This window comes from Arvicola amphibius, chromosome 14 (assembly GCF_903992535.2).
Source record: "Arvicola amphibius chromosome 14, mArvAmp1.2, whole genome shotgun sequence".
NCBI lineage: Eukaryota > Metazoa > Chordata > Mammalia > Rodentia > Cricetidae > Arvicola > Arvicola amphibius.
In genome coordinates this window covers 31935374-32000937 of record NC_052060.1, presented here as the reverse complement: position 1 = coordinate 32000937, position 65564 = coordinate 31935374, and the positions used below count along the sequence as shown (strand labels likewise).

Here is a 65564-nt window from a genome sequence, read left to right as displayed (position 1 = left end):
ATGAGACAACCTTGAACTTCTGACCCTCCTAGCTCCACCTCCTGAGCTCTAGAGTTACAGGTCTGTACCACCACATCAGGTTCATGCAATATTGGTTAAGGCTTTAAAACAACTCCCCAGAGTGCCTCTGTGTTGCCTAAGGAATGAAAATAAAGCTACGTCCTTTTGGATTAATTTGGCCAAGAGCAAGCCCAAATTTGAATTCTCCACTTCTTTCCCCAAGTTTTCTTTCCATCTGTAGTTTGAGGTTACTGGCCTGTCTGGGATGTGTCTGTTGAGTGAGTCTAAATCTGTGCTCTGTTAGTTGTGCCTAGTTCCTGTGAGCTGTGCCTGTATCTGATGTCTGAGCCCGTTCTTGTGTCTGACTCAGAGTCTTCAACAGAGTTCACAAGGGAAGTAGTTACTGCCCACATGATTCAGCATGATAGTCAACAGTACATACAGATCCTACTGGCCTATAGCCACATGCTGCTTGCTACATTCATGGTGGCTTTCTCTTTTGTTTTTAACTTTTTTTTGTTGATCCATTGGAAATTTCCCATAATGCACCCCAATCCCACTCCAAGAGGTTGGAGACGCCAGAGTCATGGGATTCTGTAGTCACCTGGGAAGAAAGCAGAAATTCCCAGAAAGTGCAACAGTGCTGCTGTGTTTTTCTACAATTATTAATCATAAACTTCTAGTTTAACTAGTTACACTTAAGAAATGTAGTCACGCCTTTAATCCCAGCACTTGCACTCGGGAGGCAGAGGCAGGTGGAACTCTGTGAGTTCGAGGCCAGCCTGGTCTACAAGAGCTAGTTCCAGGACAGGCTCCAAAGCCAAAGAGAAACCCTGTCTTGAAAAACAAACAAACAAACAAAAAAAAAAAAACAAAAAAAGGTAGTCAGTACACAAAAACTTCTTAAAATTTTGTAGTGATTGAAAGTCCCATTTCTTAATAAATCCTCCTGGTGTCTGCCAGGGAGCTTCACATCCATGCCTCCCTCTTGGAGACGTAGGAGGCCTCCTTCACCTGCTTTATTGATTCTGTTTCAAGCATGCTTTATACTATTGTTACCACCTATGGAACAGCTAATTCATCTGTACCTGTATAAAAACTAAAAGCCTTGTGGGGGAAGACCCCTCCCTTTCTCTTCCTTACCCAAGAAATGAAGAAACATGCAGAGGAAACGTGCTTGAGTCCGTTTGTTCTGCCCCTCGGGTCCCTTTCTCAGCCAGTTTTCACCTGCGATAGATGTCCTGTTCTGGACCCTGGGGAAGTGCTGAGGTTGGTACTCAGTAACCCCTGTTTAACGATGACTACTTGGTACTGGATGACAGATTAGGGGGCTCATCCCTGGAGAAATCTGATTCTCTTTCTCTCTCTTTCTCCCTCCAGCCCCCAGTCATCAATGGTTGCCTGTAGCTCTTCCTCTAGGAGCCTAGTAAGATTTCTTTCGTCCATGTTGACATGAAAGTTGGTGTCACCATTTCTCAGGTTCTGTTTAGGTTACCATATTGTTACTATTTCATGGCTGTAGCTTCCCTGTCCTACACAGAAGTCATGGTCTCTGTAGGCATCATGGTCCCCTGGCTCCTACAATCTTTCCAACCCCTCTTCTGTGATGCCCCTGGAGACTCAGGTATGGGGATTTTGTATTATAGACGTACCTGTCAGGGTGAGTTTATTCTCTGCATTTTCACCAGCTGTGGCTTTCTGTAATGGTCTCTATCTTCTGTGCAAAGAGAAGCCAGAATTTGAAGGGGCGTGAATGATTTTCATGAGTTACTCATCTTCCTTGAACCTTCCCTCATGTTTAAGACCTGAGGAAAAATGGGCTTTATACACGGAGTTTCCATTAGTGTCTAAGTGCCTTTGTAGCGTTGGTCTTGGATCAGCTGAAAATTGAGTCTACAAGCTAGAAGAGAATGTGAGAATTCTGTCCTCAAACACATATGGAAACTAGTTTATAGTTAGAACTTCTAAGGCAATGTTTTATAAACCTTACTTATTGCCAAATTCAGGGCCTTTGCATGTCGTACAGGAGTGCCAGCACCAAGCTCATCTCTCTTTTTATTTTGCTTTCTATGGAGTCTAACTAAATTATGTAGGCTGGCTCTAAGTTGTTACAGATCCCAAGCTAGCCCTGAGTGCTTGATCGCCTTACCTCCCAAGTAGCTGGGCTTATAAGTGTGAACCACGCCTGGCTTTATTGCCCAGGTTAAATACAGGTAATATCCCTTGGGAGGGGCAATGTACATAGTACAAGCAAGTTTATTTCCGGTTCTCTCTTGTGTTACAAGTCCAGTCCTTTTATATTCTACCTTCATAAAGTGCATCTTTAACTAAGCGTCTCGTGCTAGGCTAACCCCTGACTTTCATGTCCATCCTCATAAAAGATAAACAGATTAGTAATCAGGTTCATACAGGTCAGGAAATACCACCACCTGTGGTGTTCGGAGGCGCGATGCAGGCAGGGACTGCACCTGTAATCTCTGCACTTGAGAGACATCTGCCAGGTCAGCTTCTGCTACACAGCATGGCTTTGTCCCAGAAATGGGCACGAAAGTGCATTCTGCCCACATCTCTAAAGCCGTCCCTTTTTTACTTCATTGCAGCAGCATCCCTGCTGGCAAATATAGTATTTTTTCTAATGCTAATGCATTTTAGACACCTTTTAGAGTTTGCTCAGTCTGATGGTAGATTAAATTACCAGCTCATCTTGATGGATGATCAGTCTAATACAAAGTCATAGTGCTTGATCTATTATCCTGAGACTCATATATCAATAAGTCAGCTGCATTATTCTTCCTGCCCTTTCTTGTTCAGGCAATAACGCGTTGCTATAGAAGAAAGAGGGTTTAAGAAGAAGTTAAGGAAGCATCTTCATTTGGGGCCTGTTAGAAATTCCAAGCAGGGCTTAGCCTATTTTCTTTGCCTTACCCTGCTTACAATTCTGCCAAATTGATTTCACAGTGGAAAAGCTAATTGTTTGCACGTGTTTAAACATTTGCTCACTGACCCCAAGGCTGGGTGTGCCTTTGGAATAGCAAAAGGTAAGTAAGCTACATAAATTTAATTTTGTCTGTCTTCTGTAGACTGTTGAAATTAAACAACAACAAAACATTGGAAGCAGGAATACATACACCCACTTGTGCACTGTTTCCACAACAGACCCAGAAGCTCCTGGAATACAAGGCTATTAGCAATACTAGAGGACCAGCTCATCCAAAGTGCTCCTGTAACCGACAAGGAACCCCAATCCCATGGGAGCTATGTGACCTGTTTAACAACACACAATAGAACCGTTGCTGGGAATGGAGCTCCTGATTCTTGGGAAACAATTTCCTTCAACTACATCATGTTATTGAGTAACATACAATTTTATTTCGTTAGAAAATGGTGAATGTGTTTAACAAATGCTGTATCTTATGACTATAGCTTTGTGGGGTGTCTAATGGCAAATTTGTGAAAATAAGCAGAATGAATCTACTATACACAGAGAGAAGATAATGATATATATCATTATATAATAGATTAATCTTATAAAAGGAGGTTCATGATAAGGAGGTCAGCAAGCTTTACTGAGTTCTAGGCCATCCTTAGAAACATAAGATCCTGTTCTTTTTAAAACAATGAAAGCTAGTATATATCAAAGTTATTTTATACCTTGCATGATTACAAAAAGAAATTTTTATTTTTTAGGTATTTTCCGTTTGGAAATATTTTCATACTTAGATCTTTATCAGGATATCTTCTTTGCTGTCGCTCACCATAAGATGCATAAATAGGCATAGATGTGCACATGGATACACATAGAGATGTTATATAGGAGGGTGAATGCTAACTGGAGACCCAGTAGGAGTAAACTTCAGAGCTCCATGACGTAAGATGAGAACTAACAGCAGAAGGAACAATACTGTGTCCTCAGCGTGACCCAGGACAAAGCAGAAGCTGATCACATTGCTTAAGGAGCCGCCACCGTCTCTGAGCTCTTACAGTCAAACCACAGCAAGGACTGTGTCGGGCCATTGCTAATGGATCGAATTTGACGGTGCGCCTACTCACAACAAACAAATGACTGTACACTCCGCAATGCACATTTTTTTATCAGGTATTTTACAGTTACTACTTTTCCTTTATAAGAACGATAATATTCCACACAAACTTACTCTAGGATACTTTAAAGCATTAATCTCCTATTTGAAAAGCAATTTCCAAGATTCCAAAAGATAACTCTAAGATAACTCTGTGCTGCCAGCACATTCTAGACTTCACAGGCTCACAGAAATTTTAGTCCCCTAGAACTAATTAGATCCAGCAGAGACTTCTTGCATATCTTCTTTTGTTTTAACCATGAACATAAAACATCCACTTATTTATTACAGGCTTTGTGTCACGTCTGCAGAGATCAGAGTTCATATGGGAAGTATCTCCTTCTGGTGTGCATTGTACAATCAGGGGAATGGCCTGTGCCGGTGGAATCCAGTGTTCGGGTGACGTCTCATGAATAAAAGCTATAGATGGAGTAAACATGATCCCTATTAATAATAAGGTGTCTTATTATTAATAGAAATAGAACACAGAAAGTTGAATTACTTCATAAGAGCTTTCCTAGTCATCCTTAGTTGTCAAGCTGGCACAGCCTGGATTCACTCGCAAGGAATGATTCAACTGAGGAATTGCCTAGATCAGAATCGCTTAGGGACATGTCTGTAGCTGGGTTGTCTGGATTGGTAATTGATGTGGGAAAGCCTAGCCCACTGCGGGAGGCACCCTGGCACCATCCATAGGCAGTGATCTTCAGCTGATGAAGAAAGTTAGCCAGCAGGAGAGGTGGCTCAGTAGAGTGCTAGTGCACTATTGCTCTTGCAGAGGACCAGTGTTTGGTTTTCAGCACCCACAGTGGGTGGCTTGTGAAGTCAGAGAGGGAGAAAAAAAATGAAGGCCTCGGAATACCCATGCGTTCTTTCTTTGCGTTTCCTTCAGAAAGTGGTGAGGAAGCCTCTGCTAGACATTAGATATTCTTGTAGATACTGATTTTATACAAGGAAACAAAACTAAGTACTTTCCTCTGTGTCTATATTCTAGTGCAGGACAGGTCAACTTCTAGTCTAAAGGGCTAGACAGTAAATAGCTTATGCTTTGCAGGCCATGCATGTTATGATGCCCAATCTTGCTATTATAAAGCAGAGGTTTTTATAGAAAGGCCAGCAAATGGCCATGACTTCATTCTAAGTAAACTTCATTAAAACAGATGGCACAAGGTGTGAGGGAGTGGTGGACAAGCTTGCTGGTAATCTCCACACTCCGGAGGTGGGGAGTCAAGAGTTCAAGGCCAGCTTTGGCTGTATAGTAAGTTCGGGGCTACACAAGACCCTGTCTTAACCCTCACTACCACCACCAAAATAAATAAAAAACAAACAAACAAATAAATAAAATTTTAAAAAGAGAGAATCAAAGACTCAGTTTCATTTTGAAGACAGGCTTTCCTCTGGGTATTTCATTATGGAGTGTAAAACACAGAACGAAGTCATGGGGAATGGTGAAGGTTTTGAATTGAGCACCAGAGGCACATTACAGGAACCAGTGTGTATTGGTGCAGCAGATTAAGACTGAAGCAGCAATGTAGCTACATCTGGAGGACTGAGTTGAGCAAGGACTCTAGGGGCAGAGAAGATCAAAGGAAGGGCTTACTGTGCTTTGATTCTGTCTGTGAGCTTCTGTGTGTGTGTTTATAGTTTGATTTTATGTCATTTCTATTTTGTTTTGTTTTGCTTTGGGAAAGGGTCTTTCTTTCTTTTAAATTGTTTATTTTTTAAGTATTCATTTGTTTATCCACTCATTTATCTTAATATATTGCGATGGCTCACATAAGGCCATTTGTAAGAAAGTGTAAGAGTGAACTTAGAACACATCCCCTAGCCCTAATCTCCTCAAGACAGAGTCCTGCTATGCAGTCTTTTCTGATCGCATACCTGTCGTATATACCAGGCTGGCTTGAATTTTCAACAATTCTCCTGCCTCCTGAGGGTTGAGATTACAGTCATAAACCATCACATCAGGCCTACGAGACTTTTTGTTTTGTTTTGAGACAGGGTTTCTCTGTAGCTTTAGAACCTGTCCTGGAACTAGCTCTTGTAGACCAGGCTGGCCTCAAACTCACAGAGATCCGCGTGCCTCTGCCTCCTGAGTGCTGGGATTAAAGGTGTGCGCCACCACCACCCAGCCAACCTTTGAGACATTAAGTAACTATTTTTGTGGTGCTGAGGATTGAACCTATGGGCTGAAACATGCTAGGCAATCACTTTACTCCTGAGCTATATCCTTGCCTTTTGTGTTTGCTTTTGATGTAAGATAAAGAACAGCACTGTTTCTATGCTGATGGGAAAACTCCAGAAAAAAGAAAATGACAGGGATAGAGGGAAAACAAGTGATAATTGTAAGAAGTAAGGGCTTAATTTTGAACAGAGATGAGCAAATGAGACCTAGTTCACAAGAGTGGGCCTTGACTCTAAATAAGAACATGGGCAATCCTCTCTTACGGTAATCACGAAGGTACATTGGTGAGCATTTGATTGTGATTTCTAGGAGTCTGTGGCTAGTCTTTCTATCTGATCACCAGAGGAAGTGACGATTAGAACTCTGGCCTTGCTTGCCCTCTACTTTCTATTCTTTACTATCTGAAGACAATAAACTCAGTAAATAGTATAGGTAGATAAGAACACAGCAAAAACCAATCCCTTAGCAGTTTTAAAGGAGGGAAGACCTGTAGCTTAGGAGAAGGGGAAGTACATTCCAAGAATAGCAACTAGATGGTATAACAGCTTTCGGAGTTATCATGTGACTCGGGCTCACATATACTGGAATGAGCTGTACTGTGACTGTCAATGGAAGGCGGGATGTCACCAGAGGAACATTTAAGAGGGTATGAAAATGTACATGCTATTTAATCAGTGATACTGTCAATCCTTGGGAGCTGTGGAAGGGTCTGCAGAGGGACAGAGAAAGATGACCCAGTCTATAATGTCTGCCATACTAAGAAATACCAACAAAGAGGTCTCTCGTTCCTGTCTCCCCGGGATAATCTGTGGTATGTCTCATAAAGGTATCAGAGCATAAGCCAGCAAGGCTGATTGTATACAACCAGCTCACAGGAAAAATGTGACACAGAAAACTTCTACCCAGGAAATAATATTTAGACAAAAATGGGGAATAGAAAAATAAACTTGATAACTAAGGAGAGTCAACACATGTATACAATGAATTTCAAAACTATAAGAGTGCAAAGTAAACATTCAGCTAATGGGATATGAATTCTAGACATACTCATACGCAGACAACAGTGACACATTGTAGGGACAATATTAACGATACCTCCCCTGAAATATTACATCATGCTAGGTTGATACCTGGTAGGTGTAAACGCCTTCCAAACAAGAGGGCAGTGGGTCACACCATCTGTGTTCTTCATTCTTGTTGGCTGACTCAAGCCTGTCTGAAGGTCAAAGCCTTTGTTCTCCAGAGCCATTAACGCCAAGGGCAAAGTTTGTCCGTGGAAATTGGAAACTGGCATTTAGTCACTTTTTATAATTACCATCTCAAAATAAAACTGTGATTTTTATACCAACCACAGAAATAAACTACCAAAGCACAATGGTGGTCACGTTTAAAAATAAGACCATACTCCTTAACAAAAACAGTTTTGAGGCAGGAACATAAAGAAAGGTGGATTAAGTTCCATGTATATATATATGTATGGAACTTAATTATATATATATAAAATTCAAAACCAGTAACTTCCTTACTCCAGGTTTTTTTTTTTTTTTTTTTTTGGATAGGTAAATGGTTTACTGTTATAATCTTGAGATGGCCAATTAAAGTCTAGGTATTAAACTTCTTTCAAACTATACAATGACCTAGTAAGAAATCTTGAGAACACAGAACATTTTTCCCTCTCCAATGACCGGTAGTTAACAGTAACAAAAAAAAAAAAAAAAAAAAAAAAAAAAAAACCAAAAACAAAAACCAACAACAACAACAAAAAAGATAGAAAGAAAGAAAAAGGAAAAAAGGGGAAGATTCATAAAGCAAAAATACTTCATTATCAAAGTAATTTCTAATAAATTACTATTTCCTTTGGAAACACAAATTTTGAGCAGTTTCCACATGAACACTGGAAGAGGAGATTAAAGAATTAAGACGTTTTCATTTAAACTGGCTTTAGAACTATGGTCCTAGATCTTGCTGAGAAGGTGTTGCAAACCCTTTTGATTTTTATTCATTCAGATGGGGCCTCACTATGCAGCCACTGGCCTGGGGCTCTCAACCTAGCCTCTAAACTCAGAGATTCACTTCCATTTGCCTCCTGAGTGCTGGGGTTAAAGGTGATTTGAATAAGAATAGCTCCCATAGGCTCCTATATTTGAATGCTCAGTCACTAGGTAGTGGCACTATTTGAAGAATTTGGAGAGGGGAGACTTTTGGACAAAATGTGGGTTTGCTGGAGAAAGTGTGTCACTACGGGTGGGCTTTAAGGTTTCCTACTCTCAGTCTCTTTCTGTCTCTGTCTCTCACTGTGGATCAGGATATAGCTCGTAGCTACTGCTACAATAGTTTAAAAAAAGTTTATTTATTTTTCAACTTTCATTTATCAAAGATTTCCTTAGGAAGATGGCCCTTGCAGTCTTCAGATCACCCCATCCCAAGTAAAATTGAAAACATACCAGTACTTTGGTTCTCTTTGGAGAAGGTGGGACTTTTGTTTCAAATAGCTTACTTTTATGTAATTTTGGACACAGCAAATAGCACTTAAATTTTTTGGTTCTTCTGAAACATTGTGAAGTAGTCAGGTTTTAGAATTCACCAAACCAAATCAATAGAGAGAAGCAGAATAAAGCAAGCAGACATCAAAATTCAGGTCCTTGTGGCAAATCATAGCTTGAAATCTAAATACTTAGCAAGGCAGAAATGTTATGGAGATAATAGGAATTGAGGAAAACGAGAAGGCCCAGCCATCTTTGTTGTTTGATATTACTTTAACTAGGCAAAGATGTGTTACATTTGTTTATACTGAGGTATATTACTTTACCTGTGTAAAGGTGTGTTACATTTGTTTATAACGAATTTGTTTGATGATGCAAGGATGTGTGTTTAACTATGTAAAGACCTGCTGCATTTGTTCACCTTGCCTGCCTAAGGCACCTGATTGGTCTAATAAAGAGCTGAACAGCCAATACCTAGGCAGGAGAGGAAAGGCGGGACTGGCAGGGAGAAAGAATAAATAGGATGAGGAATGAGAACAGGGAGAAGAGAAGGAGGAGAAAGAAAGGGACATGCCTGGTGCCAGAAGGCAGGCAGCCACACCAGCCAGACACAAGAAGGAGTAAAAGCAAGGTATCCAGAATAAAAGGCTAAAAGCCACGAGGCAAAATGTAGATGGAAAGAGACAGGTTAAGTTAAAAGAGCTAGCCTAAGCTATGGCTGAGCATTCATAACTAATAATAAGTCTCCAGGCCATGCTTTGGGAGCTGGTTGGTGGCCCTGGAGAAAAAGCCTGAAACACTCCTCCGGCTGAGTATAAACAGTGGTGTATTGTGAGTGTGTGCCCCTCTCTGGGCTAAATGAACAGAAACAGAACCACGGCCATTGGTAATAAAGGCCATTGTCTGTCAGGTACTGGCTTGCCCCTCTGTGCTCACCTTTCCTAAATCCTGGCTTGAGAAAATGGGTGCCTCGGCCAGGAAAGTTATCTGATTTGACCATGCTGACATCCTCATCATAACCCCGATTGCCCCTTAAACCACATCTATGAACACAGGTTGATTTAGTCTTCGCTATTCTTCCTTGAATACTTCTACCAAATGGTTTTTGTTGTAGTTATTACTCTTGATGTTTTAAGTAGACTTCCTTATTATAAATTAAATATTCAGCAAATATGTTACTTTCTGTCTATAGAGTGTCTTATATTTCAACTTCTTAGTACATTTCTTCATATCTAAGTTGAATATGAATATCAATCATAAAATTTTCATGAAGAATATAATCAAAACTATGGGGCTTAAAATAATTTAATTAACTAGTCTTATTTCTATGCAAAATCTTAGCAATTTATTGAGAATAAAGGCTATATTAATTATACATAGAGTACATACTAAAAGGCATATTTTCCCACTTTTATATGTAGTTCTATTTTTATGGTAGGAAACTCATTCAAATGAAACCAAACACAATTTTGTATTCTTAGGAGCACATTTAAAGATTTGGGACGTTTTTCTCTTTTTAACTAGCAAGCGGGACTGGATATGGCTGCTCACACCCAAAATACCAGCCTTTAGGAGGCTGGGGCTGGAACAGTGCAGGTGTGAAGCCAGCCTGGGCCACATAATGAGACCCTGTGTCCGGCGAGGAGTGGGCCATGGGAAGGGTAGAACGCTGTAATTGCCACTTTTTTTTAGAGTGCAGTTTCATAAACAGAGATGGCAACACCGGATCTTTTCGTTTCCATGAAAAATAAGATAAAATGATATAAGTGTTAAGTTGGGAGCATAACCTCAGCCCCTGGCACCCATCCCAGGCACCTGGCCTGGGAGTTTCATTGGTCTGGACTCCAAATCCCAGCATGCCAGGTCCTGACCCCTCCCTGGGGGAGGGTCAGAACCACCCCCACAGGGTATTTAAGTGGGCTCCCAGAGGAGGAACACGTGGTCCTGGGTTTGCCTATGCTCCATGGTTTTCTGTCTCCGCTGCCATGTTCTCAGCCACCTAAGAGTCCTGTACTTAGTAAAACATGGACAATTTAATTTGGTTTAATCTGTTTTAAATTGGATTTTTGTGCGCCAGAAGAGCGGCTCATTTTAGGATTTTTTTTTTCCTAACAAGATTTTCACTAGGGACTCAGGCATGGTATTGACTATCATAACAAAAGGTGCTCACCATAAAAGACCCCTCTCTGTGAGTCAGTAGGAGAATGTCTCAGATTATCCTTGCCTCTGACCTGCAAAACCAAAGGGGTGTTGATACCCGGGAAAGCAGGAAGATGCTCAGGGAGCTCGACGGAGATTTCTGCCCCCCCCCCTCCCCCCCCCCCCCCCCCCCCCCCCCCGCCTTGCCACACAACCTCGAGTAAGTGAGCTTATTCCGTTGATGCTCTTTTCCTTGGTTGAAATGGGGCACAGCAAGAGTGGTGGCTCATGCCTGTCATCCTAGTATTTGGGAGGCTGAGGCAAAATGATTATTGTAAGGTTGAGGCCTGCCTGTGCTACACAGTGGTCTTCAGGTTAGCCAGTGGGATGGTCTTGCAGAAAAACAGAAGGGAAGAAAGGAAGGCCAGGATGGAGTGAGGGAGGAAGGAGAGAGGGAGGGAGACGGGAGAAGAGAAAAAGGGAGGGGGTAAGAAAATGAGGAAAAATGACTTTCCCTTTGTTTTACTCATAGGTTGTCACCGATATCAAATGGAAGGTATCAAATGAGCGTTTAAAGTATAACCGTTGAACCGAGCATGATGGTTAGTGCCAAGATGCCCAGCATCATGGAGATGAAGGCAGAAGGTTTAGGAATCAAAGCCAGACTCAACCACCGTCTGGAGCTCAAGGCCAGCTTAAGGGTCCACTACACTGGGTTTCACTCCCCTCTCCAGACTGCAATTGTGCATGTTTTACTAAAGATATGGAATTAAGCATCTGTTGTTATTTATTTTCATTCTTTTAAAAACTATTTTAAATATACCCATAGGTGTAATTATTGCAGTATATTATTAAGTTTGGGGGTGTGTGCATGTATGTGTATGAGCATTTGTGCCTGAGAAGCCCAGAGAAGGATATAGAGTGTCATTGTCTGCCTTATTCTCTTGAGACAAGGTCTCTCCCTGAACGTGGAGCTGGGTGACTGGCTAGTGAGCTCCTACGATCTACCTGTCTCTCCACCCACCACTTCATCCCTAGTCTAGGGTTGTATACAGGCCTAACTTTTTCACATGGATTCTAGGTTTTTTTTTTTTAATTATTTCTCTTTTTTTTGAGATTATAATATAAGTACATGTCTTAGTTAGGGTTTTATTGCTGTAAAGAGACACTCTGATCATGGCAACTCTTATAAAGAAAAAACATTTAATTCGGGTGGCTTGCTTACAGTTTCAGAGGTTCAGCCCATTATCATCAGAATGGGAGGCATGGTGGCGCGTAGGCAGCTGTGATGCTGGCAGCTGTGATGCTGGCAGCTGTGATGCTGGCAGCTGAGAATCCTACATCTTGCAGACAACAGGAAGTAGACTGATACTGAGCTGTATCCAGAGCATAGGAAACCTCAAAGCCCACCCCCATGGTGACACCCTTCCTCCAACAAGGCCATGCTGTCTCCAACAAAGCTGCACCTTCAAAGAGTGCCACTCCCTATGAGATTGTAGGGGCCAATTACATTTAAACTACCAGAGTACATAATTTCTTCCGCCCGTTTCTTCTCTCTAAATCCCCATATGCCCCTCCTTGACCTCTTTTTTCATTAATTAGACTTTCATACATACATATATACATGCATACATACAAGCATGCATGCATAATATATACATACATTGCTAAACACACAACTGCCGCTTGCTTAGTCTGTATAATATTATTTGTCTGTATGTTTTCAGGGCTGACCATTGCTAGGGTTTTTAAACTGATGTATCCAACACACAACAAGTACTCTTATCACACAATAAGCTGAGCCAGTGCTGAAGCCCTTTGGGGATAATTTTTTGGGGGTGGGGAGGAAGCAACGTCTTATTCTGTAGCCCATGCCTCATTTGTAGTTCAGACTAGCCTTGAATTTGCAGTAGTCCTTTGGCCTCAGCCTCCTACATTGCTGGGAATCACAGGCGAGCACCACCGGGCCAGGCTACCCATTCTTTCAAAGTAACCAACAGACTCCAGAACTCATGGACTTTTTTAGTCACACTACTGTGGGTTTTTTTTTTTTGTTGTTGTTGTTGTTGTTTTTGTTTTTGGGAAAATCACTTCATCTATTTCTCAGTTTCTTAATCCACAAGGTGGAATATACTGATAGGACTACTTCATAGGAATATCTTATATAGTCAAGACACAAAAACATTCAAAATATCTAGAAGAGTAAGTGCTACAAAATAGACAAAATATAAGTTCTAAGAAGAGTAAGAATCTGAGGGGCTGGTGAGTTAGGTACAAGAAGCGGTGGACATGCTCCAGATAAGCCAGGATGGGGAATGAGAAACTAACCCAACCGTGTCCTTAAGTCCACTCACCCCCATGACGCTGTATCTACGGAGGTCTTTGAAAGCCCATCTGTGGGTGGAATTCTTAAGAAAGACTCTAACAATGTGACTCAGCAGCAGTAAGAAAGCAGCCAAAGATGTCATAGGCCAGGCTTCCACTTCCTTTTGGCGATTGACTTTCGATCTTGATCTTAAGGAAACAGGAAGCGAAGATGAAAGGCATTAAATGGGGGAAAGGGGCTTCATTCCCAAGTCAGGGGAGCCCAATCAATTGATAGAATCTGGCCGGAAGCAAGACTGCCTCAGGGTAGAGGTGAATGCAGCAGAATCGTCTTCTTTAGCCACTATCACAGGGTTACTCTTCATCGCCCACGTGTGCTTCTGATGAACTGTCAATTCAGTTTCAAGGAGCTGGCTGGGATATCAGGTGCATTGCTGTGGAAAACTCTAGCTCGCTTAGCCTTTTGATGCAAGAACCAAAATACACAGAGAAAGGCTGCATTCTCTGTGATAACTGAGAAACAAAGTTTTTGCCATTAAAAGAAAATTGCACAGAGCAGCGTTTTTCATCACCGAAGAACCAAAGCTTTCCCTTTGTCCTGAGGAATCCAAGCAATAATTGCTCTAGGTACTTTCAATGTCTGACAAGACGATATCATTTCATCCTCACCACAGCCCCAGGGGCTAGAATGAGAAACAAGAGCTTCTTAGAGGTTAAATAATTTTCCACTGATGTTGTAGTTAGTAAGTCTTAAGAACAAGTCATTCTCTTTTATGGGGTGGGAGTGGGGAGTGGAGACAGAGTCTCATAGAGCCCAGGCTAGCTCCAAACATGCCATTTAGCCAAGGGTGACTTTGAACCCCTCATCTTCCTGCCTCCATCTCCCAAACAGTGGGTCTCCAGCCGTGTATCCACCTGGTAGAGGATAAATCTTTGTAAGTGCTCTCGCTAGAAAGTGAAAGCAGGGTAAATTTAAAGCCAATGCATTAACCATTCTATTTGCTATTTCTATAGTCAACCAACAATTTAGAATAAGTCCAGCTTCTTACCGCTATCCTTTCAGCCTTCATCTAAGCAGTCACCAAATTTGATTCTGTTTTTAGCTCTCTTAAAATTTTCTTTCTCTCCCTCCCTCACCCCCTCCACCCTTCCCTTTTTCCCATACATACATATCTTTCATATATCAACGATGGAGGAGGGTCATCTGTCTATGTGTTACTTTCATTGGTTAATAAAGAAACTGCCAGGTGGGCAGTGGTGGCTCACGCCTTTAATCCCAGCACTCGGGAGGCAGAGGCAGACAGATCTCTGTGAGTTCGAGGCCAGCCTGGTCTACAGGAGCTAGTTCCAGGACAGGCTCCAAAGCCACAGAGAAACCCTGTCTTGAAAAACCAAAAAAAAAAAAAAAAAAAAAAAAAAAAACTGTCTTGGTCCTTTAATAGGACAGGAAATTAGGTAGGTGGAGTAGACCGAAAAGAATGCTGGGAAGAAGGGAAGTGAGGCAGACGCCTCAGGCAGTTGCCATGACTCTCCTCTCCGAGACAGACAGACGCAGGTTAGGATCTTTCCTGGTAAGCTACCACCTCGTGGTGCTACACAGATTACTAAATATGGGTTAAAGCAAGATGTGAGAATTAGCCAATAAGAGGCTAAAACTAAAGGGCCAAGCAGTGTTTAAAAGAATACAGTTTCCATGTAATTATTTCGGGGCATATGCTAGCCAGGCGACCGGGAGCTGGGCGGCAGGAAGCAGCCCGCTGCTCCTTCTACATATCAACTCATAAATTTACCACTTAGCTCATATGTATCTTAAATTTACCATGATTTTAACCATCTTCCCCTCATTTGAGTAAAGGTGTAATCTGACAGATATTGTAAGTCTTTATGCTCCTCTGGGCATGTACACTAAACACACACGTGTCGTGTTGTATGTACCTATTCAAGCACAGAAACACACAACACCCATTTAATCAAAACACTAAGTCGAAACAAATTAAGTGTCTGTTTATTGATATTCCCTCCTGCCTCTAATCTGCCTATATTTCTTTATAGCTACTGGAGTGACATGACCATTTGATCGTTTTCCTCTGCTTGCATTTCTATAAGGAAGTATAAGACAAATTCTAACCAGCTTTGCAAAGACTAGAAGACTTTGAAACCAGACATTTGGCATCTACCCAGTTTAATCTCCCAGTCCCGTTTATTTGCTTATAGCAGTGGCTCTCAGCCTGTGGGGTATAACTCCTTTGGGGAGTAAACAACCCTTTCACAGGGGTCTCCTAAGACTATTGAAAAACATAGATATTTATATTATAATTCATAACAGTACCAAAATTACAGTTATGAAGTAGCAACGAAAGCAGTTTTATGGTTGTGGGTCACGAAAGGTATTATTAATTAATGCTGTATTAAAGGGTCACAGCATTAGGAAGGTTGAGAGTCATTGGCCTGGAGTATCTCTGCTCTGGAACTCCCACAATACACGTTGCCTCCTTCACAGAGATGTGCCTGCTTCTGAAACGCACGTGTGGCTGCCCCTCCTCCCTGGTTTTCAGTGGTTTTCTATTATCTCCACTGTAATGATTACCTTATTGCTACATAATGGTTTGTTCCCACATCTGTCTTCTCTCCGAGTCCCTAGCAGCTAGCACTGCAAGAAAGTCACAAATACTTTGTAATAAAATGATTTATCCCTAAAGCCTCCTCATTTACTTTTTCCCATGTCCTCAGCTATTCCCTGAAAGTATTCTTCTGAGCTGTTGCAATAAACTCTGGTTGACCTCACAGCCTCTTCTGGATTTAGCCTCCACATTGCTGCCATGGTTACAAGATAAAACATCCCTATCATAGAGTCTTCAATGGCTTTTATTGCCCATGAAGTAAAAGACAGTTCCTTATCACTCAAGAATGTTCACAGCATGGACCTTTTAGAGCCATCTTCCATACTCCTCCCTCGGGTAGTGGGCACCAATCTGGTCAAGCTAGTTCATCTTAGTCCCTGGAAACATGGCATGGAATGAGCCTGTGCCCCCTACCGAGGTCACTCCTATCCTGGCCCAGTCTTTCTTACTGTATCAATGGTTGAATCATTTTTCAAGAGCTATATTTTTTAAATGATTTAAAAAAAAAACAGTATCTCTTCTGGGGATGGGACAGGGAGCTGAAGAGAAACTAGAAGGAGGTAGAAGAAGGGGAACCATCATCCGGATAGATTATAGGAGAAAAAAAATCTATTTTCAATAAAAGGAAAAAATATAAAACCCCCTTACATCAAATCCTTTCAAACCTCCCCACTCTTGTTTCCCAAGCTGAAGCTGCAGTTCTGCAAACTTTTATATAAGTATAATAATGTACTTGCAGCGTCTCTTCTCGCCATGGTTTAAGCCTCAGACACAAACCACCTGAAATCTCAGACTACCAGACATTTTGTTTTTTATATCACTTCTTACTGTTTTTAGCTCCAAACGCATCCACGTTTCTATATCCAAAACACACCCAAGTAATCACAAACATGTGTGACTTGCTCTCTTTTCTAGGAATGAAACTTGTTCTTCCCTTCGAGCCATAAACGGTTCTTTTAAATACAAATGCCCCTCGAACGGTGTCCTGATAAACCAGCCGTATGGGAAAAATAAAGCAAGATGAATTTAGCACACCTAAGCTCAGCAACACAGCATACTGCAGAGCTGTGTTCTTTCCTCTGACGATCAAATGTCTACCTGAAACTGTGGTTATTGTCGTCAGCCTGCATCTCAGGACAACATCATACATCATATCTGTAGACAAATAAAAGATAAAAATCCCAAACATGGCATATTCCTGCCGGATGTGTACTCTTTGTGGACCACCCTAACGTAAAAAATTAGAGTTCAAACCCTCCTGTACCTGAGTTGTCTACACAGCTTCCATTTGCTTCCACTTTGTATCCAGCTCATTCTGGTCGTAATGAGCAGGCCCCTCAAATTCATATGAGCTTTTAATTCACGATAAACAGCACTCACATACGTTTATCAAATATGCCAGCCTTCCACCATTCATTTTGATGCTTCATTTCTTTGCAATCCCACATATTATCAACACCAAAACTCAAGTTGTATTTATTTTTGCTCAGATAAAGAAACATTGTACTATTTTTCTCTACATGCAACCTTTAACACAGGAAGGAATCTCTCTCTGTGCCTCATCTTCAAAAATGTTCAGCCGTTATTTAAGATGACATATCTTCTCATAGATTGAAGCTAACTTTAAAAAAAAAATCTTCTGTTGTATATTACATCCTGACCAAACCTTTCCTCCCTCCCCTCTCCTCTAGCTAGTAAAACAGCCAGACTCTTACATTCCCATTTGACAGCCACGTTACAGACACTCTGGCCTGTGCCACCCGACTGTGAGGTTACAAAAAGAACAGTTTGTAGGGGGTGGGGCATGTGTGTAGAGATTAGAGATCATAGCCTCCCATCTCAAGGAAGGATCCGGTGGCTGTTTCTCTGCTGTGTGTGCCAGGTTGGTGGACCTGCAATCTTCTGGGGGTTCTTCTGTTTCTGCTTCCCATCATGGTGTAGGAGAGCTGGGATTAGACACATGTGACTTTGGCCACCTGTATATGTTCTGGAGATTCAAACTTAGGGCCTCATGTTTGCACAGCAAGAATTTGACCCTCTGACCTATCTCCTAAGTTTCATACTTTAGTGTTTTTGTTTTTGTTTTGTTTTGTTTGTTTGTTTTTTAAAACAGTCTTACTTAAATAGCCCAGACTGGCCTTGAAATCATGAGCCTACAGCCCAAGCCTCCTGGGTTCTGAGATTCTAGATACATATCACAATGTCTGACTCCTTGAATGAATTTATTTAATTATGTCAGTTGGGGTCTATATGTAAGAGACGGGTTATTTTTCTTGTATAGTTGAGAAAACTAAAGAAGAGCTTCAGTGTTTTGAATCTGTATAGAATGTGGCCTGGCTAGAACTGGGCAAGAGAGTGTGACAAGGCTCTGCAGCATTCGGCTTGAACAAGAAAGGAAAATGGCTTGCAGGTTTGTTTTGGCAACTTGTTTCCTGATATTCCTGTGTACAAACCTTTACTTCCAAGTTCGTAGCCCATTAATTTAGTGTTTGTCCTCGAGAAGCCAGCAGTGGACTCTGCTTACTGCTCTTCTCTTTCTCTTCTCAGCTTATGTTGAGGCTTCATTTGGGCCTTTAAAGAAATGCATAAGAAACAAAACAAAACAAAAGTAACTTGCAGAAGAAGACAGACGAAGCCTATGTGTTCCCTTCATGAGTCGTTCCGGTGGAGTGGGTCTTGATGCTTGCTCTCAGCATGAGGTGGTGTGTTTGCGGGACTGTGGTACCCAGGCCAGGAGAAGAAGGAAGGGGCTGAAAAACAGTGCTCTTGCCTTCATTTGTTTACACTTCCCATTTTAATAACGTCAATATTTGCACAGCTGACGGAAAGGGAAACACACTGAGAATAGATATCATGAAGATCTCTAGGAGTTGGCAAACCAGAAAAGCATGAACAGGGAAACTGTTGCATAGGTTATAAATAAAACTCACCTCCACCAAGTCCTGGGGTTTCAGGACTCCAATGATAACTTATAAGGAACACATTGCTATAATTATTTGGTGCATTCACTGTTCTTTTTATTATAGACATGTTCAAAACAGACTAGTAAAGAAGGACACTAAAAAGAAATCCCACACTAGCTCAGAATTAAGTATCATAAAGGGTCATATATTCAGGGAATAGACTCACAGATCACAATTCTCTGCATGAATGGGGAACAGGAACTGAATCATGTCACCAGAAGAGAGGCTGGATGTATGCTTTACATCAGCATATATTGTATATATTGTATATAAGAGGCCATGCCCAAGTGGGCAGGTAACTTAAAGGCTACTGGCTGTAGGAATTCCTACAGCACCTCCCCCTTTTGTTTAAATAAGAAAGTTCTAAGCCTAATACAAAATTATATATAATAAGAACAAATATCAGGTATAAAAATAGAATTACAACCAACATAAACAATATCAAGCAAGAAACGTGATAAATGTTTCAATGATTATCCTATTCTAATGAGTTTAAGTCTTGTGAAATAAGTAACTTGGCCAAGTCATGAAAGTAACTACAACTATCTAGTATTCGTCCCCATCGAAGACCCTAGAAGGGAAATAATATTACTTGAGTAAGCAAGAAGTGCAATCAAGCAACTTCTAAAATGTGCAACAAATGACAGAGACAACTGGCTACCTGGACAATCACCAGAAGTTTGACTTGCAACATTGGAGCAACCACCTTTGGCTAAGGCCTAGAGTAATTGACAGACCATTTTCAGAGGCAGGAAACTTTTCAAAACCATCTAACCCTGTCTTGGCAGGATTTAACAGGATTGTTTCTTGTATCCTGTTTGTTCTGTCCAGACATCATGCATTTTGTCAATGGTCGAGGCATGGGCAGTTCCTTGCCCAAAGACCAGTTTTGTCAAGAAGAAAACAAGCTCCAAGTGGGGTGTCTTCAGTGCTCAACATTTTCTCGGCAATAGATCGGTGCTGCCAGGAGCAATAATGTCTCATGTCAAACAGAACCCTAAGTTATTTAAATGCCATATTCTACAGCTCTTTGAAGTGATTGAAGATTAACTATGTAGAATACAATCTCTATGTATCTAAAGAACCTGATTAGTCTAACTATAAGTACGACAAACATGGATGACTATATAACTTAAAGACTAAGACTTCATATTATAATATTAAACAATCTTTAAACAACTGTGCAACAAATGAGGGCAATGACCTCACAATGTAAACAATGTGTAAGTATCTTGATCAGAGGTAAAAATGTATATTGCAATATGATAAATATATCATAAATTGTATCAATATACAAAATGTCTTAAGCAGAGGTAGAAGCATGAATGCATATAATATGACAAAATAACTTTACCTAGGTATACAAATATTGTAGAAAAAATTGGACCATATTCAATATCTATACCAATGTAAATGGCCTATAAAAAGTAGCTCACAAGTATTCACTCTATTACTCACTATTATTATTAGTGTGAGTAAGCTCACACTAATCTATTACCCCATTCAATTTCCTTTTCTTTCCCCAAAGAGATCCCCGAGCATCCATAATTTGACCCCCAACCCCCAACCCTATAACAATTATAATCAACCCCTCAATGATTTGCCTAACCCTGAGGACAAACGTTGTTGGGAGAGGAGATACAGCCTTTTAAAATTACTTCCAGCTGTCATGGGGGTGATGCTCTTTCTATGGGATCCTGTGAAAGTAAAATGATGGTTAAGTTCCAAGATTACTGTCTGGTATAATTACAAATAGTCTCTGAGTATTTGGTAGGGTTTTTCTGAGGTTCCTATTTGGAGTTCTGGCCAGAACATTGTAAAAAAAAAAAAGTACACCATTTCAGCTAACCAAGTTGGAATTACCTTGAGCAGCTGGTACCCAAAACAGGTCTTATGGTAGCACTATCAGCACCATGATGTCATATCAACTAGGTGGAGTTTTTGTTGTGGGGCCCCATCTTCTTCCTGGAAATTTCAAAGATTACTGCCGGAAAATTCACTGCTCATTGTGGAAAACTTAAATGTTATTTATACAGACATATATTCGATGACAGAGACAAAAATAACCTCATGACCTCATGGTGATGTACACATTAATGGAAATGAGTTAAATTAAGATGTAAGGGCCGGGCGGTGGTGGCGCACGCCTTTAATCCCAGCACTCGGGAGGCAGAGGCAGGCGGATCTCTGTGAGTTCGAGACCAGCCTGTAATTGTGCCTCACACACATAACATTCCCACTTTTAGACTTTTTTTCTATAGTGATATCTTTCTTACTTTCTCTCTCTCTCTCTCTCTCTCTCTCTCTCTCTCTCTCTCTCTCTCTCTCTTCCTTCCTTCCTTCCTTCCTTTATCTTTCCTTTCTTCCTTCCTTTCTCTTTTCCTTTTTTTCAGTTTTTCAAATCAGGGTTTCTCTGTGTAGCCTTGGCTGTCCTTGTAGACAAGACTGGTCACAAAGTCACAGAGATCTGCCTGCCTCTGCCTCCCAAGAGCTGGGATTAAAGGCTTGTGCCACCACTGCCCAGCATGAGATCTCTTTCAAACTCACCTGTCTCTCCTGAATCATCCCACACTGCCTTGTGGGGAGGATAGTCAGTACTTGGCCTTCTTTATGGCCAGTGAAGAGGCCCGTCAGTTGTTCTGCCTTTTCCTGAATAGGAAAATGGAAACCCTGGACCACTCAGCAGTCCAGTGAGGTTTGAAACAAAGAAGAATGGGGCACTTTGGACAAACCAAAACCCTTCTTTCATAAAAAGCCCTTCTACTTGTTCGCATATCTGTGAAATATATTTCCAAGTTCCTAGACTTACTCCTTTAACGTTGCCTTGACAGACTGGTCTTTGCATTCTGTTTCCTCCCCACTATTTCCCTGGCTTATTTTAAGGTTTGATGTGTTATTTATCCCTTACAGGCAACGTGACAACTGCAGCTACTATCCTTTTTGGGTTTCATGTGTGTCAACCTGAACCCAAGCCTCAGGAACAGAAATGTGATATTTGCTCAGCTCCCAGTCAGTTCCCACATCCTGCACCCTTCAAATCCTGCCTGAATTTGGAATTTCCTGTAGCCACCTAAGACAGACTGCTAAGAGGACAAGGAGAAACACGGAGTTTCAAAATAAGCTCTCAGTGAAGGGCAGTCGTGGCAAAACTTGTTTACTGGTTGGCTGAGGTACCCGTGTTTACCTGCGGTTGAATAAGTTTGCCTTTCATGGGTCTCGAGATGTGGATTTTTGTTGGGCAGTAATGCGGAGAGAAGGATCACCTTATTTGATCTTTTCTGATCTTTCAGCAAATGGTAAGATTGGAAATGTAGCTGGGGCCGGCCCAACAATGGGAACACAGATATTGAGATATTGTAGCTATATCACATAGCTACAAAGGAACTCCAGTCTCTATCTTTGCAAGACAGAGTTTAGATACTAGAATGCCATCATTCTGCTCATTAAGGAAAATATTTTTTTTTTTTTTGTCTTTAGCATCATTCGGGAACTACTTAAGAATTCAGAACTCGAGGGGAAAAGAAAGCACTGCCTTGTTTGTACAGACCCTGGAAGGTTTTCCTAGGAAGACAGGCGTCTTGAGAACGGGGTTATCTTTTTCTAGTTTTCATTGTGTTAGAGGTGGAGCAGGGGCAGGGCTGGGCCTGGGCCATAGGAATGGGATGGTGGTGCTACGGACCAAAGGGTAATCACAATGTGACATGGGGCAGGGCATGATTTGGTCAAGTTCCAGATCTATCTATAGATACTATAGAAATATACTGACCGTGACTTTGTTGGAAATCAAGAGCCTTCAAGAATGGAACACCTGGCAAGGCTTCCTTCACCTTAGCACCGGAGTGTTATGTGACGCTCTCCACTGTGTCATGAGATGGGTACCCAGCATAAACTTCCTTAAAATCTTCAATACCGGGGATTTGCTTTGTGTTCTCCAGGGGATTTACTTTTTTCCTTGCAAACAAAAATAACTCAGAAACAAAAACACCAGTTAAACAATCACTAATTAAACAAAATAGTTTGAAGTATGTTTGAAAACTAAAGGGAAACACTTTAGCTATTAATATCCTAAAATACTTTTTAAATTTTCAAAAATATTGATTTCAACCTTATAACTGTATCTAATGTAAAACTAGAACTAAGATGAGTAAATAGGAAAACTGGGACTTTCTTAATCTATATTTTTACTAAATAACTCAATTGATTATTTTAAGTCCTTTCATATTATAGGGACAGCAATAAACAAACATTGCTTTAAGCTTTCATATATTTAAGGAATTTCTAAAATTTTTATACAAACTGTTCACGGCTGTATAACAGATACTATAATCTTCATTAATAGGCTATTTTAAAAGATCTAACAGCTAATGCTGGAATTAGGAATAAAGGAAAATTAAAAGATTTTTGTTGTAATTTCAATTTTCATTTTTGGAATCCAGGATGACCTGCTGCCGGCTATGGAGTTAATAACTTTAATTCTTCCTCCCCTACTTTATGGGTGCTGAGATTGCAATTGTGCACCCCCATTCAACCAGCTAATTGATGGATCTTGAGATGAATGCAAATTTGTTGACTTTAACTAAATGATTTCTTATTGGCCCTGCATCAATTGCTTTTGGGCAAATGTTTGCCTAGGAGTGACTGCACGAGAGAAACGTCAACCTGCAGTGTTAAAAATTAATGCTTTGGCTAGGTTCACAGTCTACGTCCATTTCTTTCAGTGTCCAGTCTCATCTCAGTTGGACATACGCTTTTTAGTTTATTTAATTTATTTGTGCAGGGGTTCAAATCCCATACCTGACACATGCCTTGTAATCACTATGACTGAGCTCCACTCCAAGCTTCTTGCTATCTCACAGTGCAAGTTCCACCAAAACCAGCTACCATCTTATATTCAAATGACTGGTCACTTCTCACAACTTCATTTTTTCCCATGTGTTCGACCCAAGAGAACTCTAAATTCATGCCGGACTTTTGATGCGCTTCACAATTAGACCCCAGACTCCTAATTCATTACATTGAAATAAAGTATGTATTTACCAGATAAATGTTTTTTAATTGGCTTGGGGTTTTGTTGTTGTTATTGTTGTTGTTTGGGCTAGAGTCTCATGCAGCCCAGGATGGCTTCCCACTCTCTATGTAGCTGAAGACGAACTTGAACTCCTGGCCCCTCCTCCTTCTGCCTCCACCTTCTAAATGCTAGGATTACAAGCATGTGCCAACATGCCCAATTTATGTGGTGCTAGCTACCAAAGTCAGGACTTCATGCATGCTGGGATGGCCCTCTACTAATTGAGCTACATGTCCAGTTCTCAGTTCTGCATGCTAAAGATACAGCAAGGCCAAATTCTTTTGGAGTGCATAGTTTAGTAATAAGAAGATGCAGTAGCTGGGCGGTGGTGGCGCATGCCTTTAATCCCAGCACTCGGGAGGCAGAGGCAGGCGGATCTCTGAGTTCGAGGCCAGCCTGGTCTACAAGAGCTAGTTCCAGGACAGGCTCTAGAAACTACAGGGAAACCCTGTCTCGAACCCCCCCCCCCCAAAAAAAGAAGATGCAGTAGATAAATCAGTGATTAGATAAGATAGTGTCATGTTTTGGGGGCAGATCCCAAGAATTGTTACTCTGAAACCATTACCTCCTTTTTTTTTTGAAAAATGTAGATTACTCTTTTATTTTGTGTGAGGCTGTATGACTAACCTTTGCTCCACGGATATAAACAGGAGAGATGTGAACAATAATCAGACATCTTCTAAAAAGGGAATGTTCTTGTCTTTCTTTTCTGAAAGCTGGCTAAGGTAGAAGCCTACTAGCTGGAACAATCACCTAGCCCTTGGAGGTCTGGATTTTAGGGATAATGTAGCAAAAAGAAGGGAGTCAAGGTCAGTTAAGTCAGTTAGACATACCCTAGGTTCCTCACTCTGGATTAAGTTTCCCGGGGTGGGGGACAAACAAAAGCCCACCTCATTGTTGGTTGCTTGTTTCAATGAGGGGTGATTCCATCACTCACTCCCATATGCTATTTCTCTTGACTAATTTCAAGGCACTAAGAACACTGAGTGAGGGACTCAAGAGGGGTACAGTGTGATATAGGCGGGATGGTGGGGACAAGGTATCCCGAGGACTTAGCATTCAAGCTGAGACCTGAGCGCGTGAAGAAGTGAGCCAGGTGAGCAGGGAAGGGTGTTCCTGGAAAAGGGAAAGAAAAACACGGTGCGGGAGAAGGCAACGTGACTTTGTGATCAAAGTCCATCAAGGAAGCCAAGACGGTTGACGCTGAGGATTATCCCTGTGATTGTTCCTGGAGACAGAAATCCTTTCCTCCAGGCCTGGAAGAGGCCGGGCAACTTTGCAGGGATAACCTCTATGGATGTCTTCCAAAGTGTGACCCAGTTAGAAGCCTACAGCTCCGTGACTCAACCCGTAATGGCCAATTTTAAGCTCTCTTTATGTCCCTATTCAGATGTTGCCTGTTGTTAGAAGCTGCAACCATTCTCCCCTTTGATTACATCCTTGCTTTGTTGACCAATTCATCACAGCTTTTGGTCTTGACGAGACCCCATGAATATTGTCCATAATGTTAGTTTTTAAAAAGGTTTATTTTATTTTTCCCTCTCCCCTTCTTCCCCCTCCTCACTCCTCCTCTTCATCTCTGTTTTCTCTGTCTCTGTCTCTGTCTCTCTCTCTCTGTGTGTGTGTGTGTGTGTGTGTGTGTGTTTGTGTGTGTGCTCGCACATGTGTGCATGCCCACCTGTAGTGGCTAAAAAATATGTCAGATCCTCTGAAGCTGAAGTTCAGACAGCTGTGAGCTACCACACAAGTGACTGGGATCTGAACCCAGGTTCTCCGCAAGAACAACAAGTGTTCTTAACCACAGAGTCATCTCTCCAGGGCCCCTACAGTTTATTTTGATTTTGAATAAGCCATCATTTTGCTTTAATCAATATCGGTCCCTTGTCGCCTCAACTACAGAATAAGAACTACATCTTTAAAATGTTTTAAAAATCCATTTGGGCTGTGGTCTCTTCCAACAGAAGGTGTTCAATAAAAGCGTTCTTCTTGAATGAGTATTCCATTCAACTATCTCGTAGGCCAGAAACACAATAGAGAGAACTTAATCTCTCCCTCTCCCTCCCTTTTGCCAGGAAGATATGAGTAGCTAAAGTATTTGGTGCTATATATAGTCAGTTGATGTCAGCTGGATGCCAGTCTCTTCAGAGAGGCTCAGTCCCCAGTTTGAGTCAGAGCTAGGGACCATGCCATTCCAGGTTCAAGGATAAAACCCATCAGGCCCAAGTACCATCTAATTCCACCTCAGCGTTTTCCTCTACAATTGGGACCCACCCCTGCTGAAAAGTGCAGTCTGACAGTAAGGTGAGTATATTGTTTCCTAAAACGTCGTGTTAGTCAGTTGTCCCCAGAGGTCCAGAGTTGTGACTCATAAATTTGCCATTCTTTGCTCTAAAGGGAGGCTGTTGATGCCGACCTAAAACGTTAGCGCAGAAGAGTTCTGGCTGAGGCTGGCCTCTTCCTCGGTGTTAGAGGGTGCTGGAAGGGATGTCCTCTGATGCTGGTGGGATGGCAGCCAGGAGAAGCACTGGCAGATGAAAACAAAAAACTAAAGTGTAGGAGAGAGAGGGGAGAGCAAGGAAGCCGGCACTTTTCATTGCCTCTCAGTGCAAAGTGATCAACACACTGAAAGAAGGGGTCTGAGGCTGTGTCGTCCTCTGTCCCCTGGGACATGGGCTGCTGATGAAAACCATGCCCTGCAGACAGACAAGCAGCGTATGGTGGTCACTCAGTCAAAAGCAATGATAAATTCTTACTAAAGAAGAAAGATGTTCTCTTGCAGAGAGGATGGTCATAACGAGTTCTTTGCACTGCCTCAACAGTATCCCTTTATTTTCAACAGGCAATCAAAAAAGCCATGCTATCACATAGTGCCATGGTGAAGCAAAGGAAGCAGCAGGCATCAGCCATCACAAAGGAAATCCACGGAAACGGTACCACTAAAACCCCGTCATGGTCTTAATGCAGCATGGCATAAGCATAGGTCCCTTCTGGGGTGACTATTCTGTAGTTCGTTTCCCACTCACCATAACAAACGTGAGGCTCTCGGGGTGCTGTAGAGAAACCTATGGTAATGGATCCCTTTGGAGCCCTCCTTTCTCATTTGGAGCTATTTTCGGAGGGGCAGCTGCTGCAAAAGGAATGAGGCAGGCTGACAGCTGATGTGCATTCTCCCGGCCCCTCGCGCTATCAGCGGGCATGATGCTTACGGGTTCCGCTGCTTTGTAGATAATTTTCATACAACCCCGTGGGTTTTTTTTTTGTTGTTGTTGTTCTATCTTGATTTCTTTTACTTCGTGTTACATCAAAAAAATTTAAAATAGGTTCTATCTGCCTTCTAAAGTTTTCAAAACAAAACAACCGACAGCGTGGGTGTTTGTATTTATTGTTTAAACCTGACGCTTGTATTCGCACCCAGCAACTGACTTACTAACATATATTGCATGCAGAATCTACTTTTAATTATGCTTTCTGAAAAAAAAATACGGTTCTTCTAAACCCCAAGACAACTTTATTTTTAACATATGATAGACGTAAGATATTAGTCCAATAATAAATAATATTGTTATTATTCTAAAATCCTGGCAAATAATTCTGGAGGGCCTTATGTTTTACTTGTTAAAAAAACCAAATTTATTTTGCTCATGAATGAAAATGAGCATCCTGTTAACTTTTGCGTTTAATACGCAGGTCCTTTTCAGGGCTGACCTGAGCCATTCCAGACAGGTTTGTGGAATTCGCAGGGCGTCCCTTCATGGTTGTTCAGCTGACAAGTGGGGAGCTGCACCCTGAAAATATTCACATCTAGACGCATGAACCCTGGGGAGGCATCTGGAAACCATGCCGAGTGTAGTGTTTCACATCATCCTTTCCATAAAGCAAGCTGAACTACCAATCAAAGTGTTTTACATACCGGCCACATACCACAGTCATGTTGAAAGGGTGCGGCTCGCCTTTAATCTCTTCGCTGTCAAGTCATTGCGCCCGGCTTCTGCCTGTTTCCCAGGCTTTACGCTCATGCCAAATTCATTTAGAATTAAATGAGAGTAATTCTGGCCTAGCAACCAGATTATATCAATCCAAAGTTTTGAACCCCCCTGTTTCTTTTAAATTTGTGTGTATCTTCTGGTGTCCTACTTTGGGCAATGATTTACTTGTTTGTGTCAATATGGCAAAAATCAGATGATAACTTAAGTTTGGGGCTAAATTGTTTGCTGTAAAACTAGGTTTTGGCTAAATCCATTGTGTCATTGTCATAATCGTCTTAGGCCACACCACCCTGAACACAACTGACCCCATCTAATCACATCATAATCATAAGTAAGTCAATCCATTTAACATAATCTCATCCTAAATTATATGTCAGATTGTACTCTTTATTTGCTCACCTATATCTACAAAAGTAAAATTGTATTTTCATACTTTTTATAAATATAATGATTGAAAGCTTTATTTTTAGAAAATATAAAGAAAATACACTTATATATCAATGGGGAACACTACAACCTCCCCACCAGGAAGTCTTGGCCATGGGAAGGCCTTCCTTCCAACATCGGATGAGTTCCAGCCCAGGTAGAAGGAGCCCTAGACTTGGGATTTATGATGTTGAATATTCTAGATAAGCTGGATAAACAGAGTCATCCAAGATAAAACAACTATATAGTATGAAGCAGAACAAATACTTAATTCCTTCCTTTTCTTTCTGCTGGAGTCTTGCACAGAGCTTAACTATTTGTATGCTGCAGGGAGTCGAGGGCACTACAGCTGGGGAACGTCACCTTTTCCATAGACGTAGAAATGAGATATGGACTTCAGAGAAAACATTTATGGTGGGGATGAGTGTATTTTAAAACATATTGCAGCTATGAAACATCTGGATAGTTTAAAATGATATATGCTAGTGTTCTGATCTTAATTTTGAGACTAATCAGTCTCCTTGCACATAAGAACGAATTAGGTATTAGAAAACCATGTGTTATTATTACCACACTCCAAAAACAACAATAATAATGAATGAGGTTCAGCCAACCTCAGTTCTTGTAGAGCTGAGAGCACAGCCGGGGACACTTTGAAATGAGAAGGGAGATACGAGAGGGCAAGTTCCACATTCTACCCCTCTTACTATTAGAAGGACAGAATGCCTGAAAGAATTAGTGAAAAATTCTACCATATGGACTAGAGTTAACTGGATAGAATGAGTTTTTTTGAAATTGCTAGTTTCCTTTTGCTTTCCCCATGCTGTTGCTCAGTATGGACCCACTGTAATTTGGTGTCGTGTTATGCACCAGAAGTGACTACATCAGGTGTCCAACAAAAAGCTGATAAAAGTGTCTAGGGCCTGCAAGATGGCTCAGCAACCTTGCTGTCAAGGTTGGAACCTGAATTCAATCTTTGGAATCCACACAATACACACACACACACATACACATACACACTGAGAGAAAGAGAGAGAGAGAGACAGAGAGAGAGAGAGACAGAGACAGAGAGACAGAGAGACAGAGAGACAGAGAGACAGAGACAGAAAGAGACAGAGAGAGAGAGAGAGAGAAACAGAGACAGACAGAGACCATGAGATTGAATAAACAAATGTTAAAGAAGAAATGGATTTCTTGTTTCCAAGGCTCTCTGCCCCATCGGCCTCACCTTAGTCCTGCACTGCGTTCCTACTGGCCTGAGAGGACCGAATGGGGGGACGTGGTCTTGTGTTACTGTTGTTAACAAAAACCTCTGTGCTCCACACAACAGCATGTCAGCCGTGTTTGCGAGCATCCAAAGTGTGCTGTGCTGCAAGAATGAAGAAATCTTTTGTCTATGTCTACACATGGATTAGCTGTGAGGATAAGGAAAGACAGTCCGTAACAGTCCCTACCCATAAGCCCTGTGCCATTTACCTGAATCTCTGTGGGTTTCCAGCATGCACTGTAATCCTTGCGCACTCCTTAACTCATTTCAAACCTGAAGACTAAACAGAGAGGGATAGGGATGAGAGACAAAGGAAGAGATGGATGGGGTCGTCAGAACGGTTTAAGGACAAGCACTCTAGAGTATGGACCAGAAAGGAATTGGAGCTAAAACAGCCACAGGATGGACCAGGACTGTGATGTCACTACCTGCTCAGAGTCAGAGCCTCTTAACAGGAAAGGGGACCTCGGTGTCTGCTGTGCTGGCTTGCTTGTCCCCTGCAGCCTTTCCTCCTGCCCTCTGGGAGGGCTGTGTTGGGATTATTGTCTTTTTCTTTATATAGTTTTCCTGGGGCACACTGAAGAGAATCAGGCTGGTGATTTTTGTAATTTCAGGGAAAGAGTTCAGCTTTGTGGTCTGAAATTCTGAACGGAGGACCGTGTGGATACGGCTTCATCGGTGCATCCAGCTCAGAAATACCGTGTTTACATCTGTTGAGCTGCGGGGAGGCAGGAATGGATGTGCCTGTTGCTCCATCAGTAACACAAAGAAATAATAGTATGGACAGAAATTGCCAGGACTCTAGAGTCCAAGGCCTTTCAGATGAAGGATCGTGTGAGGATCAGTTTTTACTTTTCCTGTCAAGCAAGATTTCCATATCAAAATGCTGACACCAGAAAGACCTAAAATATCTCCAAACTTGGGGTGGGGGAGGAGCAATTCAGTGCATGGGTTGGTGATAGTTCTTTAACTTTTCCATCAGCACTATTGTAAGGTCAAGGAAAGCTAGGGCATCTTTTATTTTGAAAAATGGTGTGTAGTCACCCATTGAGGATTCGCTGTCTAAGCCCCTGACCTGATCAAGGTTCTTTAGAGAACAAAGCTGAATCCCATTTAATACTGATCAGCACCCTGGATTTCTCCAGTGCCTTTGGCTGTAAGAGGCTCCTCCCCTGCAGTCTACGGGCAGCGCTGGATTAACTGTTGTGCAACTCAGAACACTGGTGATAGGATTTCCTAAATATTACAGATCTTGATAGCTAATCACACATTAATGGAAGGCTTTATAAGTAGTCTTAAAACTTAAATTGAAAGCCATTGGTGGGGGGTGCATACCTTTAATCCAGCACCCGGGAGGAAGAGGCAGTTGGATCTCTGTGAGTTCAAGGGCAGCCTGGTCTACGTAGTAAGTTCTAGTATCCATATAGTGAGACTCTGTCTCAAAAGCAAAAAACCTTAGCAACAACAACAAAATGTCCCCAAAGTGACACAAAGATATCTGAAATAGGAACGCAAAGTGTCTCGTATGGATTTCAAATTCATCTTCATTTAGAAAAAAATTATCAGTAAAACTTTATTAATTGGAAAAATTCTCAAGCATTATTCAATATCATAGACTGGATTATAATATCTTCTGTTATGTGCTATATGACATACAGTATATTAAAAGTAGATGGAGCCCTTTGCAAGTGTGGCAAAGCATCTCTTTGATTCAGTAAGACCACCCAAGTAAAATGAGCTTCTGCCAGCTCTCCTCCTATGGTTGATACATCCTCCTAAGATTGCAGTCACCTGACAAGCATGAGCAAGCGATTTTAGAAAGATCTTCAGCCTTAGCTGCAATTGTCCGTCAGTGGATTAGATGCCTGGATCTGAGTACAGTTCCATATCACTAGAGATGACCACAGTTGGAAAGTATGCCTAGCAATCTTATTTTCAATGGATGATCTAATGCCTCAAAGACAACTTTCTAAGTCATGAGGGCGAGGATGTGTCTCATCGCTCGGGCACTGAGGTTAAAATCCCCATTAAAACCCCGTGCTGGGGTGACACTAAAGGGCAGGGACACCTGAGCTTGGAATCTGTGTGCCTAGGGGTGGACAGCACTCTGCACTGAAAGTTATGAATAATGAGAGCGATTCTTCGCTAGATTCTCAGCCCACAGCCAGTTCTGAACCCGTGACATCATACACTGAACTTTAAAGGGTGTGTGTGTGGGGGGGGACCTTGAGAATTCAGCTTGTCTTTTGTTGTCTGTTTATGCAAAGGATGTTGCCTAAGATATCCCTGACATAGGGACGCGATGCTTTGGTTGGGAGTTTGCCATGGTTTGTGTTGTAAATACGCTCACCATGGCCAATGTCAAGCTCCCATCATAGAGACACTGAATAAAGCGTGGGAAGACACATGCAACAGCAACGCCACGTGGGTACTTACAAAACAGTGGTATAGCAAGCACTGTAGTGTTGTCAGATTTTCCTCAACACATATGTTTTCAACGACACATACGAACAACCTCAAGACCACGTGGATAACAGCAAAGGTAGCCAGCCACTTATAGAGCGATACCTTTCTGATGATAGTCACTGCTGTTTTTACTGTGATTTGGCTAATTATGGGACTTCTTGCTGTTTTGCGTATGGTCTCACTATTGTAGCTCAGGTTGGCCTTCTATTCGTGATCCTCCTGCCTCTGTCTGCTGAATGCAGGATAACAGTGATATCTCACTATACATAGCCAGAAGATCTTTCTACTCCTTGCTGGGAATGGAACAAGGCTTCACGTAGGTTAGGCAAGTGCTCTACCACTGAGCTACATTCATAACACCACATACTGCGTGTGTGCGCGCACTTGCACACCAGCATGCGTGCGTGCATGCACAACTTTTTAGGTAAAAACTGGTCTTGAACTTAGGTTGACCTTGAGGCCCTGAGCCTTTGCCTCCACCCCCAGAGTGTTGGGAGTCCAGGTGTGTATCAGCACACCTGACTTCTTTCTGAATTTTAATGATCATGTCTCCACTATGTAACTGCTGCCTGGAAGAATTTCTGAAAATCTGTGAGTCTGGACTGGGAACCAGCATGTGTCCCACCCATCACCTTGTTTTCCATGCAGTACTCCTGAGCTTAGCATCCCGAAGCTGTTCAGTCACTCACAGCCACCGGAGTAGGAGGGGAAATTAACATTGAGATGATCCATATTGGGAGGCAACGAAGAACTTGAGAGTTGGTAAAGAACTGCCTGTTTGGTTCATTGTGTCTGTGTTCTTGTGGTATACATTTAAAGCAACACTCGATTGTGGCTGCTGATAATTTCTTGGTGTGCTCTTCCACTGAGGGCTGGTAAGTTCTGGTAGCTGGGGGTGCACATTTATTCCTTGTGGCCACTTGTACTGAGTTGCTAAAAAGGAGTAACTGTTTCTTGTGAACCCAGTGAGTCTATAGCTGGGGGCGAGAATTTTCTTTTTCCCAATTCCTCCTCTATGCCCTATTTATCAAGGACCTCCCCATGGGTCTCCTAGGTCAGCTTCTCTCGTCTGGGGATGTGATACTATGTTTAATTTTGTTCTTATGTTAGCAAGAATGTGTAGAGAAAACAGCTACATGGATTAGCATGTATTTGGCCAAGGATAGCAGAAAGCAGTTAGGTAAACAATATAGAAAATGGGATGCTTTACGTATCTGAAAAGACCAGAGCTGGCCTGTGAGACCTCATCCATAGGCTTCTGTGCAAACCCAGGGCATAAGCCCTGCATTGACTCCTTTGGTCTTGTCCCATCCTACCTGTCACCCTACTGAGGACAGTTGCGTTCCAGTACACGCTCCTCAAAGCTTAATTGTCACAGTGATTTGTCACCTCAATTACGGTTTCTGTCTCATCAAAATATGTACTTATTTGCCTAACAGTCCAGTTTTTCTCCCTGTGTACGTAACAAAACTTTTCAGTGGCGAAGAGATTCTGTGCTTTATACAGAAATATATCCCTGATTCTAAAAGCACTTGGGGGCGCTTAGCACGGTGAAATACACCTTCAAGTCCAGAGCTTGAGATGGCTGCTACAGGAGTATCAAGAGTTGGTGGCTAGCCTGGGATACATATCTGTCTCAAAATAAAATCAAACTAAATGAAAGTAGAAGAATTCTATCTCTCTTGACTTATGGGAAAGCTCGTTAGTATCAGAGATAGAAAATAACAATCTTCTGTCTTTGATTTTTTTGTTTGTCTGTTTTGAGACAGAATATTAGATGTAACCCAGGTTGACATCAAACTTACTATGTAACTCAAGCTGATAATGAACTCACAATTATCCTGCATCCACTTCTGACTTCTGAGATTACAGACATGTACCCACACTCTCAGCTAAGAATAACAGTCATTGCAAAATTTTCCCTGTATTTACAATATAAGGTACATAAAAAATTAAAACCAGAAGAAAATTCAAACCATAAAAGACTTGTGATTCAGGGCCTTGGATACAATGGAAACATTAGTAACTATGTGTAGATTTTAGTGCAAAGATCCACAGAAGCAGCATCTGAGCTGGCTGGAAAAGATGTTTGCTCCACCATGCAGATTCTAGTGCAGGGATCCACAGGAGCAGCATCTGAGCTGGCTGGGAAAGTTGTCCGCTCCACTTTTCATACCTGCCCCCTTTGTGCAGGGTGCTTGGGACCAGGCACAGCACAAATGGTGTTTCTCCAAGACTAGACAGTGGAGTTGGAGGGAGCATGCATGCACTTCAGTGTTAGGCAAAGCTCAAGCTGATGAATAGAAACATGGGGAGAAAAGCAAAGCTTATTAATATAAATATGAAGCAGTTCTGTTTGAAAAGTCACAAAACGGAAAGCCTAAATTGTACTAATAACATGATAGCTTACTTTTATTCATTCTTCTTATGTACCTGATAACATGTGCATAACTAAATATAATTGAACCGTATTTCATACCAACTCCTTGCAGTGATTATTATTCTCATTATTATTAGCTGAACATTAGCGATAAGGACATAGAGGTTTGGACAAAATAAGCAACATACGTGATCACACACTGCCAAAATGGTGAGTCCAGGATGGACCCCCAAGGCCTGCCTACTGAAACACACATTAATCACTTACTATAATGTAGGGCAGGAAACAAACTATAGAATGGAGCAACGTCTTTTAAAATGCTTTCTTTTGGATTTTCATGAATGTAAATATTGTTTTCCAGATGTAGATGGCATGAACCTGGGCAAAAAAGTCAGTATCCCCAGAGACATCATGATAGAAGAGTTGTCCCATTTCAGTAATCGTGGTGCCAGACTCTTTAAGATGCGTCAAAGAAGATCTGACAAGTACACCTTTGAAAATTTCCAGTATGAATCAAAGGCACAAATAAATGTAGGTACAACCGGACCGTGAGTATCTGAATGAATGAACAGCATACCTAAGCTGGTACATGTTACCAGGCTCCCAAACAAGTTCCTCTATGTCTCTACTTTCGGTTGATTCCATTAGACCCTTTTATTCAGGATGATGAATAGCTTAGGTGGTTCAATAAAGGAAGTATTATGTACGGTATGAGAATGCTTTCTGTGTTCACTAGGGACATTGTGAGCTGTAGATTTGGCACTGAGAAACTGGCCTGTTTTGCTAGGAAGATAGACAGTGAGTGAAGAGAACTGGTACCAGATGTTTCCAAGCCTTATCACCTACAGTGTGTGGTGGAAACACTCCCAAAGCACACAGAGGACCAGGAAGCAAGGATAAGCGTTGTTTTGGTTGAGTGCATCCTGGCCCTGCAAATGCTGAGAACAGCAAACTCCATCAGTCTTGTCGCAAAGTTTTAATTCTACATGGTCATGACAAAGCCAGCAGGGACGTAACTGTGTGGGCTAGTAAGCATCAAAACCTTAACATTTTAAATTATGTTTACCAGCTGGGTATGGTGTGGCACACCTGTAGCCCCAGCATTCTGAAGGCAGAAGTAGAAGGATCACTCACAAGTTCGAGGCAAGCTTGGGCTATAACAGTGAGTTCCAAGCCAGCCGAAACTACATAGTGAGACCTTATCCCAAACTAACAAAAATCAGATTTTAACATGGGTGAGCATCATGTTCGTTTAAGCAGTCTTTGAGAGAAATTGTAGAGAAGGTAGTTCATTAGAGACAGATAAAGAGTTAAGGCAGAATGACTTTATTTATTTTTATTACTTATTTCCTTGTTATACTTACTAAGAGCTGAATGAAAGAAAAATTGAAATAGAGTCTCACTATGCAGCCCTGGCTGGCCTGAAACTTCCTGTGTAGACCAAGCTGATCTTGAACTCACACGGATCTGCCTACCTCTTCTACCTAAGGACTGGGATAAAAGGCCTGCGCTACCAGGCCAGGCTTAAATTAAGATTTTGAGAGCTGAGGATTTAATGCCAGGCTTGTTCAAGGCCCCACCTTCAATCCCCCGAACTACAATCAATCAATAATCGTAGCTTAATTCTAGTTTTAGTTGTGAACTCAGTTAGACATAAAATCATACTCAACTACAGTATTTACATTTGTGAAGGATAGTTTCTTGCTTGGAATCTGGGTAAATATATGTTCTTTTAGCCTATTATTATACACAACATCCTCTCTTCTCAGAGGACATCTGTGGCTAGTTCAGTATGAGCTGGAAATAATCTGAATTTATCTGGGTTTATTATGTAACTGCATTCATAAAGGAATAACAACAAAGAAGACCTTTTATGAAGTAACGTGAAATAGGTGGATTAAGGGAAGCCTTGCAAAGTCACCTGCAAGGTCAGACATTTCAGTAAATGAATAACGTCTGCTTTCCTGACTCCCTCTTCTGCCGCAAGCACTAACAGTGTAACTGCTGCTTTGAAGAAGATCTCTGACAGCGGTTCTCGACCTTCCGAATGCTGAGACCCTTTAATACAGTTCCTCATGTGGTGGTGACCCCCCAACCAAACCATAAAATTATTTTTGTTACTACTTCGCAACTGTAATTTTGTTACCGTTATGAACTGTAAGGCACCTGTGTTTTCCAACGGTCTTAGGGGACCCCTGTGAAAGGACTGCAACCCACAGGTTGAAAACCACTATGAATGGGATTAAAACTGTCCTTATGAGCGTAACATGTTCTCCCAGCACGGCTGTCTTAAGTTGTTGACAATAATCTTATCTGTTTTCAGTTATAATACATGTATGATTTGAGAATGTCTTACTGTTGCAAGAAAATTGGGCACTAAACGATTGATAGAATCCCAAGCAGCCATACTAAGGCAACTTAATGATGATAAATAATTCAGAATAGTAAACACTAGTAGCGATTGTAAAGGCAGTAATTACTCTATCTTTGAATGCTGCGTGTTTTTAATCAGCTCTGGACAAAGGACGGATTTATTTGCCTTTGAATTTCTGACATAGTGTCTACAACATAATAGGTACTCCATAAATACTTGCCCAAGGTGTAAATTAATGGACAGGAGTGGGCATTCTTTTAAAAAATTCCTGCCACGTTAACAATGTTCCACACTGTAGTGGCTCTGGCATCCTGCATGGCGTCACGCATGGTGCCTCCCTCATATTCCTCAGGCATGTTTTAGGATTAAAACCATGTCACAAAGAGGTTGTACGGTCAGATGGCATCTTAGAGAGGATGTGAGTCACTATATTTTGTAGACAAGAAAAGAAATTAAGAAAGGCAGAGAAACTTGTAAATTAACTAATCACATTGTTGATAGGAGAATTAAGACTAAACCCTCAGTGCCTGGTTCCCAGGCCTGAGTTGCCTTTTAATGTATCTTGAGCCATTAACCTAATTATTGATTACATTTTCTGGAGAATGCTTTTACTCTTCTCATCCACTGAGCTACAGACACCCTAAAAATAATTACTTACCTGTATCATTCCCTTGTTATTATAATATTTAGTATCTCATATAGATGATAATATGAATCAAATTTCCAATAACCAAAGCCATCGTTTCTACTATCATCATTATTTATTATTTATTTCCTCACAAAGTAGTTAAGTTTGTCATTTTAGACTGCCACATTACATTTTTATCCAGTTTATTAATATATTAAACTAAAAACATCTGTTTTTTAGAAAAAAAACCCAATTCTTAAATAAGACTAACCAAGCTATATTGGGAGTATGAATACTTAATTATTTTTTGTTTAAAAACAATTTCTTTATATTTGATGTAAAGTTTACAATGAACCCTCCTTTATTGTTATTACTTCAGAAATCGTGTAATGTGTATTACATACTTGTTTTTAACTTGCATGCTTTTAGCCTATAATGTTCTATTCTGGTCTCGTTTTTCTTTAGAACTAGCCTCACTAAACTAAAAATCACATATTCGTTTTTCACGTCAACCTTTCTGACAGGAAGTACCGATGCTGAACATAATACTTTAAGGCTTATGTCACAATCAGTCAGCAGCGGCACATCATGGTGCTTTGTTTGCACACTAACCTATGATAATAGAAGTCTGGCACCCTTCCTGCTAATGACTAACCAGAGCTGATGTTCCTGTTCATTGCAAGCCTCGGGAGAAGCTTCCAGAAGACTAGAATCATGATCCCCAAAATGAATACGGGTAGGATTTCCTGTCCCCATAGGCGAAATTCATTCCATGGATACGTTCTAGAAACTCTACAGCAGGTGATTCTTTATCCATTATGTTTTGTACCTTCCCGCATTTTCTCAACGGCCTTTTAGCTTGCAGCTGAAGTTGGTAAAGTTATAATAGTAAATTAAATAAAACGTGAAGTAGATGTTAAACTCAAAGTGTAAAACATCAAATTATATACGTATTTAAAGTGCTTTATATTTAGTAATTATTAAAAATAGCCTTTAAAACTTTTTTGAGACAGAGTTTTACTGTGTAGTCCTGGCTGTCCTGGAACTCATTGTGTAGACCATACTGGCTTCAGACTCCCAGTGATCCATCTGCATCTGCTTCATGAGTACTGAGAATAAAGGCATATGTACTGCTATGCCTGGATAAAAATAGTCTTCTGCATAAATACAGAAAAGGGATAATGTTGCCTAGCCATATTTAAAAAGTCTATAGTGGGAACTCACAATGCCATGAATGTGGTAAAAAAAAAATCTCTTTGACAAGGACAAGTAAGAGCAGTCATAAAGGAATGGTACAGATGTGTAGAAGGAGCAAGCCACCTGTTGGTTCCCGGCTCCATGGCTTCTCTCTGGCTCCGCCTCCTTCCTCCTAGCATTTAGCCTAGTTTTCCCTGCCTACCTAAGTTCTGCCTTGCTATAGGTCCAAAGCAGTTTCTTTATTCACTAATAGTAATCACAGCACACAGAGGGGCCTCCCACATCACAGATGTAGCAGAAATGTTGAGATACTATAGATAGATGTGGTGGCATTTCTGGTAGGTTACGTTAGAAAGAAGAGGGAAATTGAAGATAGTCATAGAGAATATAGGACTTGGCTTGACAGTGAGCAGAGGGAGGTCCTTCCAAGGAGATGAAGAGGCAATAGTAAATTGATGAGCAGGAAAGAACAAGGAATATGAGGGATTAGAACTGGGAAATGTGCTGCTATGTGAAAGAGGTAAATCCAAGATCCCAATGGCTGGACACGAGTTTGAATGGTCTTCAACATCAAATAAGGATGCATTTCTAAAGGCTGGAGCCATGTCCTACATAGAAACATTAGTGTTCCAACTGACTAAGGAAGGTGTGCATGATGGGAAATGAGCAGAAGGCAGACATCTGTATGAGGAAGATGAATGGACTCAGCAGCCAAGATGAGCCAACTTGCTGTTCTAACAGAGGACCTAACTTTAGCTCCCAACACCCACGTGGTAGCTCACAGCTGCCTGTAACTCCAGCTCCAGAAGATGCAGCCCCCTCTGGCCTCTGTAGGCAACTACACTCACAGGCTCTGCCCATACACAGACACGCATGCAGGTCATTAAACATAAAATAACTTTTGTAAGAAAAATAGTCAAGGAAGATATACACATGGAGACTAAAGTGGGAAAAAAAGACGGTGTTTAAGATGGTTATGGCAAAAAGAAATTAGCTCGATTTGATGATCTAGTCACTAAAACTTCAAGCAAAATACTCATGGGATACTAATACAACATGGGGTTTTGTAAGAAAAACGAGCATTCAGTTAGATTCAAAGCAGACACGTGTATACCTGAAGGTGGTTGTGTGTCAGGACCTAGAGTGCTGTTTGGGTCTGAAGTACCTTCTGGAACTTCAAGAGCTAGTCCCAAAGTGAAGACTTCCAGGCCAGATCCAGCTTTATACCTCCACAGCTTGTGTCCAGAGTATGTGCTGTCCTCACCATGACTAGTGCCTTCCCTTCAATCTCAGAGAAACCACCAAGGGCAACATCGACTGCCTGTGTTGTTTTGGGGTTCTCTTGGACTCTCTTGATGGACATCTTAAAATGACATTTCACAGACCTGGCCCTGGAGGTTTTGATAAATAACCTGTGACTTTTGGGAGGAGCATTGTCATCCTAGGTGGCATAATTCCATTTAAACTGTATATAATATGTAAGTATATATTATATATAATTTTAGATAATCATAAAATAATATTATTCCCTATGGTTTTTTCAAATATTCCTGGTGTTATTTGTCCCTTCTCTCTCCCTCTCTATTGCCCTCCTCCTCCCTCCCCTGTTTTTCCCATATATCCCTTCCCAGCACTTAAATATTGTTACCCCCTCTCTAGACCGTCACTCCCCCCAATTCCCTCAGGTCCCTTTTTACTTTTCTGACTTCTGAGGTTACTCCAGGTTATATACTCACATCTAAAAATTCACAGCTAGGATCTACTAATAAGGAACCCCAATGGGGTGTTTGTTTTTCTGAACAAACTGAGAGTTACCTCACACAGTATAATATCTTGTAGGTCAATTATTTACCTGAAAATTTCATTTTTCTTTACAGCTAATTAACATTTCATTGTGTACATTGTTCATTCATCAGTTGAAAGACATTGATCAATTGAATGGGGCAGAAATCCACAGAGTGGGAGAGAATCTTTGCCAGCTACACATCTGAAATAAGACTAGATCCAAGAATATATAAAGAACTCAAAACAGAGCCAAGAAAACAAATGGCCCAGTTAAAGATGGCTTATGGTTCTGAATGGAGAGTTCACAAAAGAATAACTCAAACTTGCTAACAAGTGTCTTTAATCGTGTTCAATATTGATAGGAACCAGAAAAATGCAAATTTAAAATACTTTGATATTTCATCTCAACTCAGAATGGCAAAGATCAAGAAAACAACTGATAACAAATATTGGTGAAGATGTGGGAGGAGAGAAAACCCATACTCACTGTGGATATTACTGTGAAGAATTCTTACCCAGCTTAAATACATCTGCCATAGCACCCAGCTGCACCACTCCTAGGCATGTGCCCAAAGGACTCGACAGATACTTTCTTAGCTCCATTCATTTCTGATTAACTCACAACAGCAAGGAAAATGGAAACAAAAAGCCAGCTTTTACAGGTGTTATTTTGTTGCCATAGTAAATCCTGAATTATGACTACCACAAATCCACTTAAAACTTAAAGGAGAAGTTTCCCTTTTTAGAATTTTATTTTCTTAAAAAATTAGATTCATTCTTTTAAGTCCGTGTAGTTAAATATATGTAGGTTTTCTGTTTGTGGGTATAGTATGTACAATGGTTGTTCAAATACCACAGGATTAAAAAACTTTCTATATTCTAAACAATCTAAAACTTCACCATAAAATAAGATGTAATATAATAAGCTATCAGTCAAAGAGGGTCACAAACACAAAGAGGGTTAAAATATTATAGGCTGTTGGTTATTTGACAGTAAGGTCTTATTGCTGAAGACCCCACATACTTGAGTCATAGAGAACATGGGAAAACCTAGCTAGTACTCAGTTGGAAGCTTCATCCCTATTGGCTAGCACTCATAGTGCTGAAATGTGCTACACTTGCAACTAGAGCAAAGCAACCCAATCACAGCCAGCTGTGAACATTGCAAATTGCATTGATGACTGGCCTAGCAAGACACGCCCACTAATGGATGCAATGGGGGCACAAATTTTATGGGTGTAATCAACCACTAAGTTAGATAGAGAGAACCAAGAACTCGTTACTGCAAAGGTGGGGGTGGGGTCCTAGGGGAAAATCTACTAGTATATTCTGCTAAAAGACATAGCATTACAACAATCCCTAAAGACGTATTGCTATAGTGACAGGTCAGTGCACTGTTTATCTTTCATTAGAGAAGCTTCTTCTTGCGGTTGATAGCAATTAGCATAGAGACTCCAATTGGTCAACATGCAGAGAATAACAGACTTCAGAGTGCTCCATTCTAAATGGGGCATCTGTGTCACAAGGCTCGGGAATCCTTGCGGACAAGAGGGTGGGAAGATTGTAACAGCCAGAGGCAGTGGATAGCATTTGCCAGGCTGCAGCAGGACAGATGCACCTGTAAACTCGCAGCAATTGTGACAAGGTGCACAGGACCTGAGCAAGCTCAAGCCAGACAGAACCCCAGCATGGGAGAGGGAAGGTGGGCATGGGGTCCCAACCCTAGCCAAGGAGCTAGCTATTTAATTGCTGCTGAGAGAGGAAAGGTCAGTTTTCTTTAAGAGCGTGATACCTGGTTGACCTGGTCAAGCCCCACAGCCAGGAGCAGTTGGCCAATACAGGTTGGACTCAGTGGGATAGGGGAGGCATGAAGTTTAAGGAAGTCGGGGAGGATCTTGGAGCAATTTGGGGAGGGAAATGAATTATGATTAAAATACATTGTATAACATTCTGAAAAGATGAATAGAAACATTATTTTATAAAAGAATCTCTAGATCAAATGTTTGGCCAATATGCTTTGTTTTATTAGATTGGTAAAGATATTAAAAGTAAACATATTTCTCGCAGTGATGTTATGAACAGAAATCAAATAAATTGAGGGGAAGCTCTATATTGTCATGCACACAGTAATGCTAAATTTATTTTGATTTTAATTTTTGTCAAATGGATTATAGCCTGAAATACACAAACGTTTTTATTGAACTGCTCAACTTTATTACAATGTAAATTACTGAGGTCCCGAGAAACAATATAGTGCCATTATGTTTAATTTCTTGATATACAAATGGAGGCTTACATATGCTATTACTGTGCATAATGGTTTCATCTTACTTTTGAACAATTACAGCACAATATTGCCATGCAGAATGGGAAAATTGATGGCAGCAACCTTGAAGGTGGTCCACAGCAAGCCCCCTCGACTCCTCCTAACACCCCAGATCCACGAAGCCCCCCAAATCCAGAGAACATTGCACCAGGTAACAAACCACCTTCAAATGTGTGTGTATTTGAGTGTATGTGTGTGTAAGAGAGAGTACATGTGCATAGATGTGTGCACTTGTATGAGTGTGTGTAAAAGAGAGTGTGTTTGAATATATGTGTGAGAGAATGTGTGTATGAGTGTGTGAGAGAGTGTATGAGTGTGTGTGTGTGTGAGAGAGTGTATGAGTGTGTGTGTGTGAGTGTATGAGTGTGTGTGTCTGTGTGTGTGTGTGGGGGGGGGGGACTTCTGCCGAGTGCATGTGGAGGTCAGGAGACAGCTCCCAGTAGTCAGCTTTTCCACTGGTTTCTGTTCTCGGAAAGGATTTATATGCTGTCTGGAAAACATAGACATAGTTAGATGTAAGGGGCTCATTACTTTAATCCCAGCACTCTAAAAGCTAAGGCAGAAGATTTATGACTTCCAGGCTAGTCTGGGCTACTAAGATCCTGTCTCAAAAGAAACAAATAATATCAATAATAACAACAAAACCCATAAACAAAAAAAACATAGCTCTAAATTTGTTTTAAAAACAAATCCTATTAACTTAATATGTATCATTTAGAAATGTTATTACCTTCTGAGAGAGGTATTTAGGAAAAATTATATTAGTTAATTGATAACTTTCAAAATAACCTACAGAAAGTACTTTTTGTCTTTGAAAATTCAAATATTTCCTTAAAAGCATTATGCAAAGTAGATTTTTTTAATTTATGGAATTGAACTGTGAAATGAGTAATAATATCTCTTGGGTTCTAGAAAATGAATAAACAATTTAGGAAAAACACTGCAGGGGGTTTCCTCAGAGTAGTAATGAGCTATACTTGAATGTAGGGGAGCCACATTCATAAAAATTAATATTTAATCTTTAAAGAAAAATACATTGAACATCAATCACTGCTGAACTTGATAGTTTAGAAGCATTCTGACTGATCACATTGAGAAAAGCCATAGAAAAACATACGAAAATAACACCACAGAAGAATGAGTAAATACAGTTAAACTGCACAACATTCTGAGATTAATATGGTCACAAAGTTCTTCAGTAGTTCCAAACAAAAGTTGGGGCAGAAAGCAAGCTTTTGGGTCACAGTAGGCTGAATTCCGCACCTGTTCTGTTCACTCGTTCATTTTTATTTTACTATTGCACTGTTAAAGAGAAAATTATTTATTTTGGTTTGATGTTTTTAAATCTTTAAAATAAAAAAACAAGGTAGGGTGAGACCTAAATATGATGAGTATAGTCTTTAAGCTATAATGAGTACTTGATTAATCTTTAAAATTTTATTTATTTAATTTTAAAATTTAAATTAAAATACAATTATATTACTTCCTCCTTTTCTTTCCTCCCTTCAGCCCCTCCCATGTGCTCTTCCTCCAACCCCTTTTCACTCTCAAATTGATAGCCTTCTTTTAAAATTATTACATATATGTTATATATGTCTGCATGTATATGTATATTGCCATTACATATATATGAAAAATGAATAAATACAATCTATTGAGTCTAATTTTGTTTGTGTGTATATGGCTTCAGGGATGATTACTTTGTATTGGATGAACAAATGGGGGGGCTTGATCTTGGGAGAGGCTAATTCTCCCTCTCTCAGTAATCATTAGTAGTCTATATCATCATTTTTGCATTATTGCTAATACTTAAATTTTTCTTTTTCTTTTTTGTTTGATTGTTTATTTTGTTTTTGCTTGAGACAGGGTTTCTCTGTTTAACAGCTCTGGCTGTCTTGGATCTTGCTCTATAGACCAGGCTGGCCTCGAACTCCGAGATCTGCCTGCCTCTGCTTCCTGAGCGCTGGAATAAAAGGTGTGCCCCACCACAGCCTGGTTAAAATTTTTAGCTCGGTAAAAATTGTAAAATGTGAAGAACTTCATAACAATAAGGCTACAGTGGGTACTCAGATAGTCTTTAAAATAATAAATTTTTGAGTCTTATGTAAGGTAACAAAAAAAGCACATTTAAAAATAATAGTTTTAGTTGGGCAGTGGTGGCGCACGCCTTTAATCCCAGCACTCGGGAGGCAGAGGCAGGCGGATCTCTGAGTTCGAGGCCAGCCTGGTCTACAAGAGCTAGTTCCAGGACAGGCTCTAGAAACTACAGGGAAACCCTGTCTCGAAAAACCAAAAAAAAATAAATAAATAAAAATAAAAATAATAAAAAAATAAAAATAATAGTTTTACTTAAATAAATATAATGTATAGTCAAGGGAAAATAACATGATTTGGAAAAGCAAATCATTAGAATAATAAGTGTTAGTTAATAATAATGATGACTGATGGTGAAAATAATAATAATAATAATAATTAATAATAATAATGTATTTTCTAAGGTCCTTAAGCTTAAAAGAGTTTTTAAATGTCTCCAATTGGCTGCTTTCCGGTAACTTATAGAAAGTGTCCGTCATAAACTTACCCCAGCAAGAGACACGAAATACGGGACCGCGTTAGGTGGCATTTAGAAACGGGGGTGGCGCTCTGTTGATTCCCTTTTGCTCTGTTTCCAAAGGATACTCTGGACCCCTGAAGGAAATCCCTCCTGAAAGGTTCAACACGACAGCCGTTCCCAAATACTACCAGTCGCCCTGGGAGCAGGCCATTGGCGGCGACCCTGAGCTCCTGGAGGCTCTGTACCCAAAACTCTTCCAGCCGGAAGGAAAGGCAGAACTGCCAGATTACAGGAGCTTCAACAGGTAACTCGGTTATCCAGCGTTGACTCGGTGGATTTGTGAAACCCAGACATTCTCACTGCTGGACAGGGAGTAGAATCCTCTGTAGGAAACCAACTTTGATTTTAAAATAATCTAAGTACAAACACAGGTGTCTAAGTCTGAGTGGACATTAATTTTTTATTATCTATTTATTTATTTATTTATTTATTTATTGCACTATTACTAATACTCAGAAAGTTTTATCTGGGTAATTCACTGGGGTCTGTATGAAGAACTTCATAAAAATAATGAAAAATTTAAACGTTACCATTTACTTATTATTTCTTTAAATTTCCCCATTTTGTTTGTGTGGTGGAGGTCAGCACGCATGCCACAGTGCCCGTGCAAAGGTCAGAGGAGAATCTGCAGGGGTCTGTTTGTCTCCTACTAAGTGAGTCCCAGGGACTGAACTCAGGTCATCAGAACGCTAGGGGCCTTTACCTGTTGAACTGCCTTGCAGGCAAAATAATAGTTTTTAAGTGATTGAAAAGTTATAAAGATAGTCAAATATCTTGAAGACCAATATCTCAGAGGAAAGTAAAGGAAATTTTAGAATCTAAACCTAATATTTGATGCCATTTTGCGGGGAGAGGCGTTCACTGGTAAAACGTACAAGACTGAGGGGGTGAACCAAACCGAGCAGTTTGGAGAGTTGGACAAGCAGGAACGAATCAAGATCCTTCACGGAGAAGCCCTGCTGTCTGCTCCAGGCTCTCTGAAAGAAATCATTAGCACACTCCTTTGGAGTAAAGGCAAGCAGTAGACCAGCCTTCAACACACTCAATGTGTCTTCAATCAGCGGCGTCAAGCTGGGCAAACACCACTTCCTTTCAGTCACACAGCTGCAGCGACAAAAGTCAGTCCTTTTGGATGATACAGTGTTAGACTTCAAATCATCATTAAGACTGTTAAGTTTCTGCCAACTTTTTATTATGGTAAAACACATAGTAAAAGTTGAACAACTTCAACCACTTTTTAAAAGATGCATGTCTTTTATTTTATTTGGATGAATGTTCTGCCTGGATGTATGTGCACCACATGTGCTCATGGTGCCAATGGAGGTCAGGAAAAAGCATGAGGTCCCCTGGAACTGGAGCTACGGATGGTAGCGTGCCACCATTTAAGAGCTGGGAGCCTAGAAACCTGCAAGAGCAGAGCATGCCCTTAACTGCTGAGCCATCTTCCCTAACCCTCGCTTTTTATCACGTTAAGGCACTGACCAGCAGGGTCCATTACTCTCACAGTGTATGTAACTACCACTACCATCCCCAAGACACGTTTTCTTTTAAGACCAAAACGCCCATGGATCCATCGGACAAGGGTTTTTAACGCCCTTCTTTCCTGGTCTCTGACAGCTGTCATTCTACTTTCTGTCCTTAGATTTTTTTTTACTGATCTAAATATTTTTTATAAGTGAAATCATATAGTATTTATCTTTTTAGATTGGCTTAGTATAATGTCCTCTAGTTTAGAAATTATTTGGTGTTTATAGTACTATGAAATTCAAATTATGGACTATTTCTAGGGGCAAGAGGGTTTATGATTGAACATGGATAGATATATACATATATATATATATATACATATATACATATAAAATAGTTCCTAATATGTATGGCTATTACAACATGACTAGGTGTATATATGTTATGGAAATTTTAACATGTTTGTCTGAACATGTATTATATTGAGAGCTAGGGATACTTTCAGCTTAATAAAAGGATTTGGTGACACTGAACACAGCTGAATGGAAGACTGTGCTATGACACAGGACAATGTTCCAGCTGGAATGTGGGGAGGGAGGAGAATTCCCAGAGAAAGGAAAGCACAGGGCAGATGGGCAACGCCATGCCAGTCTGGGAGAACAGGACCCCAGGGAGGAGTTGGCCCAACATGGGCAGGACTTCTTCAAACCTGACAGAAACAAGACCTTTTCAAACTTGACAGAAGACACAAAAGCCTCAAGAAACACCACACAAGTTGAGAAGTGTGAGCAAGGCAGGAAATTCTAAAGGGCCAGGATTAAAGTATCTCTTCAAAGAATTAAAAGCAAGCTCATTTCCTAACTAAAATAATGGAAATCATGAAATAGCACCTAAAATCATGATATCACTACCAATTTATAATGCCTTGTCCTTGGAAAGTATTCTTTAAAGGTCAAGGTTAAATTTAAGAGTTATACACATTTTCATTCACAGATACTTTATTGGCCTCTATTGGACAATAAGACAAGAATAATAAACATAGTTGCTGTTATCCAAAGATGGTGTGATTCCGCCCACGAATATCCAAAAGGAGCTATAGACAATCACCAGAGCTAGAAGGGGCATGTGGCAGGAGTACAGACTACACAGTCAAGATAAAATACACCAGGAGCAAATAGCTAGAAAATAAATTATTTTAATAATATTCATGGCCAAATCTGCGATTTGTGAGTGCTGCTTTTGTGTGTCTTGTACTTCAATAAAATTTTTATTTTAAAACTCTCATATAGACAAAGTAACTCCAGCAACTATCTCTACCTGTATAAATTCAGTGTGACAAAGGCCCTTCATTGAATTCATCAGAACACAGTCCAGACATTTAAAAAGAGAAGTTCAAGTGATTTCCAGGTACAAAATGGGCATTGTAGGCCAACACGTTTCTATTTTCTCAAACTACTAATGATTTTGAGAATATAATTTGACCAAGAATTTAGTTCATCAACTATTGTGCATACATGTTTCCAAAGTGACTTACTTAGTAGTAAGTATTGCTTTTCTCCTATCCTCACTAAATTATTCAGCATGTTACTGCGCTGAGGCCTTATTCTGATGCAACCTTTTCATTTTTGTGGCACAAATGGCAAAGACAAAGAGCAGGAGAGGGAGGGAGAGCGAGGTCCCACATATCCCCAAGTCCTTGCAAGAAGTAAACTACTACAGCTTAGTGCTCAGCTGTTCCCTGGCATAATCATTGGCTATTAACAAGGGTCAGCCAAGCTGATGACACTCAGTACTGATAATGATTAAAAGAAAAGCGACTCCCAAGGATAATTACAATCTCAAAATGACCGAGCTCTGAATACATCTTTTTGTTCTTGTATTCCTTTCATATGTATTCAAACTCCATGCTATTAGAGTGGGGAACCCTGATGGCCCCTTGGCCTTGAGAGGGAGGGAGGGGAGGTATGGGTGGAGGGGAGGGGAGGGAAGGGGGAGAAGGAGGGGAGGGAAGGGGGAGGAGTAGGGGAGGGAGGGGGGAGGAGGAGGGAAGGAGATGGAAATTTTTAAATATAAAAAAAATAAACCATGAGAAAAAAAAAACCCTTAAGGAGGAAAAATAAAGGAAAAACGAGTTTTAAAAACAAACAAACAAACAAACAAAAAAAAAAACAAACTCCATGCTATATTCAAGCCCGTGAAACAGACGAGAAATAAAATGAGAGACAGGAAAATCCTGGCTGTGCTTTAAATTGCTATATGATCTTAGGTGCAATATTTAGCTTAATTTTCTCATCTGTAGAACATATTTTAAATGTTTGATTAAAGTGCCTTTAAATATAGCACACTTTTTTTGCTATTCAGTGGAATAATTTATTTTTCTATGCAAACATTTTAACTTTCAGAAAAATAACAATTATTGTGAGTATATTATACATCTAGTGTTGTTTAATTTTACAAATGGACTACCATAAGGATAAACAAGAAAGCATCAATCTGTGAATCTGAAAGAAACAGGCTTATTATTCACTACGGAGATGACATGATATGAAAACCATCTTAACTCAGACCTATTTCTGAAAAGTTAGTATTATGGAAATTATAGAGCTACAATTTCATCTTAAAAGAAGACTTCAAGTCTTTCCACCGGACATTTCTGCTCCACTGACTTGGAGTGAAGCTTCAGAGTATTTCCATGGACCCACAGCGCCTTGCAAGCAGTCTGCCACTCTGGATGCTTCTGTGCTCTCCTTCACGCCCGTGGAGAGGGTAACAGAGCCCAAATCAACAGGATGTCCTCTCTGCGGTTGCAAAGGAAAGAAAAGAAAACTGTTTTCCAAACAGCAACCTCTGCTGGACCAGTGGTGGGAGCTCAGAAATGGACGATGGAGCGGAAGGGTCACTGTCCTTTGCAAGGCGGGGAAACTACTCCCTGTTTCTTGGGAAAAATAAACTGCTATTGGTTAAAAAGAGAGAAGACAGGACACTAGAGCAGAACTCAGCAGTGGGCTGGGCGCTGGGGAGCGCTCCCTCTGATATTTAGTCCAGGAAATAATTTTAAAATGAGCAAATGTTATTTCTGGAATAGCTATAAAATCACTTGACCTAATTCTTCTGTGTACTTCAGAGATGCTAGACTCCAGCCTCTTTCATCTAATGCATGTAGCCATGCTTGATTCAGAGGCTCTATTATTCCCACCTAGTCTCTCTTTCTCTCTGTCTCTGTCTCTGTCTCTCTCCCCTTCCCTCTCCCTCTGTTATTCCTACCTAGTCTCTGTGTGTGTGCCTCTCTCTCTCTGTCTTTGTCTCTCTCTCTCCCCCTTCCCTCTCCCTCTTTCTCTCTTCCTCCCCCCTCCCAATTCCCCCATTTCCTCTCTTTGTGCTCATACTGAGCCCAAGCCCTTACACATGCTAGGCATGGACTCTACTACTGAGCTCTATCTCCAGTCTAAAATAATTAATAAATTGGGAAGGAGGGCTCAGTGTTATCTTACCAAGTCTTCCTGGTGAGCGAATTTAAATGGTGCTCTTCCTCCTTGCAATGAGTAACATGTTTTATTTTTCTTCGTGGCACTCCTCATTGCCTCCTGTATGGCCAATCCATTCTTGTTCCACGAGTCTCCCTGTTTAACGCAGACACCAGTGAAATGTACCACTTTGTCCTATTTTTACCATGACTTTAGAATTTATAATGGCACCTAAGACCTAGCAGGCATTCATTTAACATCTATGTTAACAATGAATTGATCGTGTATAATGTTTGGGAAGCTCTGAATGTTAAGCAATTTATCTTAGAATATTGGTTGTCAACCTGTGGGTCTTGAACCCTCTGTGAGTCAAAGGACCCGCTCCTCCTCTTCCCCTAGACAAGCAGGTTCACCCACAGCCCCCCTTCAATGGGGTGACTCTTTTTGGCTTAGAGCTTCTTCTCACTTCTTTCAACAAAGTTACACTCTATCAATCACTGGTTCCGATCGTGACTTAACCGCTCTCTTACTCTGCCGGAAGCTTGAACGTCCTCAACGTCAGCTCTCATTTGTTTTATCTGTTGTATCTCTTCTTCCTGTACATTCTGGGAGACTTTTCCAACACAATTCAGTACAGCATACCTTTACTACAGGAAGACAACTTGACTGGCTTCTAAAGGGAGTACAGTCTCTTTGAGAGTAACGGCGATGCCTTTGGTTTCTTCTTACGGCCTTCTAGCACATTCTGAGAAACAATGGATTTTCATAATTGCTCTTTGGTATTCTTTTTTTACTTATTTATTTTTTTATTATGAAACAATCTTATTTTGCATACCAATTCCAGCTTCCTCTCCCTCCCACCCTCGCACTTCCCGTACCTTCTCCCCATGCTATTTGGTATTCTTAGGTGGACTAAGATAATATGTGGTAATGGAGGCATATGATTTTACTAGAAAAAGTGTAGCTGAGTACTGAAAGGGTGGAACACCGAGGCTGTTTCTAGAAATATACACATTTTAAGCATTTGGCCAACAAGAACCCAATGCTGGGAATGTAACTCAGGTGTAGGATGCTTACCAGATTGCACAAAGTCCTGAGTTTGACCCTGAGCACAACAAAACAAACAGAAAACCCCAAATCCAACATGTAAGGAGAAACCCATGTCACATGTGTGAACAAGGATAACAGATTAAAAAAAAATCAGGGCTCAACTTAAATTGATATAGGCTCAATTTTAAGAACTTACTGTCATATCATTACAAAACAACAAATATTGCAGAGTTCAAAGAAAAACAAACATGATGGGCAGTGTCCGGTGGATGTTTCAAAACATGACTTTGTTTTAGAAGTTTGACAAAATTTTCAAGTCAGTATATAAAATTTCAAGCGTTTCTAAACTAATAATTTTATAATATTTTTAGAATTTATAATAGTTTAGAAAGATAGGTCTTCTTCTTTTTTCCTGAACTTTCCAAAATTTTATCTGCCTTTGACTCTTCTCTGTAGTGGGCATGTTGTTACATTCTAACGGCTAACCTCTCGTCCTCAGAAGGTAGTTTAAATGTCATTTTTTCCCCAGAGAAATACTTGCGATGATTCAATCTAAAGAAACTAAACACTCAGTTATTCACAGAATCAGCCTATTTAAACATGCTGCGTAGTTCATCACTGTGAGATAGTTTCTTGTGTTGGTTTGATTTGCTATGCCCCCTTCACTGCTTGAGGTCTGGAACTGTATTATCTACGTTGGACATTTAGAACTATGCCTGCCAAATAATGCCGGACATGAAACAAGTTAGAAATGTATCGGAGCTCCTGTATGCAATGGCAGAGGTTAGATTTTTATTCAGAGATAAATGGGGAAATTTTGAAATTTTTTTGTTTGCTTATTTGGGGATTATGTTTTAATTGCGACATAGCTCCCGGCCCTTCCTCCCTTCAAACCCTTCCATATGCCCCTCCCTGCTCTCCTTCAAATTCATGGCTTCTCTTTCCCAAATTTTGAAATTTCTAAGATGAAGATAGAAACAAGATAGAAACACAAGACACACTTCTCACCTTCAAAGAGTCCCAGATGCCCCTAAGCAGATGATAATCTTAACATACATGAACAGTACAATATACCATGCCCCCAAGTGCCACATGGTTAATAGAAACAACCTCTAGCCCAGGAATCTAATGAAGGGAGTGTCGGCTGGGGTAGTCGGAGGGAAGATAGACCTGAAATGCCGCATTCAGCAAAATCACAGAGGCTTTTGGTTGTAATGATTCAAGGAGTGGATTTGTTCAAAGATAAGAGGCCATACAAAGGGTCTTTGCAGTAATTTGTCCTTTATCTGTTTTCCTAGCAATGTATGTACCATCAATGAAATCGCTTGATTCCGGGGCCTCAAACTAAAAAAATATCAGTTGGAGTCTATAAAATTATGAAATTGTTTGATTTTTATAACAAATCAAATTGAATATTAATCCTTATTTGCTTTTCTTTTGGTTCCCACAGAGTTGCCACCCCATTTGGAGGTTTTGAAAAAGCATCAAAAATGGTTAAATTCAAAGTTCCAGATTTTGAACTACTTCTGCTAACAGATCCCAGGTTCATGGCCTTTGCCAATCCTCTTTCAGGCAGACGGTCCTTTAACAGGACTCCGAAGGGATGGATATCTGAGAATATTCCTGTAGTGATCACAACTGAGCCTACAGAAGACACCGCTGTGCCAGAATCAGACGACCTGTGACAGGGAAGCTCGACACGCCTCAGAAAGCTCTGCGTATAGAAGCTGCTGCTATCCTACTTGCTGGCAAAGCCATTTAAGTTATTCATTACTAAAATCATTTAACGGCAGTTAAATAACTTTCATTTCATGGCATTTAATTGGAATGGAACAATTAAATTCTTATTTAAAAAACTTTGAGGTCACTTTCATTCCTTCATAACTTTCTTTTCATATTCAGTTTTGTTTTCCATAATCTAGTCCTTTTATTGTGAAGGCTCGGGTGGAAAAGTAACTAACAGAAGTTTTCTTTGTTTCAACGAGTTATTCCAGAAAACTTACCCTGGCTTTAGAATCAGAGTGTACAGTAGGGTATGTAGGGTCATTCGGAATTTTATCTGAGGGGCGAGACTTGTGTGAGATGCTCTACAGATGATATTGCTGAAGATGAGGGTCAGGTACTTCCTGTTCGGTACCATGTAGCATAGCACATTTGGATACATGCTCCCTTTAGCTGTGAGTAAAACTATAACTGCCTATGTGGGTTTTTTTTACTTCTTTTAAATTGCTAACATTCTTGAGTTAGAACGGGTTATTGAATTTGTCCAGTATTGTTAAGAAGACTTGGAGGTGATGCTCCAGGGAACAGAACCTAATACCACTGCAGCTTTAAAGACTGACGTGTTCTTAGAATCCAAGTTCCCAAATCTCAATGATATTGTTTGACTTTCTTTGGGCCGCCAGCTCCCAAATAATGGCATGAAGACTTCTTATTAATTATGAAGGCTTGGCCTTAGCTTAGGCTTGTTCCCAACTCACTCTTATACCTTAAATTAACCCATTTATATTAATCTATGTTCTGCCACGTGGCTCGTTACCTCAGCTCTGTACTGTACATCCCACTTCCTTGGTGTCTGGCTGGTGAATTCTACCTCTCTTCTTCTCAGAGTTCCCATCTCTCCTCAGAAGTCCTGCTTATCTTCCCCGCTTAGCTATTGGCCATTCAGCTCTTTATTAAACAATCAGAAGGTGCCTTGGCAGAGATACATCTTCACAGTGTACAAGAAAAATAACCCACAACATAACACAAAGTATTGATTAGGCATATATTTACACATAAATTTTAGAAGAGAAACAACATACATTAACTATATGAGCAATTGTATAAAATTTGAATTAGCAACTTTCTTTTAGGTTGATCAACTAATTTCTAGTCATGTTCAAATCAAGTACCAGCTAATCACATACAATAAAATAAAATAAAGAGTATAAAAGATTCTCAAAGCAATGTAGCACACATCCACCACAAGATATCTGAATACAGTAGTTAAAAACTAATAAAGTTAAAAACATATCTTAAAATATGAATGAGAAAGTATGTAATCTAGAACTTATTGACAGCAATTTCTTCCCATTTTAACTTGTTTAAGATGTCTATGAGTGACGGGGATATAGAACAATTATTCACATGTATGAATTGCTGAGTTTAAGCAAGTACTGAAAAATAATAATAATTTACATAGAATAATAATAGTCACTGATTTGGGGGACATTGATGGGTATTGGTGCTCACATCTGTAGTTCCAAGCTGAGGAAGCATAGTAAAACAACTTACAAAAAAAGAAAACAGAAAAGAAAAACAGAAAAAAAGAAAGAAGAGAAAAAAGCTCTATAGCTTTGCAGCAGCAAACAAAGAACAGCTCCCTAATGGAAAACTCTGCCATGCTAAATTTAGACAGGAAGGTAAAGATATAATAATGAAAACATCAAGCAGCAAAATTATTGCATATATCCACAAACGCCCCCATGTGCAGATAGTGTAGGAATTGGTGATTTCATCATCTTCTGCACCTACAGAGAAAAAGAATAAATAAAAATAAATTGTCTCTCCATGTAGATCAGGCTAGCCTCAAACTCAAGAGACCTACCTGCCTCTGCCTCTCATGTTCTTCAGTTAAAGGTGTGCATCACCATACCCAGAGCGAAAAAAATTTCAATGTTAATAAAAATACACTCTCTAGAAATAATGTCAAAATATTGTGTTTATATATACAGTGACTGCTGTAGAGAGCATAAATAATTTAAAATATATTTTAAGTTACATTTATTTATAACTTTTGGTATTTACTCATTTGAAAATAACAACATTGGCATCTGTGGTATATTAGCAGGATTCTACCACACCATACTTTGTTCAGCATAGTCTTAAAAATTGAGTCATATTCTCTTATGATGTATTTTGTGTTTTATTATCATATTGAATCAATACTTCAATGAAATTATAACTTTATCACACTACTCTAGTTATGCCCCAATTTCTAATTTATATGATTTATATAACTTTTTATATGACTTTTTTCTGTCCACCCCTGAAAGTAATTGTGTCAGTTATAAAACAGTATTCTTTAATACCATAAAGTCTTTCAAAGTGGAGTAGCTTAGATGATTTCTTCAGATTATGTGGAAAATGAAGAAATAACCCTCTGTTCACTAATATGCTTCTTCCATTCCTGGAAATGTCTATGAACTCATGCTCAGCTGACAGCGTCAGAAATGCCAAAATTTCACTCTGGTTGCTAAGCAGTTTAAAATTCAAAAGGAATTTTGAATGGGTTTTTCATTGACCTGAAAAACAGCTAAATCTTTCAGAGTCCAGGGAAAAATAATGGTCTCTTTAGAAGAGCAGAAGAAATGTGGTATTTTTCCACAGAATTTGTATACGTGCAAGATGGAGAAAATTTTAAAACTGTCAGAAGAAAAAGCAAAAGGATAAAAATAACATCTGCTGGTGAGCTTCTGCACATCAGACTGTATACATTGCTTTATCAAAACAATTATGTGTTTTAGTAACTATTCTGTGTGGCAGGTATTAGATATAAATGATCTCAACTTCATAAAAAATAATCTTTGGGTAGCTAATATGACCTCTTCCTGAACCTTACACATAAGGGATAGAACTGGGTGCCTCCAGTCATAAAACATAAACTCTAAGAACACATGCTTGTCATTTCTCTCAGAGAAAAACGCAAACTATTTTATTATATTTAGGCAAATTATTAAATTTTGTTGGAGTTAAGCAAATACTATTTCATCTTTATTGTTTCAATATATTTAGACAAATAGGATGTTCAAATAATTTTATGTCATTTCCTTTAGATAAGTTCTTCTTAAAACTTCCCATTATTTATTTATTTATTTATTTATTTATTTATTTATTTATTTATTTGGTTTTTCGAGACAGGGTTTCTCTGTAGCTTTGAAGCCTATCCTGGAACTAGCTCTTGTAGACCAGGCTGGTCTCGAACTCACAGAGATCCGCCTGCCTCTGCCTCCCGAGTGCTGGGATTAAAGGCGTGCGCCACCACTGCCCGGCTTGAACTTCCCATTATTTTAATTCTGGTCCATTATACTGAAAAAAAAAAAAGACTAAACTTTGTGTCCAAAGACACACACTATCATTAAACTTCCAGGCTGTGTTGAAAGTTGAGCTATTAAAACAAACAATTCCATATTAAGTTTGAAATAGAAAGACCTCAAAGGTTTTCCAGGATAAACCTGCTCGTCTTTGTCCAGTGTAATTCACCCCTCTGGGCCTTCGGGCTCTCCCTTTTCATTCTGCTCTAAGAAAAGAAGGAAAAATGAGGAAAGGAATAAGAAATAAGCTAAAAGAAGTCATCCACCGTAGCAATACGCTGGAATTATTCTGTCAAAAGAAAATTTTTATATGAAACTCTTTTAAGTTTCCATTACATTGTTCAGTTGAATTTGGTGTTATGAATTACACCTCCTATTTTCTTTGCCAGTTTCCTTTTCTTCGTAAAGCTGACCAACTCCCAACCAGCCCTTAGACCATAGCTGGAATTGATTAATAACTGTCTGGTCAATCAAAAGACAATCCTTATGTTTTAATTGCAAACTTCCACTAATCATTTTTCTTAGTAGTATTTTCTTATTTCAATGTTGTTCTTAAATGTTTGAGAATTTCATACAAAGTACTTTGCTTAGATTCATCATTCCATATCCTTCTCTAACTTCCTATTCACACAACTTCATGTTCTCTCTCTCTCCATCCTTCCCAGCCTCCTGTCTGTCTGTCTGTCTGTCTGTCTACCTACCTATTTACTATCTGTCTGTCTGTCTGCCTGCCTATCTATCTATCTATCTATCTATCTATCTATCTATCTATCTATCTACCTACCTATCTACCTATCTATCTTCATCCAGTTGGTGTTGAGTACTCCTTGGTGTTGGACCTGCCCTGGAGTGTGGTTGACCAGGTGTCACACCATTAAAGAAAACTGACTTTTCCTCTCTCAGCAACAATCAAATGCCAAGAGTTCCTCAACCAGGGTTGAGATCATGCCCACCTCCCCTCTCCCATGCTGGAATTTTGTCTAGCATGAGCTTGCTTGGGTCTTAGACACACTCACAATTTCTTTTTTAAAAAAATATTTATTTATTTATTATGTATACAGTATTCTGTCCCCATGTGTGCCTGCAGGCCAGAAGAGGGCACCAGACCCCATTACAGATGGTTATGAGCCACCATGTGGTTGCTGGGAATTGAACTCAGGACCTTTGGAAGAGCAGGCAATGCTCTTAACCACTGAGCCATCTCTCCAGCCCCCACACTCACAATTTCTGAGTTCCCATGTGCATCTGCCCTGCTGTGTCTGGCAAGCACTGCTTCCTTGCAGTCATCCACCACCCCTGGCTGTTACAATCCCCTCCCCACCTCATCCACGATGATCCCTGAGCCTTGAGAGGAGGGCTGTAGCAAGTCTTTCTCTGTACTGCCAGCCCCCAAATAACATCATGGGGACTTATTATTCATTATGAAAGTTTGGCCTTGACTTAAGCTTGTCCCACTAACTCTTACAACTTAATCAACTTATTTTAATGTACATTTTGTCCCATGGGTCGTCACCTCATCTCTTCTACAGCTCATGATGCTTGCTTTCTTCATGTCTGGCTGGTATCCTGCCTTTCTTCTTCCCTGAGTCTTCTCTTTTCCCAGAAGTCCCACCTAACCACTTCCTGCCTAGCTCTTGACCATTCAACTCTTTACTAAACCAATAACAGTGACACATATTCACCCAGTGTAAAGGAATATTCCACAACAGAAGGTTGTGATATATATATCATGTTGGCCTGAGCTGTCTAAAGTCCTTTATGCTCTGCATGCTGACCAATTGTGGTTTTCTGTGTTAATTGCCATCTACTACAAGAAGAAGCTTCTCTGATGAGGACTGAGCAGTGTACTGGTCTATGGCTGTAGCAGTAAGTCATTAAGGGTCACTTTAATGCTAAGTCTTTCAGCAGAATGATAAAAGTAGGCTTTTCCCCAGGGCTTATGCCCCATCAAGCCACAGGTTCTCAGTTCCATTGGCAATGTTAGATATGAGTCCCATCTCTTTGAATGAGCCTTAAACCCAACAGAAACATGGTTGGCTACTCTCATAACAACTGTGCCTCCATGTCACTCCAGGCAGGTTGTTTTTGCAGCTCGCAAGCTTCACAGCTGGGTGAGATCACTGATTGCTTTTCTCCAGTCTCATGCTTATGAAAGCTAGCTAGTAGGGATGAAGCGTCCAGTTGAGTACAAGTTAGGTTTCTTCATGTTCTATGATTCAAGGATGTGGTGTCTTCGGCAATATGATCTTACTGACACATTTGGAGGGTAATCAAAAGCATTGGCAATAGCCTGTAATGTTTGGGGATTTATGGGAGTTCACTGGTAAGAAATTCAGAAAGAAGCAACCCACCTTAGGAAAGGGTAGTGTCTGGTGTCTAGCTGGATACTGTCCCCCCATATTAGGTAACTATATTTAAACTTCACATATCTAAAATAGATTTCCATGTGGCTTTTTCACAAAGGCCTTTAGTTTTAATCATCTGTCCCCACACTCTCCTCTGTCCCACCCTCCCATCACCTGCCCCATTTTATATCATTCCCTTTCCTCCTTTATATTCCTATATCCTATGTCCCCTTCCTTGAAACAGTCCCTCTTCCCCCATGACTCCTTACTAGTTTGCTAATCTCTGTGGACATTAGGAAAGCTACTTATCTAAAGTTTAAAAGCTAATATTCACATATGAGAGAAAACATTTGATGTTTGTCTTTCTGGGTCAGGGTTACCATACTCAGGATGATTGTTTACAGTTACATTCATTAGCCTACAAAATTCATTTCTCTTAACAGCTGCATGGTCAGCTATTGCCTGGAAATACCACGTTTTCACTCTTCGCTCATCAGTTCATGGACATCTAGGCTGTTTCCATTTCCTAGCTCTTATGAGTAGATTAGCTTTGAATATAAATGAGCAAGTATCTCTGTAGTAAGGAATATCTTTGGGGTATATACACCTAAGAGTGGTATAGCTGCTTCTTGCAGATCTGTTTCCAGCTCTTTGAGAAACCTCCTCCCTGATTTCCACAGGCTTGCTCCAGTCTGCATTCCCTCCGCTTCTTCTCAGCTCCGAAATCAACACGTTAAAGGACTTAGCAATCAAAATTATTAGTCAAAATAACCATTGATTGCATCCAGGTTTTATATTAAGGTTTTATACTTTCTATCTAGATCTATTTATAAATAGTTTAGTAGCCTGGAAACAGAGGGAGCCGATGAGACGTCCAAATGTGAGCACAATTGCCCAGTCTTGAATATGCAAAGAACATCTTGAACTTTTCAGTCCAGGGCACAGTTCTACCAGCGGACTTACTCATTCTGGAATTTCCTCACTCCGCTGATTTTGTAAGATCAAAGTTACATGACATCATTGCAGTTCTTCAGCTGGGACCCCTCTTTCTGAAGCTTAGTAAAGTATGGCTTTGAATAACTCTTTTCTTATGAATGAGAAATGCTTTTGTTGGTGTTTGTCCTTCTGCAGGACAGAAAGGCACCTTGCTTTCTTTGAGAGTTGGAATGTAGGCTTCTGGCAACCCAGCAAGTGAAGGGAATCCATTCCAAGTGAAGTGACCAAACACACTTTGCAAGTATTCAAAAGACTCACTTTAAAACTACAGCATTTCTTTATTACCTAAGCAACAAAATTAAAAACTAAAAATTTCGTAAGGTTTTCAGTGGCTAAAATGAGATGCTCCCAGATTTTAAAAGCATGTCTTCTTATTTGGATTTTTATGATACGTGAGATACAAATTTATTCTGACTTCTCATTGCAATACAATTTTAAAAAGAAAATTAAGTACATGGGACAAAGGGCAATGAGAAAACTACTGTTAAGTTTGTAGAACTGGAATGGTCGCTCATACCTGTAATCCTAGCACTGTAGAGGCTGAAGCAAGAGGATCAGCAGTTCAAGGTTACCTTTGGGTATAGTGAATTGGAGGTCAGACTGAGCGGCTGCAGGACACCCTCTTTCAGCAAACGAACAGACAAACAAATGAGTTCATAGCTCACATAGCTCAAATCTAAATAAGAATATGAAGATCACTCAGTAGTTTCAATTTCAAGACTATTTCAATAGTAAGTTGGCAAATGTTCTGGGGAAAAAATCACTGGAAAAGTCAGGAGGAAAAAAAAAGAAAAAGTTCAATGCCATTCTATATTTTCAAAGTGTGTGTGTGTGTGTGTGTGTGTGTGTGTGTGTGAACGCGCATGCATACGCACTCACGCGTGTGGACATCAAAGGACAACTTTTGGGAATTAACATAGAAACTACTCCCTTACTAGCAAATTAAACATGGAGAAAGTAGAGGGTTGCACCACAATGAAGTAGGATGAAAAGAAATGCAGTTTTATCTGTAAATGGCAATTCCTGCTACCTTATGGAGTCTGAAACTCTTTCCTCACCCTTTTTGATGTAATTGTATTCCATGTATACATTAGCTTGATGGGGACTGCCACATGATTAGGCACTCTCATTATATTCTCTCAGCACTCAAATAATACATAAAGTAGTTGTGCTCAAAACTGTCATATTTAGAGGAAGAAGTTTACACGCTGGTCTATCACAAAGCAGTGAAGCAATACACTTTGTGGCTTAGATGATAATTTGCTCCTCAGATTGTGTTCCTGACCACACTTGAAAGATCCACATCAACTTTTCTCTCCTTCCTCTGCTGCTTTTCTTTTTGCTGGACTTGTTACTCCCTAACAGAATGTCACTGGTAGGTTCTTTTAGAAGCTGCTGCCAAGAAGGGATCAAATGTAAAGCAGTTTTCTTAGGAGTAATGTCTACTTGACAGAAAATTTATGAACCACAGAGAAATAAGATCAAAAATTTAATTTTAGTGGTCGGAAGTTTCTCTCCCATCTGGTCCTGCAGCCATTCAGTCCCAAAGAAACACACAGAGGCTTATATTAATTATAAACTGTTTGGCCAATGTCTCAGGCTTATTATTAACTGTGTCTTACAACTTAAATTAACCCATAATTTTTATTTATGTTTAGCCACATGTCTTGGTACCTTTTAACAATGAGGATTCTCATCTTGTTTCCTCTCCATCTGGGTGATGACTGCAAACTGAGTCTTTCCCATTCCCAGAATTCTTCTTGTCTGGTCACCTCGCCTATACTTCCTGCCTGGCTACTGACCAGCATTTAATAAAATGACCAGCATTTTATTAAACCAATACAAGTGACAGATCTTTACAGGGACAAGAGCACTGTCCCACAGCATGTTAGTAAAATATGGGGCCAGAGGTTAAAGTCCACTTTTATAACACCGGAAAGTTTCAATTTTATCAATAAAATCAGTAATAGGATGATATCAAACTTCTATGGCTTTTATGTGGTTTTGTGTGCCTCATATAGGCTCAAATGCTGGAATTTTGATCCCCACTATGTCAGTATTAAGGTGGTGCCAAGCAGAGGGTGATAAGGACTTTAATAGTTCCTCCTTGAAAAGGGGTTAATGTAGTTTTCATAAGATGTCAGTTCCAGAAAAAGCAGACTGTAAAAAGGGTCCTGGATCTCTATGGCTTCTGGTCATGTGATCTCTTCTGAATCTGTTCCCATAATTATTATGGCAACCAAACCAGGGGATGAATGGAGGGGACTGACTGATTTTTACCTTTGGCTCCCTAGATTGTAAGATAAACAAACATTTCTCCACTATAAAGTATCTAACCTCAAATATTTTGCTATGCAAATAGAAAATGGATTAATATGTGACCCACAATTGAATATTTTCTAACTGGATAAGAATAAATTTCTATTCTGTATAATAAAAAAAGAGTTAATATTGCTTTGGCTAATAAAAAAAAATCTGTTGATCCTTTCTGTCAAACTATTATGTTTTGTAAAGAAGTCTAGATCTTAATTTGGTTGGTTATGATTACAGCTTTTAAAATGAAATAGAATAGAACAGCAGAATAAATCATTAATAGTCAAAATATTAGCCCATGAATTTCTGGGCTCATTTTTTAAGCACGTTTGTGTGTAGAGTCACAAACACACCATTCCACATACTCTAGGTTGTAGTATAAAATATCCGAAATCTGCCAGTAGCTTGTGATGGTTTGAATGAAGATGGCCCCATGGGTCCATAGGAAGTGGCACTACTAGCAGGTGTGACCTTGTTGGAGTATATGGGACTCTGTTAGTGAAGTGTGTCACTAGGCGTGGTCTGTGGGGTTTCTGATGCTCAAGTCAAGCCCAGTATCACTCTCTCCTCCTGCTTCCTGCTGATTCTCGTGTAGATCTTTCAGCTCCTTTCCTAACAACATGTCTGGATGTGTGCCACACCGTCATGCTTTACGCCATTGTCATAATGGACTAAACCTCCGAACCCAATTAAATGCTTTTCTTTATAAGAGTCGCTGTGGTCACAGTGTCTCAGCTCTTGGAATTTTGGATACCGATTTTGTTTTTATTAATGTAATAGTGTCTATTTCATTAAAATTATTCTAATTTGGTAATTAACAACATAAGGAATTTGACCCAGACCTGCTAAAAGGTAATTTGAAATATTAGCAGAAAAAAATCTATAAAATGCTATTTTATTTAATCAGAAAACTTTGATTTTGAAATATACAGTATGTCCAGAGATATTATTTTTGAGAGGCTGGCTGGTGTTTTTCTTCAGTATATTTCAGGCTTAGAGCTGGTTTCACAAGAAGAAGAGATTCAAGAATACAAGCAGTTAAGATTTAGAGATGAGTGTGTGGTTTAGGCCTTTAATCCCAACACTATAAACCCAGAGGCAGCAGACCTCTCTTTGTATTTGAGGCCACCCTAGTCTACATTGTGAGTTCCAGAAGAGAAACCCTGTCTCAAAAACAAAACGAATCAAAATAAACAAATAACTCATAATAAATTCAGTCCTCTGGTAAATTTCTGCTATTAGAAATATTTATAATTCTCTGAAATGTCTATTACTGAATATTTTCCGACAATATTTTTCGACAATTTTATTACCTTACTAAAAATTAAGAATTCCTCCTCCCCCCACCTTTTTTTTTTTTTTTTTTTGGTTCTGTGAAGTGAAATTTAACAAGGAAGTTTAACTTGGAAGCAGTGGTGTCCTGAATATTTTGGTCATCTTTACAAAGAACTACACTCTCCAGGGTAACGTCCTTTATATTCCAGCCAATGTGTCCTGAGCTGTGCTACTTTTCTGTTGTGTTTTTTAAGAAATGTTTTTAAGTAAGTCACTCCAAGATGTGCCCACGTTCATGTGTTTGTGTGCCCGCTCCCACCTGTGCACATGTATGTACCTGTAGCTGTGCTTGGCACTGAGGCTTCTGTGTGGCTTTTATTGATTATCAAAGGGTAGGAAAATGTTTGACCAGTCTCCAAATATCATGGCATTTTAAATTTTAATGTTTATTTTTATGAATTAAAAAATTTAATAAAATATAATTACATCTCTTACACCCCCCCTTTAATTTTTTACCATTTTCCGAACCCTCCCCATATCTCCCTTACTCCCTTACGAATTGATGGCCTCTTTTCCTTTGTTATTGTTATATATACATTAATAATATATTATTTTTTATATATACATAGCCTGCCAAGTCTGTTTAGTATAGCTTGTGTTTATGTGATTTTAGTTCTTCCATTTTGCATAGAATAACCAATTATGGAGTTCATCCCAGGGAAAACTGACTCCCTCTCTCCTCTCAGCAGTCATTAGTGCCTATAGTTCTTTTTCTTGCAGTAGGGTTCCATGAGCTTTCCCCTCTCACGTTAGCAGGTCTATGGGTGGTATTCTTGTTGGATCTTGTTTTGGCAGCCATCCTGTTGAGGTATCATAAGTGTAGCTTCTCTATTCATGATCACTTCTGGGAGATACAATCTCATCTTACAATCTTTCTGCCTCCTCTTCCTTGATGTTCTCTCTGCCTAGGTACAGGAGTTGTGATGTAGATGCATCAATTAGGGCTCAGCACCCATGATCGATTGATGTCTATATTTTGACCAATTGTGTGTTCCTATAATGGTCTCTATCTGCTACATAGGGAAGCTTCTTTGATGGGGGGTAAGAGGCACACTCATCCATGGGTATAAGGATAAGTCTTCAGAACACAGTTAGGATTTAGGCTGGTTACATAAATTGGCAGCAGTAGGTTCTCCTCCATGATTCATGACATCATTAGCTCCATGTAGTTGGCTAGGTTTCCCTTACCAGGCATGAGTTCCCTCTTGTTACATAGACGTTCAGTTTCATTAGACCACTGCTAGTTATTGCCAAGATCTGAGTGTTTCTCCTGCACTGTTAGGGATATCTTGCCACCAGTATGGCAGGTTTGTGGTTCACAGGAGTCAGCTAGGTAGACTGCTGATTGCTTCCTCCCTTGGCAGCTCGCATAGCATCTTCACATAGTACAAAAGCTAGTGCTTAGGAAGGAGAGCAGCTTTTAGGTCAGATCCAGCTAGAATCTTCAGAGTCCCATAGCCTTCAGCACTGTTCTTCCCTTTGACACTGCTGAAGATAAAGAAGACACTACTAATGTTGGTGATACAAAAATCTAGGAAAAAGCTGGCCATGAGGGTGTGCACCTGTAACCCCAGCATCTGGAAGGTAGAGGCAGCAAGATCAAGATTTCAAGTTCCTCTTCTACTACATAGCTTGGAGGACAGTAAGCTACATATAATCATGTCTCCAAACAAACAAATGGAAACAAGCAAACAAACACCCTAAAACTAAATAGAGACAGAATGTGAATCCTTTTTATAAGTTATGGATAAAACTTAAAAATCTAGTAAGATTTTGTGCTGTGAGTCCACATAACACTTACAGTCTATGAAGAACCTGAGGGTATTATGATCTGAGAAACTCAGTTTCATATAAATAAATTTAAGACATCAAATAAAAAATTAACTATTTTGAATATAAACTTACATTGGAGAGCAAATCATAGTTACAAAATATTTCAAACAACCCTTGTTGAACTATTCTGATTTTAAAAAAAAATCAGTGGTATGAGACAGAAAAACCTTCTTCAAACTGCAATCAGAACCCCCTGCAAAATCTAGTTTTATTTTTGGGTAGCCCATTTTTCTTGGAAGTTGAGAACAAAAGTATATTATGAATCCAGTCACATGGGCACATGAAGTTTGGGTCTGCATTTGCCAGGAACATGTTGATAAGGAGACTATCGAAGAATATAGATAAGAACCTCATAATGCGCAAACCTCCTTACA

At 40.1% G+C, this 65564-nt stretch overlaps 1 protein-coding gene across 1 annotated transcript; it reads left to right on the top strand.

The window, feature by feature from the left end:
• Positions 1 to 26717: 26717 nt before the first annotated feature.
• On the top strand, positions 26718 to 52978 carry Myoz2 (myozenin 2). Its single transcript, XM_038311974.1, has 5 exons — positions 26718 to 26793; positions 34750 to 34919; positions 42720 to 42849; positions 45373 to 45556; positions 52744 to 52978. The coding sequence occupies exons 1-5, from the start codon at positions 26718 to 26720 to the stop codon at positions 52976 to 52978; spliced, it is 795 nt and encodes a 264-aa protein (XP_038167902.1).
• Positions 52979 to 65564: the final 12586 nt, after the last annotated feature.

Bases quoted from the DNA above. Each gene is read 5' to 3' on its own strand.
- Myoz2 (XM_038311974.1), top strand. From the start codon at position 26,718: ATGCTATCACATAGTGCCATGGTGAAGCAAAGGAAGCAGCAGGCATCA. The intron at 26,794-34,749 runs GTACCACTAAAA...ATTGTTTTCCAG, and splicing joins AAAGGAAATCCACGGAAACG to ATGTAGATGGCATGAACCTG. The intron at 42,850-45,372 runs GTAACAAACCAC...CTGTTTCCAAAG, and splicing joins TCCAGAGAACATTGCACCAG to GATACTCTGGACCCCTGAAG.